Source organism: Theropithecus gelada, chromosome 16 (assembly GCF_003255815.1).
Source record: "Theropithecus gelada isolate Dixy chromosome 16, Tgel_1.0, whole genome shotgun sequence".
NCBI classification, from domain to species: Eukaryota; Metazoa; Chordata; class Mammalia; order Primates; family Cercopithecidae; genus Theropithecus; species Theropithecus gelada.
Genome location: NC_037684.1, coordinates 28839283 through 28900230, shown reverse-complemented (window position 1 = coordinate 28900230; position 60948 = coordinate 28839283). Strand labels below are relative to the sequence as shown.

The window sequence follows — 60948 nt, the reverse complement described above, 5'->3', positions numbered from 1 at the left end:
AAGCCAGATGGAGGAGCTGAATTACCTCAGAAACAATCATGAAGAGGAGGGAACTACACAAAATGAATTTAAAGTTTCAGTATGTCAATACCTGCCAAGATATGGTGGTGGCGGCTATCATTGTAAGAGACATTCTTTTCATAAAACACAGGTAAAGTAACATAGACTGTAAGGCAAAACTTACCTCTCACGATGACAGTGAAAATCAAATAAATTACTTGTATTAAAATATTTTGTAAAAATTAAAAAATTATTCCTTTATATTGATCCCAAATATGTTCATAATAGGGTTGCCAGATAAAAACACAGAACTCTCAGTTTAAATTGTAATTTCAGGTAAACAATGAATAATATAACAGATACGTCCCAAATATTGCCTGGAATATAGTTATACTAAAAAAAGTATTCAATGTTTATTTGAAATTCAAATTTAATTGGCATTCTGTATTTTATTTGCTAAATCTAGTAACACTATTTTGTTGTCTCCTAGAAATTTCTTTGAAACCTTAAAAAAGATTTCTAAACTCTACATTTTCAGTTTTAAATTTTTAATTTCTTTAAATAATCATATTCCAGATGCAAGATCAAGTAACCTGTGGCATTTTATTTTATTTTGGATCAGGAGATGAAGGGTGACAATGATAAGGTACCTTATGTTGAGGTAAACATAGAAAACAAACGGCCCCAGGTGTGGACCTGACTGTCCTGCTGAACCAGACAAGAGAGTAATATGAGGCTTTGCCACAACAAAGCCACAGAAAGGCTAAGGCCTGATTTAATGTAAGGTAAGCCTATCACCACCAAAACAAAACAAAACAATACCCAATATTAAGCAGAAGCCATGAAAACTAGTATAAGTATTTATATTTTTATTCCACTCTAACACCTCAGAGTAAAGAACTGATGGGCAGGCCTCGGCTTCTGCTGACAACTGCCAACCAGCATGAGATTGCTGAGCTGAGGTGGACTCTCCAGACACTGGAACTGGAACTCCAGGCCCAGTGGCCTCTGGTAAGAATGCTGCAACGTGAGATCCTTGAGATAGATTGACTTGTTGAAGATGAAGAGAAAACTGAGAGCCTCCGGTACAGTTGTTGAAGAGCAACCACCAGCCAACACCAACAAGACAAGGAAGAAGAAGTCCTTCTCTCAACCGATGTCCGGAAGCACGAAGAAGACTCCCAAGACGGCGAAGAAAGGAAAACAACTTGAGGAGAGCCAGGAAGAAAAATGCTCCACAAAAATACGTGGCTTTAAAAAGACTTGAGGAAGGGAGCAGGCCAACACCCTCTGACCACAGTGACCAGCTGAATGAGGAGCTCCAACAGAATGAGCTGCAGCCAGAGCAACAGAGTGAGGGACACAGCCGGAGCAACAGAGTTAGGGGACACAGCCGGAGCAACAGAGGGGGAGGATGCCACCATCTCAACTCTCTCCCTGAGCAGCGAGTAATTTCACGGCAAGCCCAGAGACCTAGGATCCATCTGAGAAGTCTGTAGAGGTCTGACCCAGAGAACTCAACAACAGGGTACGCCCCATGGTGATGAAAATAAAATGAATCTGTTGTAACAGGAAAAAACAAAAAAAGTTACAACGTGTTGCTTTGAAATTCAACAGTATATTCACACGTGACATGTCTGGTCACAGATGTCTCAAAACATTTTGTATCTCCACAGTACAATGTTTGCCCTGTAAAATTTAAAAGCAATTCTTTAATTTTAAACTATAGAAGAACAGTAAATTTGGATAAGAGAGAAAGACACAATACCAGGAGTAAATATACTTACATGGTTTCTTTAAAATTACAGATTAAGTTCTATGTGGTACTAGTTTACAGCATTCTGCACTATTCTTCTACATTGCAATTTTTGATGAGTCGTCTTTACTTTTATTTTCCATTCCTTTCCTCTTTTATTTTTTTTTAAATTTTATGGATATGGGGTACATGTGATATTTTGATATAAGCATACAATGTGTAATGATCAAATCAGGATAATGGGGATATTCATTACCTCAAACACTTATTTCTTTGTGTTAGGAACATTCTAATTTCACGCTACTTATTCAGAATATACAGTGAATTTCTGTTAACTATAGTCACTCTATTGTGCTACTGAACACTAGATCTTATTCCATCTAATTGTAATTTTGTACCCCATCAACCAACCCCTTTTTATCCCCTGCTCTCTCTCACCCACCTCCCTACTGTCCTCCTAGCCTCTCTGGTAACCATTATACTACTCTTTATCTCAATGAGATCAACTTTTTTAGCTCCCACATATGAGTGAGAACATGTGATACTTCTTTTTAATCTAGTTTGACAGAAACTGAAAGTAACCACTGTTACAATATGTTACCCCAATATAGCTTGTGGAGTCTTCATCCCTGAAGAGTTTTGAGACAGAAGGAAGTAAGCAGGGGAGGGAGGGAAGTAGGAAATTCTAACTAGACCAAATTTAGCATTTATATTCCAGATGCCAAGAAGAAAAAAAAAATGCAACATCTTATAGCTCTGCAAATATGCACTCATTTATATCTAAGCTTTAGACTAGAAAATTCTAACTAGCTCCACATTTCAATCAAAATTAACAATATGGAAAATATTTGGAGAGACAGCAAAAAGTTTAATAGTTTTTGAATGTATATAAGTTGGAAACTTTCAAAGCACAGAACCCCTCCATGTCACAGTTTACTACTAAATTAATTCAGATACACACCTTGCGTTCACCGTTGTATTCCTCAAGACTTAAAAAACCTGATGAAAAGTGGTTAATCTCCATAATGGGTGTTAGCGCCATCTGAAAAAGCCAGCATTATAAAAGCATTAATGTTTCAATTATGCATGGTGGCTAACTGCTGTGATTTGTTATTTTTAATGACTGGTCTGCCAAAGAGTTAGGAATCTGCATAAACCCATGCCAGACGGACCCTCAAGAAGTTAGGGCAGAGCAGGCCTACAAGTCTGATCTCTTCCAGGGCAGGACATCTTGCCTCATTAGTTATTTTTCTTTTCAAATTAGTCTATTTTTTCATCACAAAAGGAATGATAAGGAAGGCTTGTCTAGTCTGAAAAAGAAACTAAAATCCCTTATGTTCTTGTTAATTTTCCAAGTCACATGACCGAAAAATACAATTTTAGCTCATTTCAAAAGAGTTTTAGAAGTTACTCATTGTTTAAGCCAGCAACAGTGTGTTTAAAAAAAGAAAAAACAGTTAATCATTGTGTTTTTAAAAAGCTCTGAAGATAGGTCTGTGTTCAAATCCCACCAAAGTCCCTTTATTGAATAGTTTTGGGCATGCTAAATTTTAACTAATTTCTTTTCTTTTTCGAGGGGGTTTGTGGGGAAAAGGGTCTCGCTGTGTCACGCAGGCTGGAGTGCAGTGGTGCAATCACAGCTCACTACAACTTTGACCTTTCGGGCTCAGGCGATCCTTCCACCTCACCCTCTTGAGTAGCTGGACCCACAGGTACGTGCCATCACACCAGGCTTTGTGTGTGTGTATGTGCGTTTTGTAGAGACGGGGTTTCGCCATGTTGCCCAGGCTGGTCTCAAACTCCTGGACTCATGCAAATCCTCCTGCCTTGGCTTCCCCAAGTGACGGAACTACAGGCGTGAGCCACTGCGCCTGGCCAACTAATTTTAGTTAAAATAAAATTTCTGGCCAGGCATGGGGGCTCACATCTATAATCCCAGCACTTTGGGAGGCTGAGGCGGGTGGATCACCTCAGGTCAGGAGTTTGAGACCAGCCTGACCAACATGAAGAAACCTTGTCTCTACTAAAAATACAAAATTAGCAGGGCATGGTGGCGCATGCCTGTAATCTTAGCTACTCAGGAGGCTGAGGCAGGAGAATCCCTTGAACCTGGGTGGCTGAGGTTGTGGTGAGCCGAGATTGCGTCACTGCACTCCAGCCTGGGCAACAAGAACGAAACGCCGTCTCAAAAAAAATAAATAAAATAAAATAAAATTTCCCTCATAAAGTTGCCAATAGGATTTGATGAGACAAAAATGCAAGTAAAGTTTAGGACAGGCCTTGGAACATAAAAAAGTCTCAACAAGCTCTATCAACTCTATCTTAGGACTGACTTTGCAAATGCTATTTGCATATTTGTTTAATAAGTTTAACACAAGACATCAAAAGTTCTTTGGGCATTATCAATCGTCAGCCTTGTGAAAGAAGCCACAGAATGGTTACGGTACATTTTCTCTGTTACTATTGTGTGTTACATTTAAATAATTATTTAAATCTATTCCTCTACCATTCTTACAACTCCCTTACCAAAAAAAAAAAGTGATTCAAAGACAGAGGTCCATTTATTATGAAAGACTAGTAGTCTGAGTCCATAAGGTCAAGTACTTTTTAAAAACCTTTAAAATTAGGAAATTAATTTGACTCCCTAAGACTTTTTCCTTCAAATTTAAGCACATTACATATACTCACTTAAAACCACTAGAATGGGGGATTACTGCTTTCACTGTAAATGTTAACCTCTGTATGTACCATTTCTAATCCAAAACTTTCTCTGTTCAGACTAAGTAAAAATTATGATCTGTCCAGACTCTCTAAGTAAAAATTATGAAGTTATACCCAATTATAATGTTATTTTCTCTCATATCCAGCCATCCTTGAAATGACCAATTGGATAAGCAACCACAACTGGACCTAAAGGAATTTTCTTAGATTTATGAGGGGGAGAAAACAGCCACTGAATTTTGGACAATGTTCAGTTTCAATATTTTAAAATTGGAGTCTGTAGAGAATTGCTTGTTTGGTACTTTCGGCTTCACTATTTTTTATGAAAACTAAAAGGGATATTATGTTTCTATTGTATGTTCTATATTAATTAATTCTCCTCCTAACGCAGCTAACTCATAGTGAGCAATTGTCTTTTACAAAATGAAATTAATTTACCTGAAAAGAAATTTATGACATACTAATGAAATTTAAAAGCTAAGCTGTGTTATAGTTAATCCTTAAATTACAACATACTCTTAGGCTAGCTAGCCAGAAACCCAACTAGAATTGTCAATTCTCCTAATATAAAAAATTTCAAAATTTTTACCTTTGTATAGATCCATGGTAACTGTATTATTCAGGGGGAACAAGAGAGATTTCAATACAGGTAACAATGCATAATCACACCCAGATAAAAGGGGTACCTATCACCTCAAGCATTTATCATTTATTTGTGTTACAAACATTCCAATAATATTCTTTTAATTTAAAATGTACAATAAATTATTGTGACTATAATCACCCTATTGTGCTATCAAATACTAGATTATATTTGTTCTATCTAATTATATTTTTGTACCCATTAACCATCCCCACTTCCCAGCCTCCAGTAACCATTATTCTACTCTCTACCTCTATGAGTTCAATTGTTCTCATTTTTAGCTCCCACAAATGAGAAGTTTATCTTTCTATGCCTGGTTTATCTCACTTAACATACTGTCCTCCAGGTCCAGTCAGTTCTTGCAATAACAGGATCTCATTCTTTTTTATGGCTGAATAGTACTCCATTAAGTATATGTACCACATTTTCTTTATCAATCCGTCTGTTGATGGACACTTAGGTTGTTTCCAAATCTTGGCTATTGTGAGTAGTATTGCAAAAAAAAATGAGAGTACAGATGTCTCATTGATATACTGATTTCCATGATTTTGGGTATATATCTAGCAGTGGGACTGCTAGATCATACAGTTCTATTTTTAGCTTTTTGAGGAACCTCCATACTGTTCTCCATAGTGGCTGTACTAATTTACATTCTCAAGAAAAGTGTACTAGGGGGTTCCCTTTTCTCCATATCCTCACTAGCATTCATTATTGCCTTTCTTTTGGATAAAAGCCATTTTAAGTGGGATGAGATATACAACAAATTAGTGTGACTGTAATAATTTACATTATTACATTCAACTGCAATGAGAATTACATTCTCATTGCACAGTTTTGAGTCATTTCTCTGATGATCAATGATGTTGAGCCCCTTTCTATATACCTGTTTGCCATTGTATTTTTTTTTTTTTTTTTTTTGAGGTCACTCTGTTGCCCAGGCCAGAGTGCAATGGCATGAACATGGCTCACCTCCGTCTCCCAAGTAGCTGGGACTACAGACACATGCCACCATACCCAGCTAATTTATTTTTATTTTTTGTAGAGATGGGGTCTCCCTATGTTACCAAGGCTTGTCTTGAATTCCTAGGCTCAAGCAGTCCTCCCACCCTAGTCTCCCTAAGTGCTGGGATTAGAGGTGTGAGCCACCATGCCTAGCCTGTATGTCTTCTTTTGAGATCTGAATGTCTATTCAGTTCTTTTGCCCATTTTTTAATCAGATTATTAGATTTTTTTTTCCTATTGAGTTATTTGAGCTCCTTATGTATTCTGGTTATTAATCCTCTGTCAGATGGATAGTTTGCAAATATTTTCTCTCATTCTGTGGGTTGTCTCTTTACTTTGTTGACTGTTTCCTTTGCTGTGCAGAAGCTTTTTATTTGATGTGATGTATGAAAAAAAATTCAAATTTTAGAATAAAACTACAGATATATTTTAGCAGGTTACTAGTAACAAGATAATCTCAACAGATCCAAGACAAAAAAATAGTGACCTTTAATGAAGAGGAAAGAGTGAGGGCTAAAATGTTTTCTTAATATATTCAGTGTATTTCCATTCTAAGGAATACATCTTTATATACTTTAAGGTATTTTAAAATTCCTATGCAGAATCTTGGTTTTCTTATCATTCTTACACATTCTTACATCAAAAAGTATCATAATTTCCTTTAAAGCAAAATTAAATTAGTTGTCTTCAACCAGCCTTTATTTAAATTTTTAACTTGCACTATTGCCAAAACATACAGGCCAAGAGTTTCGAGAAAAAAAATAAAGGCAAAGAAAGTGGGGAAAGGCACTGAAGCAATACGAAAACATTCAGAGAACAATGAGTACTGGGTGCAGCAAGAGCAGAGGCACCCTCCCTTCTCTAAAGGAACTTAAACGTTGTATCGCATTGGGAACACTAAGAAAGAGGCCAGAATAGTATAACAAATTATAAAACACCAAGTTGTTCAACATAGGAAATGAGAAGAAAGAGACAGCCATGAACCAGAGACTAACGGTGAGAAGTCTCGTGAAGGAGATGGCATTTAAGTCAGAGTTTGGAGTTGAGGTAGAATAACTTGAATAAACAGCAAAGTTGAAGATGGGCATTCTACGCCAAGAGCAACAAACACAGGCCTTAAAATGAAACAAAGCATAGTATATTAGCCAAGAGTAAGAAAGGCCTGCTTAAAGGATTAAGTAATTAAAGGATTTTTAAAGGAGATGCTAACACACATTTTTTCACTGAATCATGGACTATAATCCATATTTTAATATTTAATATTACTATCCATATTTTATAGGGTAGTAAACTGAGACACAGAAAGCTGAGTGTCTTGCCCAGGGCCACATAATTACTTTATGAAGAAAATGCAGCACTCCTTCCACTCCCCACCCTGACTCACCGCAGGGAGCATGAGGTTGGACAGACAGAGTAGGGCAAGGTTATGGAGAAGACTTAATCCGTCCACAAGAGATCTGAGTATGTTGATGAAGTGATGACAATACTGTTTCGAGAACATCAATCTTGCCGCAGTGAACAGATCTTAATTGACAGTGCTGAGTCAAGAAAACCACTTCAGAAGCTGGTGAAGTAATCTTCGAGAGAAGTGGTGAAAGCCCAGATTAGGGCAGTTACAGTGGGGCTACACAGAAAGAAACGAGTACATCAGCCATGACAAAGAGAAGGTGACAAAATTAGTGCCTTGGTGGATGTAGGAGATAAAGAAATGAAGTTTAAAGTGAAAGGAAGTGTCACTCAAAGAAAAACAGATGGCACGGTTTGTCGCAAAAGTTATCAAACTGAACACCTTTTCCCCACCCTACTTTCCTCTCCAGCCATTTACTCCTCCCTCACAAGCCATTTTCCAACCTCTCACCCTATCCTTTCATTCATTCCTATTTTGAAGGCATCCTGTGCGTTGGACAGTGGGTTAACCTATGGGAAACAGAGATCACAAAACAGTAATAGCAACAAAAATATATTCATTAAGTGCTTATTCTATGCATGCAAATCATTGTTCTAAATGCTTTATATTTAATAACTCATTTGACTCCTGCTACAACTCCATAAAGTAAGAAAAATTATAATCTCTACTTTAGAGAGGACATTGAGATGAAACCTCACAATAAATGGTGAAGCCTGGATTGTAACCCCAGCAGTATGACGCCAGATCCCACCCACTCAGTCTGCTACACTACCCTCAACAGCCTTCAAGCAGTTTCCGTATTTTTGTGGCTTCCATCACAGTAGAGTCCCAGAAGTTTCAGAAAAATTGACATAGGAATGTCTGTAGATTTAGGATCTCTGAATTTTAGAAGTTTACTAATGAGAAGACATGAACTTTATCAATTGATATCTTAGTTGTCCGACAATTAGCTATCTGAGAAGAGGGTACCAAATCTATCAAATAATGATACAATTTTCCACTGTTTCGACTCTGTGGGTAGTAATCACAAAAGCATATTAAACAATTTGCACAGTCACAGAACAGTCAAAAAGAAAATGCCTGACTCTTAAACTCTGTGATAAACAACAGAAAACTCTAAATATTTAGATCAACCTTACCATCTTGAGATATAACCTGCATTACCAGATTTGTCCTTCTGCAACTACCTAAACTATGTATTATATCTCAATTATATGTATTATATCTCAATCAGAAAAGGAAACTTGCAAATAGAATTTTCAGCTAGAAACTTCAAAACAGGATTTTACTTGAAGCAAAATAAAGAAGAAATAAAAAGGATCCAAATCCTAACAGTGAGACAAGTCAAACTGATAACAAATTTGAATCCAAAACATGCTTTCAGAGCTCCAGCCAAATTAACCCCATGTGAATAGCACCTATACCCGTCATAACCACGACTCAATAAGTTCAGAAGCAATTAAAGAAATTGATAAACTGGACAACATGAAAACAAAATACCATAAGCAAAGTCATCAATTCCAATATTGGGTATGCACCATGAATTGCCCCACCACTATTCAATTAAAACTGTCCTCTGGAAGGATGCCAATGGTTCCAAACTGCTTTCCTCAATCCACCTTTTCACTGACCTCTCGGGTGACCACCTCACCCACGTTCTCTTCTCCCTTGGCTTCAATGATCCTCTTTCCCCCTTTGCCTGGTCCTAGATGTCCTTCTTTTCAGGATTATTCTCTAGCTCTACTTCTTCTTCCCAGCCCCTAAAGTGATTCCAGAAGTTCAGAATTAGACCTTCTGTACATTTCTCTCTAAACTCCTTCCCTTAGGGATCCTAACCAACCCCAAAGTCTGCTATTCTGAACACTCTCCCTAACTGCAGTCCCATAACTGCTTAAAGACATGTTTACATGAATACCCTGGTATTACCTCAAATTCACGTCTTAAACCAAAACTCATCTTCAATCCCAAACTTTACTTCACTATTCTTTCATCGTGCACTCACACCACACATACACACACACACACACACACAACAAAAAAAACCACATTCACCAGACTGTTAGAACCTCTCTCTGCAATTCCTCCGAACCCTGAACATTGCTCAAATGTAGCCCAGATTGCCCTATATTATAATCTCTGATTCATGGGTATGTTTGTTTGCCTCTCCAAGTAGACTGTAAACTCCTTGAAGGGCAGGAACTGTATCTTGGTCACCTATGCATTCCCCAAGCCATATTGCAGGTGCTCAATAAAACCTGCTGAAGGAATGAATAAATTAATATATATGGATGATCTACTCCAGCCAAACTGGTCACTCAGTGTCTTCACCTGCTTGGCATTTTCACAGTCCCGACTTCCCAGAACAGTCTTCTCTCTGCTGTTGCACACATGAAAAGTCCTACTCATCCTTACAAGATTCAGCTTAAATTTCAACTGCACCATGAAACTCTGTCAGGTGGCCCCATTCCAACATGACCCCTTGCTCATTGGTCTTAAGAGTGCCAGTCTGGTGTTATGAAAACTAGCACTTCTGTAACTGTATCTCTTGATTCAAAACCAGGCTGTGTGTCATCACACAGACACTGCTGATATATAAATAAACAAATACATAATCTGGCAAATTTCTAAAACGTTTTAAGGTTTAGATTTTTAGCTATTAGATGAGGTAATAATACCTATCTTAGAGGATCTAGGGGAGGATTAAAGAAAAGTAAACCATCTAGATCATAGCAGATGTTCAGGAAACGTTAACTCCTTCCCCCTACACATCCAAGCCCCACCATCATTTTCCATTTACATAGCATACAGTGCTGAAGCTGATGGTATATGTCATGTCTTCTCAATTAGACTATAACTATGGCGAGATCCTTAAGGATGGGAGCTGTATCTCATTCACTTTTCTTCTAAATACCTACCAATGTGCTTTACATAGAGACACAATAAAAATTGAGCACAATGAAAATACAGTTACAGTGGATTATAGCAATCAAGTGTAAATGGTGCCAAGACTAGAATCATAAATGTTCATCCAATTTAGCTGTAAAATTATTATGTGGCACCTCTTAATTTTACTCATGCCAACGGCTGATTTCAACAAATGACAGCGTGAATAAAGACAAATCAATGTCTACAGTATACAAGTTAATAAGTAATCTTTGGTAATAACAGTAAAGGTAGCTTAAATTAAATGTTACAGTATTAGAAGGCCCTCCATACCTGTATTTGTTCTCATGTACTTTTATGCAAAGACTCCCTTTCACATATTCTTTGGTTTAATATGATTGTAATAGAGATCTCTTCATACCACTTGTTAATTAACTGAAAGGAGATGGAATTTTTATATTTTCCACTGGAGGGAGACATTATAGGCTAATACTAAAACAAAATTGGTAATTCTAAGATCCAAAACTTGTGCTAATTATAGGTAAAATCAATCAAAATCTCTCTTTAATTAAAATGCTTCTTTCCAAAAAGGTTTCATTAATATCGAGGTTTTAACATCCTCTCTGAAGTTATTGGAATCTTTTTTTCTTTTTCTATCCTGATTTATCATAGCCTTCTTTAACTGTAGGTTATCTTCATCAAGAATCAATTCCCATGGTTGGGTTTCAGTTTTTCTTTTAACTACTGCCCCACTTGCATGTGCTAACAAGTTGGAAGAGTTGCGATTTGCTGGGTAGTAACCTCCACTTTAACAATAACATTTGATTAATGCTGCCAACCACGTTCCCCTTCCCTGCAGAAACTATTTCTGTAGCTTTCATAAACCAAAATGTGCAGCTATAAACTTAATTTGAAAAAACAATTACTAAAGGCAGAGTGTGTGCCAACTCACTACCCTTTCAATATTTTCATGATTCTAAGTTCTTTTTGTTTTGCTCTTTTTCCCCATTTGGAGAAGTTTATGGTGAGAATTAGAGTCATTCAGTTCCATTAGACCAAATCCACTGGAGCAGATAATATACATACACATTGGTAAAGTAGGAAAGAACCAAGAAGTTAAAAGACCAAGCTTCTAACTGCAGTTTAACCATATGTTCCATGTCTTGTGGAAAAATCACAACCTCTCAACTTCAACTTCCTCTTCTATAAATTAGAAATAATAATAACTATGCCTACAATCCCAGCACTTTGGGAGGCGAAGGCAGGCGGATCACAAGGTCAGGAGATCGAGACCATCCTGGCTAACACGGTGAAACCCTGTCTCTACTAAAAATACAAAAAATTAGCCAGGCCTGGTGGAGGGCACCTGTAGCCCCAGCTACTCGAGAGGGCTGAGGCAGGAGAATGGCATGAACCTGGGAGGCAGAGCTTGCAGTGAGCTGTGATTGTGCCACTGCACTCCAGCCTGGGCGACACAGCAAGACAAGAAAGAAAGAAAGAAAGAAAGAAAGAAAGAAAAGAAAGAAAAGAAAGAAAGAAAAGAAAGAAAGAAAGAAAGAAAGAAAGAAAGAAAGAAAGAAAGAAAGAAAGAAAGAAAGAAAGAAAGAAAGAAAAGGAAAGAAAGAAAGAAAGAAAGAAAGAAAGAAAGAAAGAAAGAAAAGAAATAATAATAACCACCATTCCTATCTCAACAGCTTGTTCTAGAAATTTTTAAATCATAGTATCACAAACAGCACTATGTAATTGTAAAATATGTATGAATATATACATCCAAACAACAGCAATGTCATAGCCTATGAGGAGATATAATCTTACACAATGCACCAAAATCCCAATTTACTTCACCAAACTGTTATACCAAATTCTGTACACAGTATATCCAAGAAAGTGTGTTGTTTTTGTGGAGACACTGAACCTAGCTTGGGAACACATGTGCACAATCTAGTTCATAATATTTGGTGCAAGTACCATTCTCTAATACGGATTTACATTTCTGAAAGCAAATTTTTACTTGCAATCATAACATATCCAAATTTTCCTTTTATTCAATCAGAACTTAGTGTAAAGTACTACAAGTTAGTTCTTCATATTTCATGCTAAGAAAATAATGCAGATTTTCTGCATTATTATGGTCTTCATAGAAACCTTAACTATGATGAATTTAAAAGGCAAAATAATCCAGCATAACTTCATGATTTCAGATTTTTTAATGTTAAAAATAATGTCATCATTAATTAGAAAATTCTAAAATCATTACTTCCACTTTCCTAGGCAAAATATCAATATACTCTCATTTGCCAAATAAATTAAAAGATCCCCTACAAACACAATCTCCTAAATTGTGGTTTTTATGGTTTTAATGTTTTATATATGGCAACTATTGATGCTAGTTAAATTTTTAGAATTTTTTTCTTTTTGATTCCCTACAGTTGTCTACAAGAACCTTATTAGAGCATGATTCTGCCAGACTTTATGCTATTTGTTGTTCCAATTAAAACTGTTTAAAACATGAATTTGAAAAATCTTATTTTAACTATAATTTTGTAGCTGAAACTCTTTTTTTCCCCAAACTTTGCAAACATTCTATGCAACCTGAATTAGTGCTGAGAAAAATGGATCTTAACAGTTGCTCAATGTCCTTCAACAGGTGAAAAGCATAATAAAACATGCTCATCTGAACTCCACCCATTTTCAATTTCAACATAGCAAACCTCCTGTTTATTCTTAGGGCAAATTCAAAATTGTACATATTGGGATTGGTTATTACTGAAGATAATTTATGCAATCATAAGCCAAAGATGCTAAGTAGGCAAAAAGAAAACCATGCAAGTAAGCAAACTCTAACACATGTGGACACACCCTATCAGTATCTACATAAAGGCTTGTCACTGTCCTTGGTAGCAGGCACTCCCTGGGCTAAACAGCATCACCATGTCTGTTCGATACAGCTCAAGCAAGCACTACTCTTCCTCCCGCAGTGGAGGAGGTGGAGGAGGAGGAGGAGGAGGATCATCCCTAAGAATTTCGAGCAGCAAAGGCTCCCTTGGTGGAGGATTTAGCTCAGGGGGGTTTAGTGGTGGCTCTTTTAGCCGTGGGAGCTCTGGTGGGGGCTGCTTTGGGGGCTCATCAGGTGGCTATGGAGGATTAGGAGGTTTTGGTGGAGGTAGCTTTGGTGGAAGCTATGGAAGTAGCAGCTTTGGTGGGGGTTATGGAGGCAGCTTTGGAGGGGGTAGCTTTGGAGGTGGCAGCTTCGGTGGGGGCAGCTTTGGTGGAGGTGGCTTTGGAGGAGGCTTTGGTGGTGGATTTGGAGGAGATGGTGGCCTTCTCTCTGGAAATGAAAAAGTAACCATGCAGAATCTGAATGACCGCCTGGCTTCCTACTTGGACAAAGTTCGGGCTTTGGAAGAATCAAACTATGAGCTGGAAGGCAAAATCAAGGAGTGGTATGAAAAGCATGGCAACTCACACCAGGGGCAGCCTCGTGACTACAGCAAATACTACAAAACCATTGATGACCTTAAAAATCAGGTAAGAAGTATTTTTAAATCCAGCTTCAAGTATCTTGTCCATGAAATCCAGACAGATGAATCTGAAATTAAGCACAATGTGGCTGTTTACTATGTTTACCTATGTTACTTTCTTGCTTCAAAAATAACCCAGTCTCATCAAAGATAAACATCTGCGAAAGTATAGTCGTGGCATTCTTCATCCAGCATGTGTGCTGCTTGTCTTAAGAGGATGGCAGATTACTAAGAACTTTTGAGGTTTTAATGAGCATACAATGAGTCCACAGTTAAAATATGCTAAGTCATTTACAAATGTAGAAACTGAAAAAGAAATCATGAAATGAATCAGAACAAAATGTTATTCAGACTGATAACAAGTCATATTCAGTACCAACATGGTGAGAAAAATGAATTTTCTAGTATGAAAGTGGGATACTGCTTGCCTCTAAGGAATTTCTGAATTGTACCCATTGTGTACCAGTTCAGAGCATACTTATTTATTAGTATTTATCATGAGTTAAACAAATGCAGGTGTGAGTCAGCCAAAGCATGGCTGAAATACATGGAAATCACATAGTCTAAAAGAGGAGGGCACACTTGCAGGAATACATCTATATAATTCCAGTTAGTTTTCAGAAAGGAATAATTTGTGTACAGAAATACAAGACTGGAGAAATTCCAAGAGAACAAATAATTCAAAGCTAAGTATATGGGTAAGCCTGCAATATCTCATATTTAAAATAAAAGATTTTGTAAGAGAACAACATAAATGTGCAGAGTTCATCTACGCCACTACAAAAGCCGTATCTGCATCTGACCTTTTCTTAAGTAACCTTGCCTCTCCCTCCAGATCCTCAACCTAACAACTGATAACGCCAATATCCTGCTTCAGATAGACAATGCCAGGCTGGCAGCTGACGACTTCAGGCTGAAGTAAGTTAAGCGATCGTTGTATAATACTATCACAACGAATACATCAGTCGTTTTTAACCTGACTTGGGATGCCCACAATAGCATTTACATTTTCCTGAATTCACCCAAAAAAAATAGTATTGGAGTTATCTGAGAAATTTTCCATGTCGGTATTACATTTTTGGCAATATTAAAGGAAGAAAATGCATTTTAAAGTAACTGTTAAGCTTTTTTCCATTAAACCACTATTACTCCTAAGTGAACTGTACATGACAAATACTGCCATGACATGAGATCAACTATGTATTTGCTTTTTAACAGTCTCTGCCCAGATACATCTCCCCTATATAAGTTATATCCAGTATTGATATCATGCTTGTTTCAGGTATGAGAATGAGGTAGCTCTGCGCCAGAGCGTGGAGGCTGACATCAACGGACTGCGTAGGGTGCTGGATGAGCTGACCCTGACCAAGGCTGACCTGGAGATGCAGATTGAGAGCCTGACTGAAGAGCTGGCCTATTTGAAGAAGAACCACGAGGAGGTGACACAAAAGTTACACTTTTCCCAGCCAAAGAGAGTTCATTATGGTCCTCGTGTAGCCATTAAATCTTTCTGTTTCTCAAACAGGAAATGAAAGACCTTCGAAATGTGTCCACTGGTGATGTGAATGTGGAAATGAATGCTGCCCCAGGTGTTGATCTGACTCAACTTCTGAATAACATGAGAAGCCAATACGAACAACTTGCTGAACAAAACCGCAAAGATGCTGAAGCCTGGTTCAACGAAAAGGTAAATTAATCTTCCTTTATAGTGAAACTCATGGTGGTTTTATCATTTCAGAATTTCCTCATCTTTTTCCCTGTTTTTAATACTCTAGAGCAAGGAACTGACTACAGAAATTGATAGTAACATTGAACAGATGTCCAGCCATAAATCCGAGATTACTGAATTGAGACGTACTGTACAAGCTCTGGAGATAGAACTACAGTCCCAACTGGCCCTGGTATGTTAACTCTCACGAAATGACTTCAATTTTATCATACAAAGTTTCATGCTCACCTAAGAATATGCAATGCAACAGAAAAATGCAGAGTTGGAGGTAAGAAAGAGAAAAAGTAAAGCTCTATGTTAAAGGAGGAAAAGTACTACTGGCATTGGTCTAAAAGTGCTGAAACTGAAATGGTGCCATTAAACATAAAACAAATTCTGTTCATTTTCTTATTCTTCTATATAAGGCTTTACTAAACAATTAAGTAAGTGTCACTATACTCAATTGAACAAGTAAGTCGCTAAGCCACAAAAATATTCGTTTCAGAAACAATCCCTGGAAGCCTCCTTGGCAGAAACAGAAGGTCGCTACTGTGTGCAGCTCTCACAGATTCAGGCCCAGATCTCCGCTCTGGAAGAACAGCTGCAACAGATTCGAGCTGAAACCGAGTGCCAGAATACTGAATACCAGCAACTCCTGGATATTAAGATCCGACTGGAGAATGAAATTCAAACCTACCGCAGTCTGCTAGAAGGAGAGGGAAGGTACATTTTAAAATGAAAAGTTATCGCAGTTTCTTTTATTCAATATTCCAGATAGCAAGGCTTATCTAAACCCCAAGAAGATGCCAGAGAGTAAGAGGAAGGGAAGAGAGGGTGTAGGGTACAGAAAAAGGAGTACGCAACCGCAATCTCACTTTCTCATGAATATGGCCCAAAATGATTCTTAAGAGTTCTGTGTACACAAAAGTGTTTTCAAAGGATGGGTTTTAAAATACACACCTGGCAGGGTTTTAACATATATACCTGGCAGGGTTTTATTTTCTCAAGACACGTTTTGCTTATTTTCTAAATTAACGGCAACTGGAAAGCTACCCACCGTTTTCCAACGTTAGAGATAACCGAATGTGACCTCACCCCGTTTAGTTCCGGAGGCGGTGGACGCGGCGGCGGAAGTTACGGCGGCGGCTACGGAGGAGGAAGCTCCGGCGGCGGTTACGGAGGCGGAAGCTCCGGCGGCGGTTACGGCGGCGGCCACGGTGGTAGTTCCGGCGGCGGCTACGGAGGCGGAAGCTCCGGCGGCGGAAGCTCCGGCGGCGGCTACGGGGGTGGAAGCTCCAGCGGCGGCTACGGGGGCGGAAGCTCCGGCGGCGGCCACGGAGGAAGTTCCGGCGGCGGCCACGGAGGCAGTTCCGGTGGCGGCGGCAGCTCGGGCGGCGGCTTCGGCGGCGGCAGCTCCGGCGGAGGCCACAAGTCCTCCTCTTCTGGGTCCGTGGGCGAGTCTTCATCTAAGGGACCAAGGTCAGCAGAAACTAGCTGGGGTAATCAGAATTAGTTTTAACTTCCTGTAATGGTTTTTTTGCGCTTTAAGCTCTATAGAGTTGTTTTAAAAAATTAAAAATCTTAGAGACGGTTCCCTTTGCATTTGTTCACAAACTACTCTTAACACCAACTGTGAAAAATGGCATGATCAAAATGTTATACCTTAAGCATTTTTTTTTTTTTGGACTTAGCAATGTACAGTTGAAATTTCCTTCTTTTTACAGTATTTGCTTGTTAATTGCTAAGGATCCCTACAGACTGTAATTTTTTTTTTCATCATTCACTCAGATACTAACAAAACCAGGGTAATCAAGACAATTATTGAAGAGGTGGCACCCGACGGTAGAGTCCTTTCATCTATGGTTGAATCAGAAACCAAGAAACACTACTATTGAGCTGCATCAAGAGGAAAGTCCTCCCTTCACACAGACCATTATATACAGATGCACCGGAAACAAAGTCTCCAAGGAGACACTTCTGTCCTAATGGTCTATGGAAACAGGTTCACTCCCTGAAAATAAGGTGTCTACAAGGTGTTTTGTGGTTTCTGTATTTTCTTCTTTTCACTTTACCAGAAAGTGTTAATGGAAAGAAAAACAACTTTCTGTTCTCATTTACTAACGAGTTTCAATAAACTTTCTTACTGATGCAAACTATCCCAATTTGTCAGAATTTATCTTTACTTAAGTACATAATATTCTTTAAAATTAAAGATTAGTAAACCATAGCAGTTGAAGGTTGATGTATCCAGAAATGCGGAAGACAGAACTATTGCCATGCCTTTTCTGAGTTTTTTAATCATGTGTGTTCAGACCACCGTCAGTAAATTCACTAAGTAAAAAAGTCTGTAAATCCCAATATTACTCTTTAAGATACACAATATGGGGAAGACTGCTAGCTCTCTGGCTTTAAATTATTTCAATCCTGGAAATTCTGGAATATCTCAAATAAAACCCCCAAAATAACAGTAATTGGAAATTTTATATTTTCTAACTACCTGACTTCTCACATTTGCCTGTTCTTTCTTCCAGTTACTATATTACTTCTTCCCAATTGTTATATAGCTTGACATACCTTCTGATACCAGCCAAGTAAAATCATATCACCCCCAGCAGAATTATTTGATGTCTATCAGATGAACATGAGAAACACTATCAGGAAGTAGTGATGCCAGTGTGACCAAAAGGATACCACTAGGTCTTTGTCTTCCCCAACTGTGCCCAGTGATCAGGACTAAAGACCTTGTACTTTCATAGTCAGTCCAATCACATTCCTCAGCCAACAAGAACCCAACCAACATTACTTAGTACTCTACTGAGGATCCTATGAAGTGAATGAGCTGGCATGTCCCTTAGACTACGTTGTGTCCTCTGGTGAGTTCTGGGATTACTCATGTCCACCAAGTAGCAGCTTTCCTCAGTATCCTTGATTTGACCTCCAGATCTGAGCCCTGATCCGCTTGCCATTTGTTGGCACTCCACTGTATAGACACTACCATCTGTGACCCAAATTGATGGCAGGAGCCTTGTTTCACTGGGATGGATTTCCCTATAGTCAAGGCTTCATAACCTACTTAGCACCAAATATTAGCACAGCCCAGAGGCTCTCCATTTTAGTTCCCGTGCCTCTAAATGTCTAAATGCTCACATGCCTCTGGATATTTGTACCAGCCAACCTTCTTGGGGGCCTGTCTTCTCAGGTCCACTATTGTCCCAACAAGCCACGTTGCGTAAAGCCCTGAAACACTGAAGTCCTTACGTTGCTGTGTAAGGACTCTGAACTCTTACTGTGTAAATAGTGCTATACTGCCTGCTGTTCAGAAAACACCATCTTTTAAAATATGTATTATAAGGTTAACCAAATCCCTGGGACCTATTTTATTTATAATGTGAGATTACCATTCTTATTCTGAAGAAATAGATTTTTTATATTCAATACCACTGATACGAGGCAAGTACACATATGGTACTATGAGATAGCTGTGCTTGCTATTAAGTTTGTCTCTTCTACCCATTCTGCCCTCCTCCCCCAAGCCACAATCTTAGCAGTCAGAGTCCTCTATGTGGTTGGATGGTGACCCAAACTTTCATTCCTGAAAAGTGCATACATCGTGATCCTGTCTTCTTACCATTTCAATCTTGCAATACCTCCTTAAACAATTATTTATATTCTCTCTGATAAAGTAAGTACTTTATCTCTGATAAACAGCTGCTTTCTTGACAGGACTTGGACAACTATGGTTTGTTTTTTGTTTGTTTGCTTTTTTTTTTTTTTTTAAATTGAGACAAAGTCTCACTGTGTTGCCCATGCTGGTCTTGAACTGGGCTCAAGCAATCCTACCACCTCAGTCTCTGAGTAGCTGGGGTTATAGGCACATGCTACAGTGCCCAACACTATGATTTAATAAAGATAATCTGTCTAAACAAGCAACTTGACAATAAGCACATTGGTATTTATAGTAAAAATATTACAGAATTCTTTTTTTAAATTATTAAATAGCACAGGGCACTATTTTTACCAAATAAATTTGCATGTACCCATTAATCAAAAAATTCTGTATGCATTCTTACAGATCCTAAAGTCATTACAGAATCCTGCTATTTAAGCAGAGTAGTGCCCAATTAGATTGGCAGAGCCAATTTGGCACCTATGTGGAAAAATACTACACAATAAAAGCTTGTTTCTCCAAAGATGTTCTCTCATGATACTAAAGGCCTAAAAGCTTTGTACCCTAACCTTGGTGCCCATGATGGCTTGATATTTTACTTGGGAGGGAAGAAATAGCTTTGTTAGGGTCATCTTTATCAGGGAAGTAGCTCGATTAAGGTTAATGAAATAGAGTGCATCTAATATTTCTCATCTATATTGCATCTTGAGAATGGGAATTAGGGAAAGAGCTTATTCATGGTTATGAGCATGCATCTGAAACACAGTGATCCCTGGACTTCCTATCCTGGCACTGGCATTTACAAATTATGTAACTTTTGGACAAGTTACTTCAACCCTTCTGAGTCTGTTTACTTATCTATACAATAAAGATAGCTGCCTTATATAAGGTAGTTGTGGTTACACTAAGCTTGACAGTGAAAATAATGATGATAATAATAGCCTTTAAATCACACCAGGCATTGTTCTGAGTAATTTAATGATGGATGGATAGATAGGTAGGTGGGTAAGTGGGTGGGTGGATGGATAGATAGATAGATAGATAGATAGATAGATAGATAGATAGATAGATAGACGCAGTACATGTAATATTTATATGAGCTCATTTAAGTTCAGCTACTACCCTACAGTTTATTTTCAACACAGAACCATAGTTATCCTTTTAAAATGTAAGTCTAATTATATTCAATCAAATTGTAAGTCTAATTATATTTGATCAAAGTTCTTTGATGTCTCTCCATTTCTCTTTTGATGTTACCTTGGTTAATATTCTTCAACAAGATGGTCTTCCTTCCTCCTTCAAGCCTTTGCACAGTTGTCACCTTCTCTTTGAGACCTACCCAGATTTTCTGCTTAAAATTTTACCTCCCAATCTCCCAACTCCCCTATCTGCTCCACTTTTTATTATTATTATTATTATTATTATTATTATTATTATTATTATACTTTAAGTTCTAGGGTACATGTGCAGAACGTGCAGGTTTGTTACGTAGTTATACATGTGCCATGTTGGTTTGCTGCACCCATCAACTCATCATTTACATTAGGTATTTCCCCTAATTATATCCCTCTCCCAGCCTCCCACCCCATGACAGGCCCCGGTGTGTGATGTTCCCCGCCCTGTGTCCATGTGTTCTCAGTGTTCAACTCCCACCTATGAGTGAGAACATGTGGTCTGTGGTTTTCTGTCCTTGTGATACTTTGCTGAGAATGATGCTTTCCAGCTTCATCATGTCCCTGAAAAGGAATGAACTCATCCATTTTTATGGCGCATAGTATTGCATGGTGTACATGTGCCACAGTTTCTTAATCCAGTCTATCATTGATGGACATTTGGGTTGGTTCCAAGACTTGCTATTGTGAATAGTGTTGCAATAAACATACGTGTGCATGTGTCTTTGTAGTAGCATGATTTATAATCTTTTGGGTATATACCCAGTAATGGGATCGCTGGGTCAAATGGTATTTCTCGTTCTAGATCCTTGAAGAATTGCCACCCTGTCTTCCACAATGGTTTAACTAATTTACACTCCCACCAACAATGTCAAAGTGTTCCTATTTCTCCACGTCCTCTCCAGCATTTGTTGTTTCCTGACTTTTTAATGATCGCCATTCTAACTGGTGTGAGATGGTGTCTCATTGTGGTTTCAATTTGCATTTCTCTGATGACTAGTGATGATGAGCATTTTTTCATATGTCTGTTGGTTGCATAAACATCTTTTGAGAAGTGTCTGTTCATATCCTTTACCCACTTTTTGATGGGGTTGTTTTTTTCTTGTAAATTTGTTTAAGTTCTTTGTAGATTCTGGATATTAGCCCTTTGTCAGATGGGTCGATTGCAAAAATTTTCTCCCATTCTGTAGGTTGCCTGTTCACTCTGAAGAAAGTTTCTTTTGCTGTGCAGAAGCTCTTTAGTTTAATTAGAACCCGTTTGTCTATTTTGGCTTTTGTTGCCATTGCTTTTGATGTTTTAGTCATGAAGTCTTTGCCCACGCCTGTGTCCTGAATGGTATTGCCTAAGTTTTCCACTTTTTCTTTTTTTCACAGCACTGTTTCCAACTTACTATACAATGTATTTATTATTAGTCATCCTTTTCCCCTGCTAGACAGTACACTCCAGAAAGACAACGATTGATCTTCGTCTACTTTGTCCATTCATGTATCCTGAGGCACTAGAACAGTGACTAACACAGGTTAGGTACCAAAAATAGAGTTTTTGAAGGAATGAACTCTATGACATATATACTACTATTATGTAAATTTTACAGATGAAGAAACTGAAGCACAATTTAATTCATCACTGGAACTAAGAGTGTAGGAAATGATTATATATAAATGGACATTAGTATATGATAAAGGAAGAGTCTAAAACACTAAGAAAGTAAGGTTTATTCACTAAATGATAAACTATTAAACCCATAACATACATACCAGAAATAATCCAAATGAATGTTTTAAACATCCATATAAGTAGTAAAAGAAAAGCAGAAAAAATGTGTAATCACATTTTTAAATGTTGAAATAATTATAGACTCATTGGAAATTGCAAAAATAGTAGAGTCCAGTGTACTCTTGACTCACCTTCCCCAAATAGAGACATCTTCTATAGGCTAGGGTATAATATCTAAAATTTAAAAATTGGCATTGGTACATCACTGTTTAACTACAGAGCTTGCTCAGTTTTTGTTTTTCCTGACCTGCATGTGTGCGTGTGTGTCTATGCAATTGTACCCCATGTATGGTTACAATTTTTGTAACCACCACCCAAATCAAGATACAGAACCATTCCATAAGCACAAAAGAACTCCTTAATGTTACCTTTTTGTATTCACATGTATATTTCAACACTCCCTTCCCAGTTCCTGGCCCCTGGCAACTACTAATCTCCATCTCTATAGTTTTACCATTTAGAGAATGCTATGTAAGTGTAATCACACAGTAGGTAACCTTTTGAGACTGAACATCTATGTACACGTTTTTGTGTGAACATACGTTTTCATTTCTCTGGGATATATGTCCGAGCACATAATTGCTAGGTCATATGGTAGGTGCATGTTCAGTTTTGTAAGAAACTGCCAAACTGTTGTCCAGAGAAGCTGTACCACTTTATATTGCCACCAGCAATAAATGAGAGAACCATTTTTTCTGCATCCTCACCAGTATTTGGCATTATCAGTATTTTTCTAATAGGTATGTAGTTATAGCTCACTAAAGTTTTAATTTGCATTTCCCTAATGGAAAATGATGTTGAATAGCTTTTCTTTTTTTTATTTTTTCTTTTTTTGAGACAGAGTCTTGCTCTGTCACCCAGGCTGGAGTGCAGTGGCACGATCTCGGCTCACCGCAATCTCTGCCTCCCAAGTTCAAGCGATTTTCCTGCCTCAGCCTCCTGAGTAGCTGGGATTACAGGCACGCACCACCATGTCCAGCTAATTTTTGTATTTTTAGTAGAGATGGGATCTCACCATGTTGGCCAGGCTGGTCTCGAACTCCTGACCTCAGGTGATCCACCCGCTTCAGCCTCCCAAAGTCTTGGGATTACAGGCGTGAGCCACTGCGTCTGGCCTGAATAGCTTTTCATGTGGCTATTTACCATCTGTGTCTCTCTTTGGTGAAACATCTGTTCATGTATTTTGACCATTATATAGCCCATTTGTATCTCACTGTGTTCTTTTTGCTTAGGATTACTTTGGCTATTCATGATCTTCATTGGTTCCATATGAATGTTGGAATAGTTTCTTCTAATTCTGTGAAAAATTACATTGGTGATTTGATAGGAATAGCATTGAACCTGTAGATCACTGTGGGCATATGGTCAGTTTAACAATATTGACCCAATCTCATTATTCACCCAATCCATGAGCACAGGATGTTTTTTCCATTTGTTTGTGTCATCTATTGAAAGTCACCATCAAAATAATTTTAAAAAGCCAGAAACTGGGAGAAAAATTCACAAAATACGAATCTTATAAAGGACTGCCATATAGAATATAAACATAAAAAACTACAACTCAATAACAAGAAAAAAAAACCACAAACCAATTTAAAAATGGACAAAAGATTTGAACTGATACTTTATCAAACAAGAGATACAAATGGCAAATAAGCACACAAAGAAGATGCTCGACATCATTAGTCATTAGGGAAATACACATTCTAAACGTACCACTATACAACTATTAGAATGACTCAAAGAAATTTTTCTGATGGACAATACCAAGTGCAAGTAGGGATTCTGAGCAACTGGAACCCTCATAGATTGCTAGTGGGAATGCAAAATTATAGTTTGGCAGTTTCTCATCATGTTAAACATAGACTTAATATACAATCTAGCAATCTCACTCGTAGACATTTATCCAAGAAAAACAAAAATATCTACATAAAGACCTACGAGGAAAATTTAGAGCAGCTTTATTCATAATCATGAGATCTGAAAATAGCCCAGATGCCCATAAACTAGTGAATGGAAAAATATATGGTACACCCATATATGAAATGCTACAAAAGAAACAGACCACATTACATCTTGAAATTCAAAAGCACTATGCTAAGTGAAAGACGCTAGACTCAGAAGGCTACATGCTATAGCTCATTGATACCACATTCAAGAAAAAGTCAAACTGGAGGGCTAAAAACAGATCAGAGATTGTCAGAGGGCAAAGGGAGTGTGTTTACCACAAAGAGGCATAAGAGAATTTTTTGGAATGGTGGAAGTATTCTCATATTCTCTATCTTGTTTATGGTGGCCATTGTACAACTGAATTTGTTTGTCAAAATTAATAGAACTATACACCAAAAAAGGGCAAAGTTTACTGTATGCACATTAAACCTCAAAAAACCTGACTTTAAAAAAAAACGAAAATTAAAAACAGCAATTGAACATTTAGCTTTTTATTTTTCTAGTGTGGTCAGTTTCTGCCGTATTTTCAGCTCCAAGAAAATAAAGCTTGTACTCTGAGTACTAAAGAGCATGAAAATTTCTTTATGGCAAAAAAAAAAAAAAAAGCACAGGTAAATAATTTCCTTATAATGGATTTTTTAATGAACAAATTTTATGAATCATATTCTTAATCTATAGAACCAAGGGATTAATTAAAGTTGAACCATAGCCTGCCTGTAATCACACATGTTTATATTTGTGCAGCCTGTTATTAGAAAGAAAAGATAGAGGTGTCATAACGCACAACCTTTAAAACTCCTGCTTCTCCTGGAATGTTGTTTTGGTAGTTGGTTTGGGAATGTGAATGAGTAATGTTTGGACAACTGGATTGCTTATGGTGGAGAGAGATAAAAGGAGTTGGTATGTAATCACTACTTGATGCCAAGCCAAAAGAAATGTAGAAACTCACAGCAATGTCTCCTCTCATTTAGGTGTATCCTCACCCTTCTATACTCCATGGTGATCTCCCTGTCAAGATTTTTCTCCAGTCAAAAGTCCATCTGCCACTTTCTCTTTGGAAAAAGAATGAGTAACAATCTCGCTACTGCCCATCACCCATTCCCTTTCACCGACATCTCCCCAAACCCACGTATCATTTTCTGCCTTTAAAAAATAACTGGAATTGATATAAATCAACCCAACGCCTATCATAGACCTTGGTTCACAGTATGCATTAAAATATGTATTGGTTGATCATTCACTCAGCAGTGTCAAGCTCTGTGCCAGGCAACAGGGATTCAAAATAATGAACGAAACACAATCCTTGCCTTCAAAGAACTCAGAAGTAGAAATAGATGTACCACTACACAGACATGGTAGAAAGCACTACACAGAAGTAAGCCCAGGTTGCCATGGGAGCTTGACAATGCAATAGTCCTCCCTGTACAATTCAGATGATCTCTAGCAACCTATGCCTTCCAAAATGTCTACAGGTAATCTACATACACTTTCAAATTAAACTTTCTATTATTTCACTGTTTTTTCATCTGCCCTGTCAGTAGGGCTGATTACCTTCTGCAAAAATGGGGACAAAGACTACGATATCACATCTCGGCAGGAATACCATGCTTTACAGTACTTATTTGTGGAAACTGTGTTAAGAGGGGAAAAATGAAATAAGCACAATGTAATTTCCACTCTGTTCTAATTATGGAAAGCCATTTAAACAGTAATAAGACTCTATTGTTCATAAATACTATTTAGAATTATAATTATCTCCATGTGCGGGATACTGTGTTATGTGGTAAGGACATACCAAAGTATGTCAAGAAGTAATACGGAAGAACAGTGTGACACTGTGTATGTGCACAGATCTTTGCAATTCTCAATATACTTACACCTCTATGTAGAAATCATCTTCAGAACAACCCTGGGACATATGCAGGGTCCAGAAATATGTAATGATTTCCCCAAGGTCTCATGGATAGCAGGTGGCAGAGCTAGGTCTTATATCTGGGATTTCTGATTTCAAGCCTACAGGTCCTTCCTCTATAGCAGTGATTACTAGACATTTCTTATTACAGTAAAAACACTTGAGTATGCACCCCCAAGATGTCCATATTTATTTTAAAATTATATAAAATATGTGTGTGTGTGTATATATATATATACTATCAGATAGCTCAATGCACAACATGTACTTAGCACAAAGATTGTAGACCCAAATCCTTACTTTAAATAATTTTTTTGAGAACTCCAAATTTTATCAGCTGATTTCTTGTGGAATATAATACCACCATTATGATGATGATTGTATTGTATATTACCCAATAATGTGGCTGACAAAGAACTCTTAACAGAAGTGGAAGTATCAGCTCTCCCACTTTTTTGTTCTTCAATCATGCTTTCATGATTCTGTTATCTTCCAGTTGCCGTTTCTTTGCACTTATCTGTTTTGGTGGGGAGGGGAGATTCGCTCCATCAAAAGCAGCAAATACAATCCTGAAATACAAGGGACATAAACTGCAAGGTCGCAGTGCATTGCAAGCAAACGAAGATGTCACTATCCACTTCTCTACATTGTGGAGTGACCATTCTTTTCTCAGAATATCTTTTGAGCTGATTGAGAAGAGAGATTGATGTAAAGATAAAATCAGAATCCCAGTGTCATTCTTATATTAAATATGAAAGAGTTTAGTTTAATTCTTACTTTCTAATATAAAAACTTCAATAGAAGTTCTGACAACCTCTTCCTCCCACCCAATGGGTTGCCTGCATCTCCTAAAAGTACATACTTGGAGACCAGTGCTCTGTAGTGCTCAGCCCTGCTCCTTCCTATATTTTGCCAGTAGTTCTGACTTACATTCTTTTTTTAAAGCAAATATTTTAATTCACCCCCTTTACTATTGAGAAATGAAATTCATAAGTAATATATCCTTCCAACACACAGTTTATCCTAGTATATGGAGGAGGAGCAGGGGTGGGTACTATATCACACGTATAAAACATATATTAACATATATAAAACATAAATATCACATGTATAAAACACATACTTATCATTTCTGTGTTTCATATATATATATAAAAAATATAGAAACTGGCCTGGCATGGTGGCTCATGCCTGTAATCCTAGCACTTTGGAAAGCTGAGGCGGGTGGATCACGAGGTCACGAGTTCAAGACCAGCCTGGCCAACATGGTGAAACCCCGTTGCCACTAAAAATACAAAAATTAGCCAGGTGTGGTGGCACACGTCTGTAATCCCAGCTACTCAGGAGGCTGAGGCAGGAGAATTGCTTGAACCTGGGAGTTGGAGGTTTCAGTGAGCCAAGAGCCCACCACTGCACTCCAGCCTGGGCGACAAGAGCAAGACTCATCTCAAAAAGAAGAAAAGAAAAGAAAAATAAACTGTGCATGGGAAGGTTATATTATCTATGATTATAATCTATCATGTGTAGAAAGGTTAACGATAGATATAAAAGAAAAATGGAAGGAAAGTTACTTGTAATAAAATTATTTGCATTTCAATATGGAAATGTTCGAGTATGATTGTACCAGAAGATGTAATGAAGTAGTCAAATGATTGCATCTATATGCAAAATCAATGTGAATGCAAAAAGGTACAAATGAAGAGACTGATAAAACATGGGCACATCACTGACTTAAATACAATGAGTAGCAATGTTGTTGGTGACAGGATTTTTTAAACAACTCTTGACCAAATTCTGGGCAAAATAAGCTCAAGTACAATCTTCCTTGATTTATAAAGCAATAACGTTCCTGAAAAATTCAGTTACAACTTTGCAAAAAAAAAAAAAACTTTTTGTTTTTACATAAATTAGAATTTGTTTCCAGATTCAGGTAATTATAAACAGGTTTTTCACTTTCATGAATAGCTCATGGTTCAAAAGTCATGTGGAGCACAGGACAATTCCTTGATGTCCAGCACTGTATCATGCATTTCAGTATGTCTGGCATCCCTCCCCGACCCCAAATGCCAGCAACAACCCCTATCATTATGATGACCACATGTGCACACATTCACACATAGGCACACACAGACACATACACACACACACTTCCAAAATATGCCCTCAGCAGCAGTACCCCTTGCACAGAGATTGAGGACTAGGCTTCAGTGTTGGTGTATCAAGAGTCTCCAGAGAGGCCAGATGCAGTGGTTCACGTCTGTAATCCCAGCACTTTGGGAGGCCAAGGTGGGCAGATCACATGAGGCCAGGAGTTCAAGACCAGCCTGGGCAACATAGTGAAACCCCATCTCTACTAAAAAATACAAAAGTTAGCTAGGCATAGTGGCAGGTACCTGTAATCCCAACTACTCAGGAGGATGAGGCATGAGAATCCCTTGAACCTGGGAGGTGGAGGTTGCATTGAGCCGAGATCGTGCCACTGTACTCCAGCCTGGGAGACACAGCGCAGGAAAAAATCTTGTCAGCATGTCCCTGGAAACACCTTGGGTAGTCCTTTTGTAAACTAGATTTTAATCTCAGCGAGGTTAGGTCTGTCTGCCCTACTCATAGGTAGCTGTAACCCCACACCTAGCACAATTCTCAACACACAAGTTGAGGCTCAATAAATATTGGTTAAGCCAGTGACAAAATCAGTGAGTCACCTACAAGTGAGTACATGGACTACAAGACCTCCCAAGGCAAATCCAGGGATGCTGGGGTTTAAAAACATGGAAAAAATAATTCATGCCATCCAGGCTCTCCCAAATGCTAAGAACTTTTCTAGCTCTCCATCTTCATGACTTCCTTCATGGTAAATACCTAAACTTGGTTAAAGACTGCCCCCAATAATAGCAACTTCCCCCACAGCAGGTAATTTAGGGGCTTGAGACACTGGATCATAACCAGTGAGGACACTTCTAAGTGCAAATCTGGGTAGTGTCACTCAAATGCCTTCCAATTCACTCACTGGGGCTATTTGTTCCCCTCTTTCTAAGGGACCAAGAGAAGGACTGAAATAAACAGTAACCTATGGGAGCTTCATAAAAACTGCAAACGCTGGGGCAAAGAAAACCCTCTCCACCATGAACAGAGCAGAGGAATGATGTAGTAGAAACAGCTGTGTCCAACAACGGATGAAGCAGCTGAACTACATCAAGGGCTTGGTGCACCAGCCCTTTTCAGAACAATCATCCCCAGGACCTTGCCAGGAAGAAGGTGGGGATTTGGAGTTCCTGAGACTTTAATTCAGTGGGTGAAATACATTGATTCATTCATTCATTCAACAAGCATCATTGAGGCAGACAATGTGCTAGGCCATGGAGATAATAAGTTAAGACATAGCCATTCCCTGTGATACATGCCATAGTAAATGTACATGTCGGGGGCTAAGGACCATGGAAAAGGCACCATGGCATCCAAATCAGAAAGGAATGTCAGAGAAGGTTTGCTAGAAGATGTGGCTCTTGAACTAAGCCTTGGTGGATAGTAGAAATTAAATATTTTTAACGGTTGGGAAGAGCACTATAGAACAACTGAGGGCATAGTTACAAATGCTACACTGAGGTACCCAACTTCAAAACTATGATCCATAAAATATCTCTACAGAATCTTTATTTGTTTGTTGTTGTTGCTGTTTGTTTTTGAGATAAAGTCTCACTCTGTTGCCACGGCTCACTGCAGCCTCTACCTTCTGTGCTCAAGAAATCCTCCTGTCTCATCTCCCAAATGACACCACAGATGCATGCCACCATGCCTCGCTAATTTTTTGTTGTTTGTTTTTTGAGATGATAGACTCACTCTATTGCCCAGGCTGGAGTGTAGTAGCATGGTCTTGGCACACTACAACCTCCAACTCCCGGGTTCAGCCTCAGCCTCTCCAGTAGCTGGGATCACAGGTACACGTGACCACCCCCAACTAATTTTTGTAGTTTTGGTAAAGACGGGGTTTTGCCATGCTGGCCAGGCTAGTCTCAAACTCCTGACCTCAAGTGATCCACTCACCTCAGCCTCCCAAAGTGCTGGGATTACAGGCATGAGCCATAGGACCCAGCCCAGAATCTTTATTTCTGATCACCTTCAGTAGTAGGGTATTGATGGTTGATGATATAATCCCAGAAGACAGCACAACACAGTGAAAAAACCACAGCTGCAAATGCTAGCACCATCACTCACCATTTGGAAACAATCCATTTCTTTGCCTTTTCTAGCTTCTAGAAGCCACATGTATGTCTTGTCTCATGGCCCCATCCTTCATCTTCAAAGCCAGCAGCGTATCATCTTCCAATCTCTGTCTCTGCTTCCATTGTCCCATTGCCTTTTCTGATTCTGACACTCCTTACTCCTTCTAAGGACCCTTATGATTATATTGGGTCCACCCAGATAATCCAGGATAATCTTCCCATCTTAACATCTGTAATTTAATCACATCTGTAACGTTTCTTTTGCCATGGAAGGTAATGTATTCACAGGTTCTGGGGGGTTAGGACGTGGACATCTTTGGTAGGGGCATTATTTTGCCTGTCTCAAGAATCATCTTTAATTCTTCTCTCTTTCTGTCCTCCCTATCCTTACCACAGCTATTTAGTACCAGGTGCAATAAAGACATTCTCCAAAATTATCCCAATTCCATCCACTTCTATCTTAACTACCCTGGCTCATCTGAATTACTGCAACTGGCTTTGTAATGGTTTCCCCACACACACTCTCACTCCCCTCCCATCCATTCTCCATCACTCCTCTACTTAAACTTCTCAATGGCTTCCCTTTATGCTTGGGTTCAAATTCAAAATCCCTAGCCTGGTCCAATAAATCTCTTCATGGGCCGCCCTCTGCAGTCCTGTCTCCCTGCACACTCACCACCAGCAATACTGGTTTTCTTCCAGTTCCTTGACGGCACCATACTCTTCCCTTCTCAAGCTAAAAGAAAAAAAAAATTATTTGTATTTTCTTCCCCTCCCAAAATGCCTCTTCGCCCACCCCCTACTCCCTTGCCTAGCAATCTCTTTCTCATCTTTCCAGTACCAGCTTAATGTCATTTCTTCAAAAGAATTGCCTTAATCTAAACTAGGTCCTCACCTAATAGCTTCCTGTTCCTTCCTTCCTTAATTTTTAACACGATTTATAATTTTACGCTTATCTGCTTAAAGCTCAACTCCCCAATGAACAATAAGTTCCATGAGAGTTGAGAAGGCATCTATTTTCTTCCCCTTGGTACGACCTGCCACTAACGCAATGCCTGGCACATAATAGGTGTTCATTGGATCCAAAAAAAAAAAAAGTGTTGGGCACTAGGCTTAGAACCTGGGTGACAAAATAATCTGCACAGCAAACCCCTGTGATACAAGTTTACCTATATAACAAACCTGCACATGTATCCCTGAACCTAAAATAAACGTTTTAAAAAATAGGTACTCGTTAAATTTTTCTTGACTGAACAAATGAGTGAATGAATGAATGACACCTGATAGCAGAACTGTGGCCAAAATTTTATTTTGCTATTAATTCGAAATTCTGCAAAGAATTTGTAAGAAGACAAAGACATTAAAGACAGATTTTGCATTGTTTGGTTTTCATTTCTCTACCTGACCTTAAGATAATTATGTACTGAAAGGACCACCGCACTGAGATGCAAGGTGCGTTCTGGGCCTTGTCCATCCAGTTTCACACTGTGTATCCTTGAACTGTTCCTCTGTTTCCTTATCTTTAAAACAGGGAAAGGAAACCTCTCTCTTCCTAATTCCCAGCTTCATTGTAAGGTCCAAATGAGATCATATACAAGAAATCCTTTTGGAAGCTGTAAAGCAGCATATCAATGTAAGGCCATCATGTCTTTGTACTAATCACACTCTGTAACTTCACAAAAATAAATGCTGAAGCTGCTTGTTTGCAGAGGTTTAATCGTTTCCACCTGAGGACAGCAGGGACCCAGGCTGGAGAGGAGGTTCCGCCCCTGCGCGGTGAGATCCATATGTAGACGAGCCCTGCCCCCTGGTGGAAGGAGATGGGGTGAGTGTGGCTGGCAACGTGGGATGGTCCAACGTGGGATGGGTCCTAATGACAGATGCTGGCTGAAAAGGAGAATCCACTTATTTAAGCATATACTTTTTAAAGAAATAGTTTGTCATTTTTTCTTTTTGTTGTTTTCATTTGTTTTTAAATTAACAAATTAAAATTGTATATATTTATGTTGTACAACATGATGTTTTAAAATATGTGTACTTTTTAAAGAAAACAAAAAAAACCAGCATGATGTTGTAAAATATGTATACATTTTTAAAGAAAAAAAAACCAGCTTTCTTTTGATGAAGAAAAGTTTTAAAAAAAGACAAAAAATGTGTACATTGTGGAATGGCTCAAAGTAATTAACACATGCATTACGCCATATCTGTATCATTTTTTGTGGTGAAAACACTTAAAATCTACTCTCTTAGCAATTTTCAAGTACGCAATGCATTGTTGTTTATTTTCTTGTTGTAAAATGCCCTTTGGAAACATTTTATTTACTTATAAAGGATGCAGACACGTTTCACCAATGATTTGTCTAATTATTATTTGGAGTTTAGTGGTAAATGAGAGATTTACAATTCTTTATATATTTTGATATTCTAATTCGTTATATTTAAATCTCAACAATTCAATTAGAATCATTTTACAACTCATGCATGTTAAGACTACAGATGGTGTGTACTAGAAAATTTCAGCTTATATATTTCCCTATATGTTACGTGCATTTTATTTAACTTTGTTATACTGTGAATATTGTGTACATACTGGACAAATGAGTCCTAATTTTGTAATATCTAGTCTCCAGATATTAAAGAGGTTGCCAATGTTTAAAAAATAGACTACAAATGGCAACATATAAAGTATTTGTATGAGCATGCATCATAGAGTAATTATTTATGTCTAAATATGTTCACAGTGCCAGCATACCAAGGTCAACTTGAACATATGCCAGGTTTTCACCTGGCCTATCCCTCACGACTCTGAGCAAATTGTTCAACATTTCTGGGTCTCAGTTGCCCTCAACTGCCAAATAAGGGGCTGAATTAGGTGATGTCTAAGGCTCTTTGCAACTCTAAAAATATCCTACAACTTTGTCCACAAAATGCATCTTAGAGGCCACACGCGAGCCGCCCTCAGCACCAGCTAATTAGGCTCCAGACTGCTTAGGCCAAGGCACTTCCAGGAGACTACCCCTGACTATTCTGGTGGCAAAACAATTTTATACTTGTCATCACTCCCTGAACCCAGTCAAATCCAACCGAGTGGACTCAAAACCAGTCACATCCAACCAAGTGCCTCCTGTCCCTTGTCCCTCCTTTTTCCTGCCCTGCCAACCCTCTTCATCCCCACCCTCTATAGCCATGGCCTCAAGAGGAAGGAGGCCTCTCCTTGCACACCTCTCCTTCTCTTCCAGCCTGATATCCCAGCCCTCCACATTCACACACCCAGTAAGGAACAACAACAACAGTAATAATAATGGCTGCCATTCATTGACAGTTTTCCATTTGCCAGGCACCGCAGTAAGCATAATCTCATTTAGTTTTTCAACAGGTTTATGAGGTGGAAACTCCATATTTTGACAATTTATGTCCATAAATATGGACATATTTATCCATATTTTGACAATTACATGAACATTTTCTGCAGACCTCTCTGCAAAATAGTTCAATTGAAATGATTTTTTAATAGCATTAACCACTTTCTGGTGAATTGCCCTAACAACTTTTTCTATCAGAAACGTATCCTTCATCCTCCGTCTGCATTCCCATCTCTCTCCCCTTCCTCTCATTTTCTCCCATGTCTTTTCCTCTCCATCCACCTTCTTCACCTCCATCTCCTCTTCTGCTCCCACTTCCACACACCTAACATAAGGACTTCAAGGCAGAGTCTGTGTTCTCTAGATTTCCAATGCCACATCTAGCTTTGTGCCACTTAATTCTTATGCTAAGACTCCTCTTTTGAGGCAAATGCCATTCAACAGCCCCTCACCACACACACTCCCCTCTGCCTTATTGTCCAAAAACCTTGACACTGGCTCACAGCCCACTTCCCTCTCGTCTCCTGCCATCATGAGAAAGTTCATGCCTTTATAGATGGTCCATTTAACGTCATAGACAGATAGTTCCTGACCTCCTACTCTCTTGCCTTTCAGGTCCAATCCACTTCTGACTTCTTGTTCCAGTGACTGTTGGTCCAGTCCCATGACTACTCACTGGACTTTGGTGACACCTGGAGTTGTGCTTACTTTAAAATTCTAAATTCTGGTTTCCACTATCCAACTTTAGCCTGTCATCCTTCACCTTTATCAATCTCCCCCTCACACTCTGCCTGCTCCATGACCTCATAAGGATGCCCAATGACTCACCCTCTGCCCTTTTCTTCAGTCCATCTGTCCCTCTGGTTTTGCTTTCTTCTTGCTATATGATCATAGAGTCAATCGCCTCAACCGTTTTCTCAAGAACACCAGAAACTTCTTTGCCACTGTTTCCTTCTTCTGGACCTGTCTTCAAATCCCAAAACCCACATCAGCCTGATCATCATCCTTTCTATTCCTGCACCAGGATTACTTCCAAACACGCAGTTGAACATCATTACGAATGAGAGCTGGACCTCCAATTTTCTTTTACTCATTGCTAGTCAAGTATTTTTCCAGTTCAGTGTACATATTCTAAACAGTCATTCTTTCTATCAGCCACCTTCATCTGGAACATTCTAGCAACCCCTCAAATCCAGTTGGTCCAAACCTAAACTCAGTGTCTTCCTCCTCCTCTATTCCCCATCTCAGTGAATATTATGAATTCCCAGAATCTAAAATTAATTACCTAAGAGTTATCCCCAATTCTGCCTTATTCCCTACTCTCCAAATTCAATCATATTACCATATGCTCTCAAAGCCATCTTCTCTGCATCCCCACTGCCTTCATTCTTCTCACCTGGACCATTGTTCCAACCTTGCAATTGTCCACCTTGTTTCATTTCAACATGATCATGTTGCCCTCTGCTTTTTACTTAGGATTCATTACAAACTCTTTAGACCAGCACAGAAGACTAACCATGAGCCAGCCCCTGTCTGAACCTGGCAATAGATTTCTTAAAGATGGTAATCGTGCATTTTTCATTTCTGCATTTAGTTAACACTATGTCTTTCATTTTAGCACTTAGCATAGAGCACCAGACATCATAACCATGCTATTTTAAACAAAATAACAGGTCAATATTTGTGTCATTGTCCAAGATAATAAACAGATGTTATAATTATGGTAGGAACAGAGATGTTGCTAGTCTCTGTTTTCTAAATAACACATTTTTTCTGGTGGGATAAAATATTTGTTTCTGTAGTTAGCAGTCCTTTATACCCCTCAGTGGTAATTGAGACCCTACTGTACCTCACAGAACTCTATCATAATCTTACTTAACTTTATAAAAACTTTGATAATACCTGGCGCCAGATAATGATAGTACATGCCTAGGGTCTAGATGAAAGTAAAGGATTACTCACTCAAAATTAGAAGTTAAATTAATAAACTTAATATAGAACAAACCCTATTATATTTAAGATAACAAATAGCCCAAAGCAACACCTAGGGATGTTAGACATTAATTATTTTTAAAATCACTCAATTATACATAATTTTATGCTAATCTAAGTATGCCATTTTTCTTTTGGCATATATAACTCAAATAGGAACGCCCCAATAATTGTATATAAAAGCCCAAAGAAATCATCAGTGCATGATATTTTGTTCTCCTGGGACATTACAGTTTCACACAGACAAGGTGAACATTTCTCAAAACACCATGTCTCTCCGATTTTCTAATGGATCCAGACATGTTTGCTTAAGGTCTGGAGCTGGATCTGTCAGACCACCCAATGGAGGTGCAGGCTTTGCGGGCAGCAGTGCATGTGGCAGCTCTGTTGCTGGAAGCGAATTTTCCTGTGCCTTGGGAGGGGGCTTGGGCAGCGTTCCTGGTGGGAGCCATGCTGGTGGTGCCCTTGGAAATGCTGCTTGTATTGGCTTTGCTGGAAGCGAAGGGGGACTCCTCTCTGGAAACGAGAAGGTGACCATGCAAAATCTTAATGACCGCTTGGCATCCTACCTGGATAACGTGCGAGCTCTGGAGGAGGCAAATGCTGAATTAGAGAGAAAAATCAAGGGTTGGTATGAAAAATACGGACCCGGATCTTGCCGTGGACTTGATCATGACTATAGCAGATATCACCTAACAATTGAGGATCTTAAGAATAAGGTGAGAAATCACAGATTTGGAACTATCCCAAGTATTTAAAACTAAGAAATACCTAGCAAAAGACATACAATAAGAAATGTTTTGTGACTGTTATCTGTAACTTGTATTTATTTATTTAAACAATTCTTCCTATTATTCAAAAATGGGCCCTTTGATTCAGGAGTTTTAATGTAGTTAAAATGCTATTAGTTCCATTGTTTATGTTGAAGTACATTCATAGACATATGAATAAAAAAGTATTGTAGTTCTAAAGTTAGGCGAATACATGAGAATAAATAAAACCATGTCTTTAATTTTTAAAAGTTACATTTGAAACATTTTGATTATTACATAAGGAGGTGAGATTTGTATGCAAAACCTTGAGTACCTTTTTCATTTCCTGAAATAATGAATTACATAAAAGCACACTTACTTGTTGTGTTCTCTGTTTTGGTTTATTCTAGATTATCTCCTCCACTACCACTAATGCTAATGTCATTCTGCAGATTGATAATGCCAGACTGGCTGCTGACGATTTCAGGCTAAAGTAAGTGACAGAAAAAATCCTGCTCTAGAAAAAAGTTTCTATTTATTTAATTCGTTAAATAAAATTTCAATTTCATCCCAAGTAGAATGAACTATCAACTAAAAGATAAAAGGAAGCAAAGGATTTGTATTATAATGTTACAATCAACTTATACATAGTTATTATATTCCTGGGACAAAATATCAATATATTTCTCTGCCTGCCTAGAATACTGCCAAGCACAAAGTCGATGCTCAGTAAATCATTAGTCAACTAAGGAAAAACATTAACTAAAATAAAATTGCAAAATGGTGTATTTTTATTTAACTAGGTTATGCTATTGGAATTTGTGTGATGAAATAACAGCCAATTATCCAGTACAGAATTGGGTGGGGGTAATGGAGGAGGGCTTTCTTAATATATTTTTATACTACTTAGAGTCCTAATTCAATTTCTAATTTTCAGTTTAAAGCAATTGGGATTGAATATTTCTGTTTCTTGAGGTAGTCTTACTGGCACTGAAATTCACTTAAATGCCCCCCCAAGGTATGAAAATGAGCTCACCCTTCACCAAAACGTAGAGGCTGACATCAACGGATTACGGCGAGTCCTGGACGAGCTGACACTCTGTAGGACTGACCAGGAGCTGCAATATGAGTCTCTGAGTGAGGAGATGACATATCTCAAGAAGAACCATGAAGAGGTAGGAGAAGCTTTACCTGTAGTCCAATCACAATTCTGTACATTTTAAACTGGGCAGGGGTTGGGGGTTAAAAATCGCAATAGTAATTCAGGTTAATTGTTAACATTTGCCAATGGATATAGACAGATTAGTCTAATAATACTACCTACTACGAGGGAATGTTAAAAGGCTTCAGTGAGTTAATACATGTCACATGCTCAGAACATGCCTGGCATATAGTAATCACTCAGTAAATGACAGCGGTCATCCCTAGGACGAATGCCTATGAGGGCCAGGATTTCAGGATTTTTTCCACTGTTCTATTCCCATCAACCTGACATTTAGTCAGTAACCATATGTTGAGTAACTCTCTGGTCTTTAAATCCCTTTCTCATTTAAAAGAATAACTAACCTCTCTTGGGGTGCTATGACTGCTTTTGGTGATGGTGGTGATTTTAATTAACAGGTCCCTAATTTTTTTTGTTGTTTGTTTTCTTTTGTTTTGAGACAGAGTCCCACTCCGTCGCCAGGCTGGAGTGCAGTGGCGCAATCTCGGCTCACTGTAACCTCCACCTGCCAGGTTCAAGCAATTCTCCTGCCTCAGCCTCTGGAGTAGCTGGGACTACAGGCGCACACCATCACGCCTGGCTAATTTTTGCATTTGTAGTAGAGAAGGGTTTTCGCCATGTTAGCCAGGCTGGTCTGGAACTCTTGACTTCAAGTGATCCGCCCGCCTCAGCCTCCCAAAGTGCTGGGATTACAGGAGTGAGCCACCGCGCCCAGCCAACAGGTCACTAATTAAATAGATGATTGGCATGAATATGGACCGAATATGTCAATTAAAAAATTGTGTGCCATAAATTATACACCTGACCACAAACTTTGAGACATAAAGTAACACGTTTGAAAACTTCTCAGACTGAGTGTGAACCTGCAATGCCCCTAAAACCACGCTCTTGCTTCCCTCCAGGAGATGAAGGCTTTGCAGTGCGCGGCTGGGGGCAACGTGAACGTGGAGATGAACGCGGCCCCCGGGGTAGACCTCACGGTTTTGTTGAACAACATGCGAGCGGAGTACGAAGCCCTTGCAGAGCAGAACCGCAAGGACGCGGAGGCCTGGTTCAATGAGAAGGTGAGGTGGGCCCCCTTCCTGTGCCCACACCTCCCGGGCGGGTGGGGACTCCGTGTGACCCTTTTGCCCGGTCCTGCAGAGCGCCTCGCTGCAGCAGCAGATCTCCCACGACGCAGGCGCAGCCACCTCCGCCCGGAGCCAGCTCACCGAGATGAGGCGCACCCTGCAGACCCTGGAGATCCAGCTGCAGTCCCTGATGGCCACGGTAGGTGACGGCAAAGTTCAGCCTGGATCCTGTGATTCTAGAAAGCCTCCGAGAAGCACCTCCCTCTGCCCTTCCCTCTTTTTTCTATTACACCTTTGCCTGCAAATACTTAGCAGAGAGTGGAGGAGAGCAGGAAAAACAGATCAGTAGACCCTCAAAATAGAGCTTTTTCTTCCTCCTTGACATCACTGGGGGTTTCCTTCCTGCCTGATGCTTAATGCTCATTTCATGAAAATAGACATTTCACATAGATCCTTTCTCAGGGTAATTCAGTTTAGGCCCGCAGAACAAACAGTAGCAGTATTGCTCCACCTGAAAATTAGCCACAGGTCTATAATCAGGAGCGTGGGGCTAGTGCCACACAGGGCGGGGAGCTAGTATCACACCAGCATCTCCTGATACTGATGAAGCCATATTAGAAGCCACATGTGGTTTCGCCAGGCAGAGGAAGAGAGGGTACACACCTGAATGCCACATGGGCACTGTCAGGCTCTTCATCGCCACAGAGTCCAGGGTGGAGGTCAGATCCTGGAGGGCACACCTGGGAGCCAAGCCTTCAGCCATTTGGGCACATACCACCACCAGCTCCTGGCTTACTTCAAACATCAGCTTGGAGTCAAAATGGATTAAAGCCAGCCAGGATTAAAAATGGCTTCCCTTCTAGAGTGTGAGCTGGCAGTGCTCAAAAGGCTTGACTTTGAGAATTACGGCATGCACGTGGCCTAAGGACTCCCTTCGTCATAAGAGGTTTCGTGCCCCCTGAGGACACCAGGCTGTAACACAAAGAATAGAGCAGCTATTACCCAAGTGAGTGCAGTGAGCCAAGAAGGAAAAGATGACTCAAAACATTGGGAGACTCTTGATTTAGCCGCCCTCTAAAGGTGTGTGCTTTCTCCCTATGTTGGATTTAGATGGGAGACTTGTTTTTACACTGACTGGCCCCTAACTTAACCAGGATGGCCCTCTTCTCCTCTCCCTCATCACTGCTGCTAGCAGGTACCCTAGACCCCCCTGCCACTGTGGGCTCCTGGAGCCTTCGTTTCTTCTCCATTTCCCTTCTTCCCTGAACTAGATCCCCGAGGACTCTGTTCCTGGTGCAGGAGCTGTGTGAGTGAATCCTCCCTCTATTTCTGAGCTACATTGATGGAAATACATTTTCGAGTCCCCAGACCAGAATTGTGAGCATTTTCACATAAAAACAAGGATGTTATAAAGTAGTTAGAGTCTGTGCAGCCAGTGGTACTATAATTTGGGCTCATAGGATAATCCACACACAAAAAGCCCACTTAACACAGGACACAACTGAATTCTAGAATAATGGGAGCATGGTACCTAACTTACACCCCTGAGGCCCTGTTGTCTTATGATGAATTCTAAGCTCAATCTCCTACAGCTAGAACACGAGTCATTGGCAAGTTGAGAGTTGTCTAAATACATAAATGTTCACGTTTGCTTCCTGTGATGTACAAACTTTCAAGTTCATCCTGTTCTCCTCCCTCTTTGACAAGCCAGCCTTCACAGTGGAAGACTGTGAAGTAGAGATGCTGTCCCCTCTGACTTATGAGTGTATTAGCAATCATAAAAAGGAATACCCTAGGAGGACGCATTACCAGGGAAATTAAAGTTTTGAGCTGCCGAGCACACACCTCACTGGCGTCTTGCTACCTGATGCCTCACTCTCCCCATTACCATCCTGATCTCCTTCCACTTAGGTGCTCCTGGAGAGCCCAGCACCCTCTATGTAACACACCTGTTTGCCTAAGCCAGTAGCTCTAAGTCAGTGTTAGGTTCTCAACCCATTAGATCCAATGTCTGCCTGTGATGACAAATATTGTGTAATTCCCTCTTTGCAATGCTAGAATGAAGTCACTAGGTAATAGATTTAGAAATACACGAAATTATTTTTTAAAGTATAATACCATAAATGCAATAAAAAGGCAAGTATTTTAAGATAAAATGAATTTACTAGGTAAATACATGGGCCCGACTACTCTAGAAAATGTAATGAAAGAGGCAGAGCCTTGCATCTTCTCTTAATAAATCTTTCATTTTCAACCACGTAAGATCAGAAGTTCCTCCACACAAGAAAAGGGAAATGAAAGAGTGGAAGTTGGGGTGGACACTTGGATAATGACTAATATCAAGAGAAGTAATACTTGCCCAGACATATTTATCTATAATAAAGGAAAGAGGAAAATTACCTTCATTAAAGTCGGGAGCAGATGCCAAGACAAATTACAGACTGTAGAAGTAGCAAAGAGGAAGTATGATATTCGTAAGAGTAGTGTCGAAATAATGACCTGTATTGTGTTATGAGATATAGCTCTTGCCTTGAAATCTCACATCTGTTAAGGCACTCATTCAGTCTCAGGTACCTTAATAAAAGACCTTTGATAGAGGCCAGAAAATCAAAGATGGATTAGAGAAAAAAAAAAAAAAAAGCAGTAGCACAAAAGGCCGTGGAACACTGGCAGGGTGGATCTGCAGGGACAGTAGCAGAGTAACACGGAAACAACAGGTAACTCAGAAATAAATATATAATTTCAAAATACAAGTGTTCCCATACCGAGTTTTTATTCTGCAATCCTTAAAAGGTGCTTTAAGGCCGGGCGCGGTGGCTCAAGCCTGTAATCCCAGCACTTTGGGAGGCCGAGGCGGGCGGATCACGAGGTCAGGAGATCGAGACCATCCTGGCTAACATGGTGAAACCCCGTCTCTACTAAAAATACAAAAAACTAGCCGGGCGTGGTGGCGGGCGCCTGTAGTCCCAGCTACTCGGAGGCTGAGGCAGGAGAATGGCGTGAACCTGGGAGGCGGAGCTTGCAGTGAGCCGAGATCGCGCCACTGCACTCCAGCCTGGGTGACACAGCGCGAGACTCCGTCTCAAAAAAAAAAAAAAAAAAAAGTGCTTTAATATATCAGTCGGTGTTAGTAGAAATATAACCTATATGTCACCTATGTCCAGTGGAACATCAAAAGTCTTGTGGGAAAAGGGCCATTTATCCCACATTGGGATCCCACGTCCATCATGCCTGGCCCTCACTTCATAAATGCCAGCCTCCTTTCTTTCCCATTTGATTGTGACATGCCTCGCAAATTTCCACAACTGCCTAGGAAGCAATCCTGCTGGTTTCTGAGAAACACTGTTCTACTGGTCCTCAGAGTGTTTTCATCCCTTGCCATGGCTTCTTTGATATCCTCAGAAACACTCCCTGGAGGGCTCCTTGACGGAGACCGAGAGCAACTACTGTGCGCAGCTGGCGCAGATCCAGGCTCAGATCGGGGCCCTGGAGGAGCAGCTGCACCAGGTCAGAACCGAGACCGAGGGCCAGAAGCTGGAGTATGAGCAGCTCCTCGACGTTAAGGTCCACTTGGAAAAAGAAATTGAGACCTACTGCCGCCTGATAGATGGAGACGGAAAGTAAGTAAAGTCATTTGAAAATCCAGTTTTTACTTCTTTTAAGCTACAAACATGGGCTGCCCATTAGCCTTCCATACTTCCAAGCCCTTTCTTTTTCATTCCCACTGCAGAAAAGCATGTCCATCTCTTGCTTTTTCCAAAGAGAGTCATCTCTTCCAAATCTTGTACATCACAGTGTTCTCCTCTGCCTTAGATGACTGGAACTGTTCCTGTAGCCATTTCCATCTGTTGTCCATGTTAATCACTGTGGGTTTCAAGATTCTCTCCACCTCTCACTAGCAGGCTTTATCCTTCTTTCAGTGCATACCTAATATCACTGCTGCCCTGAAATAAATGTACTCTGAACAAACCACCTGGATCCATATATATGTATGTATGTCCGTAAGTTTTACATTTTTGGGTGTAAAAAAAAAATCAGATGGAAACAAGATTTATTTATACTCTCTCTTTAGATAACATTTAATTACTTTCAACTCCTACTCATAAAAATCTTAAGAGTTTCCTCTATAGAAAACTAAGACCTGTTTTTGGCATACAAATTTCACTTGAGTTCATTGAGCCAATGAATATTTCTTAACTGATAGTAAGCAGAAATATAAAAGAATAAATTATATTTCTTTTACAGTTCATGCTCCAAATCAAAGGGCTTTGGATCAGGAAGCTCTGGGAATTCATCTAAAGGTAATAAAATCTAGTTCTACTTTTTTTTTTTTTTTTTTTTTTTTTGAGACAGAGTCTCGTTCTATTGCCCAGGCTGGAGGGCAATGGTGCGAACTCAGCTCACTGCAACCTCCACCTCCTGGGTTCAAGTGATTCTCCTGCCTTAGCCTCCTGAGCAGCTGGGATTACAAGCACCCACCACCATGCCCGGCTAGTTTTTTATATTTTTAATAGAGACAGAGTTTCACCATGTTGGCCAGGCTGGTCTCAAACTCCTGACCTCAAGTGATCTGCCCACCTTGGCCTCCCAAAGTGCTAGGATTACAGGCGTGAGCCTCCACACCAGCCCTCTAGTTCTATTTCTATCAGAGCAATACTTTTACGTTAATGGTAGTCACACACTACAACTGTAGTCAATATTTAAGTAACTTTAACTAAACTGTTCTGAATGGGAAGTATTAAGTGCCTAAAACTATCCCAAGCTATTATTATAAACATACATTTACTCCCTCAATCAAAAATATGCATAATATATTATATTGAACTAGCAGTGGAATTGTCACGTAATCTTTTTGGTTGAATATATGTATTCTTATGTTTTATTTCTAGATTTATCCAAAACCACACTGGTAAAGACAGTGGTTGAAGAGATAGATCAGCGTGGTAAAGTTCTTTCATCAAGGATTCACTCCATTGAAGAAAAGACATCTAAAATGACCAATGGCAAGACAGAACAAAGGGTTCCTTTCTAGCTGTCATTTTAGATAAAAGAATAATTTGGGAAAGGATCCTATACAATTGTGTTATTCTAAATATCAGAGAGAATATACACACTTTTTACTTTTAAAGATAAGTTACTTAGCAAAAATATCTGTTTTCTTAGTTTTACAGGATGTTGGGTGTTTGTTTCCAATAAATAAAAAAGTTGATGTGCATTCATTTCCATTCACTGATGACTAATAAATAATTATTTGTGATTTTTTTCTCTGTCTAATTCATAGAGAAACATTTGTGGAATATATTTTAATTGCCTTTCACTGTTGTTTTAAATAATAGTCAATACCGCCACATGGCATTTGAATATTAAACATTCACTAGGCATAATCTTTAAATCACACCATGTCTATGTGGGCAAATAATCAAAAAATTCAGAAATTCTCCTGTGACTGAAAAGTCTCACCACTAGATGACGCATTCCTGGTATTTTACCAAGAGCCTCTCTCAAACTCTTCTTTTCACAATACCCAGGATATCATTCCTCGTCTAAACAGGATAATCTCCAGAAAACTCCACAGCAATACGGCTTGTGTCAGTGACACTTTTCCTAGAACAGGGGTCAGAAGCTTTTTTTGTGAAGACTCAGATAGTAAATATTTTAGGCATGGCAGGCCATACAGTCTCTATTTCAACTACAAACCTCAGCCATAGACAATAAATGAATGAATGAACATGACTGTGTTCCAACAACAAAACTTAATTTATTAATGCTGAAATTTGAACTGTAAATATTTTTACCTGTCATGGAATATTATTCTTAACTTTTTTCAACCATTTAAAAATGTAAAACCATTCCTAGCTCACAGTCTGTACAAAAACACATAGCAGGCCAAATTTAACCCACCAACACCTGTTCTCAAACGTGAAGCCCCATGAGGCTGATGAACATCATGATTCTTGTGATTATGACTATTTATACCTTTCTGGATCAAAATGTATGGTAGGAATTCCCAACAAGTATTAGACTGCCTAAATGGAAAGCAGCTCCTTTATTTCTCTGGTATATGGCCTGATTCCAGTGAAAATCTCCAGCAAGAGAAGGAATTCTGTCTCATAACCCTCCAGTCACATGGGATTCAGAGAAGTGGTGAAAAATGAGATATTCACAAAATCTTCAGCCAAAAGCCATCAAATGAAGCAAATACTAGAAATTCACAGAGAAATAATTTCCAAATGTACAATGTTCAGGGCCAGCTACATAATTTTCAGGACCTAGTGCCAAAGGAAATCATGGGATTCCTTATTCAACAATCAGGCAAAATGTATCACCCAAAGGCACTAAAATATCAAGCTGTTTCCTTGCATCCACATTTATGTTTTCAACTTGTCCTGGATTTTGTTGTTTTGATTTGGGGTTTTCTGTTGTTGTTTTCTTTCTTTTTTTTTCTATTTAGTTTTGTTCTAAGTAAAGTATATTAGTCCGTTCTCACACTGCTATAAAGAAACTACCTGAGACTGGGTAATTTATAAAGAAAAGAGGTTTAATTGACTCATAGTTCCATATGGCTGGGGAGGCCTCAGTAAACTTACAGTCATGGCAGAAGGTGAAGGGAAGCAAAGACCTTCTTCATATAGCGGCAGGAAACAGAGTGTATGAGGGCGCAAGAAAAACTACCATTTATAAAACCATCAGATCTCGTGAGAATTCACACTATCTCAGAGAACACCATGGGGAAACCACCTCCATAATCCAATCACTTTCCTCTCTTGACACGTGGGGATTACAATTCAAGGTGAGATTTGGGTGGGGGCACAGAGCCAAACCATATCATAAAGAAAAATTAAAATTTTAAGTTATTGGCATAAATGTTACCATTCGTTTTATATTGAAATCCAAGCATAAGAACATTTAACTTGTATACAGAATCCCCAAGATCACACAATTCATAATTTGTAGCTCATGCATGTATATGTATATTGTTCCTATCAAAACAGTGGAAACACTGCACAAAACAAACTCAAAGTGTTTTTATTTCACTTCTGTATGTACCCACCTTCTACCAGCATTCTCTACCTTTGGTTTACCAATGAGTAAGGAGACTAAAAGGAAAAGGAACTATGGGTTGTTTGACCTTTCTATATCATCATTTTCCACTTAAGCAGTCGGCAACACAGGCAAGCAGGAAAGCAGCACAAAAAACTATATGATAGTCCAGGCGTGGTGGCTCACTCTTGTAATCCCTGGGAGTCCAAGGCGGGTGGATTACCTGAGGTCAGGGGTTCGAGACCAGCAAGGTCAACATGGAGAAACCCCATTTCTACTAAAAATACAAAAATTAGCTGGGCTTGGTGGCACATGCCTGTAATCCCATCTACTCAGGAGGCTGAGGCACGAGAATCACTTGAACCCAGGAGGTGGCGGCTGCAGTGTGCCAAGATGGCGCCACTGCACTTCAGACTGGATGACACAACAAGATGCTGTTTCAAAAAAAAAATGTACATGATAGAGTTCCTTGGTCATTCACATTTTTTTAGAAGACCAGTGTCTTCTTTCTATACTCAGAGAGCAAGTTCTGGTTTGAATGGAAAGCCTGGTTTCTTGGGTTCGATAGAAATTGGGATTACTCAGTCATAGACACAATATACTTACCTTGTAGTTGCTTTGGGTTTTGTTAGACTCCTGCACATTGTGGATCCACCAGAATGTTGGGCACACGGGCATATGCCCCTGAGACAGTAAGGAGCACCTGCAGGCAAACATATTTGGTGTACTTCTCTGCTCACTTGTATGCCCCATAGTCCCATCAGAATTCACTAACAAGAGACAGGCTAAAAAGACAAAGTTCTGCTACCATCTTGAAACTAAGATTTTCAAGATGGTAATGGGAGAGCATTAATCCAAATGTGGGGCCTTTCTGAACATGAGACCTTGTGCAACTGCACAGGCTTTATGCCCATGATGCCAGATCTGCTTATCAGGTATGCTCATGACACATTGATTTTTCTTTTTAACTGTCTTCATGGCGGCCTGCTTTCCAAGGCAAGGCCCATTACAGCACAGAAAGTGCACACTACACTTTGTGGTGAGGGGACTGTTGACTTGAAAAGATAACTATAAATTCAACGCTTCTTGTTGAAAAAAATAAACCAGAATTCCCTGTGCATCTATTCAGCAAAGGAATGGGAGTAAAATTAAATTCTGGATAAGCTTCCTTTAAGTTCTGTTGAGTCCACAGGATGGAAGGAAACATCCTGCCCTCAGTCTTTTGGGTCTTAAATCTGTCCTTCCTTCCTGGGCGTGTAAAAATTGACTATGGTCTTTGGTTCACTGTTTTCCTTTGCTGGGCAGAATTCTAGGGCTCCTGAGTTCTTTACGCATTCTGCTAATGGTTACCTATTCTTCTCCAGTCCTTGAAGCTTCACCTTGCTTTTTGCTGAAGTGAGTTTCTACACTGAAAGTACTTCCCAAAAATCAGTCTCCATCTGAAGGAAAAGGAAAGCAACCACTGTACTTGAGTGGTTGTTAAAGCAAAAACTACATGCTGCTATTCCTTCTTTTAACAAAAACCCAATATTTATGGGAGCTTTTTGCAAGGGAAATAAATTGCCACTTGTTACTGACTGTAGCAAATGTTTTGACATTTCTATTTTTCTTTTGATTTTTGTCATCATATAGGAATGTATAATTCATTGTCATATTTATAAAAATTTCCATCTTAGGTTCTGAGTTTTACAACTGCTGGGACCCACGTTTTCTTCTAGTACTTTTAAGGTGATCATATGGTTTCTGTCACAAGACACTTTTATCTGCTCCACATAATATTGAGTCATTCTCATTTCTGGTAAATAACTTCCTTGAGATATTTTACGCTATTTAATATATTATTGAATTATATTTGCTAATATTTTATTTAAGATTATTTCCAGAATATGTCTTTCTTCTGGGGACTGATTCCCCTAAATTTCTCATTTTCTGTGATTGTACCTTCATTAGTTTTTTTTCCTTTTATTTCTAATCATTTCCTAAGGTTTGTCACCTCATTTCTAAGTTTTTTTCTAATTCTGGTTTATGGGGATTTTTTTTCTTTTGTCATTTTTAGCAATTTTAAGTCACTTTGAAATGGTGGGTTGTATCTTACTCAGTTTTGTAGGCATTTCTTTCTGGTATGCTTTCATTTTCTATGGGGACACTATCAACTCCTCACCCTTATTATCTTGTATTCACATTTCTTGGGATTTTACTTCAATCCTTTTCTTTTGCTTGGTTTTATTGCCAATTCGTGTTCCTTAACTTCTAGACTGAAGTATCATTCTAGGCTGGGCATGGTGGCTCACACCTGTAATCCCAACACTTTCAGAAGCCGAAGCAGGTGGATCATTTGAGGTCAAGAGTTGACCAGCCTGGCCAACATGGTGAAATCCCCTCTCCACTAAAAATACAAAAATAGCCAGGCGTGGTGGTGCACACCTGTAATCGCAGTTACTCGGGAGACTGAGGCAGGAGAATCACTTGAAACTAGGAGGCGAGGTTGCAGTGAGCCAAGACTGTGCCACTGCATTCCAGCCTGGGCAATAGAGTGAGACTTCATCTCAAAAAATAATAATAATAATAATAAAGTATAATTCCAAATAGCTTTACTAACTTCACAGAGTTCCCTTTTCTCTTGCTTTTATCTAGGATTCAAAAATACATTGGCTTGATTTCTGAAATTTCCTATCTTTTTTTCCCTCCCCCACTTGTATCTAGACCTTCTCTTTCCTTCCTGTCTATGACCCTCTCCTGAATAATTTTGATTCTTCCCCCAGCAGTTTCTCCTCGTCGTGGGTTGCTCTCCCAGGAGGGAACCATGGCTGGTCAGTTTTGAGAATTCACAGGATGTAGGCTGTTCCATTCCCTTCTGAATTCATGGAGGACCCCTAGTTTAGAGTTAAAGTTAGAACAATTTTCTAACTAGTTTAACCCTGTTTTCTCCGTATCTTTATCTCTCATGACACTTTCTTATGCAATTAAAACTACCAAGCAATCATTTTCATCTATTCCCATGAAGGCCTCACTTTCAGACTCTCCTGTCCTCCTACACAATATGGGATATCTGTTTTTTAAGCCTGCTACCCAGCTGTCATGTGGGAACACTCACTCAGTGCGCTCACACTGGAGCTCCATTTCCAGGAACCTAAGTTTTCCTTTTTCATGTTTTTCTCCCTCGCGGGTTCCCAACAAAATGTGCAAAGGAGATAACTTTTTTGAGACCTTTCACGTCTGAAAAGATTTTTTATTCCACCCTCACTTGTGGTTGTGAAAGTAGAGAATTTTGCTTCTCTACATAAGTCACAATTAGAAAAAAAACTTAGAAACAAGGTGACAAACCTTAGGAAAGGATTAGAAATAAAAGGTTGGATATCATTTTGGGTTCACTTTTTTTTTTTTTTTTCCGTTTAAGAGACAGAGTCTCGCTCTGTCAGCCAGGCTGGAGTACAGTGGTATGATCACAGCTCACTGCAACCTTCGCCTCCTGGGTTCAAGGATTCTCCTGCCTCAGCCTCCCAAATAACTGAGATTACGGGCATGCACCACCACACCCAGGTAATTTTTGTATTTTTAGTGGAGACGGGGTTTCACCATGTTGGCCAGGCTGGTTTTGAACTCCTGATCTCAAGTGATCCAGCCCCCTCGGCCTCCCAGAGTGCTGGGATTACAGGTGTGAGCTACTGCACCTGGGCTGGGTTCGTATTTTGAAAGCATTCTTCAATGGAACGATGGCTTTCCTAAAATTGAATATGTGTTGGCTTTGCTCCTGACATTTTAAGTGTTTGTTTCCCAGCCATGGTTCTCTGAAAGATCCTGTGGATGCGCCTCACTGTGGTTGTTTTTCATTTATCATTCATGTTTCTTGGTGGTCTCTTCGAATTTAGAAGCCCAGTTGTTTAGTTCTGAGTAGTATTTCAGAAAATATGATTATAAAATAACAAGTAGGTCTCTTTCCAGAAGACCTATTTGACGTTGTTCTTCTTTGACCAAGTCTCTCATTTTCTAATCTTTTCTTTTATCTGTGAACAAAAGTTCTCTGAGCAGAAAATTCAAGGACAGAGACTTCATTCCAGCAAACAGCTAGTAAGCTGGTGAGACACAGCCTTTGGTGTAAAATGAAAGTGTGTTCCAGAGAACAAAGGGAGGGAATTTGTCTTTTAGAGAAAGTTCCCACCCAGGTTCCCACTTAGGTCGGCTTATGCAAAATGCAGGATTGAAATTTACTTAGTTCTGATTGGTCGATGTTTGCTTACTTAGCTCTTATTAGTCAGGGCATGCAGACTTCTGATTGATCCATGTAGGTTACAGTCTATTATTTGGTTCAGGTGGCATAAACAGGAGGTTGCTTGGTTTTAATTTGAATTTAGGCCCAGTTAGCTGCTCAGGACTCATCTTAAGAGACTGGCTCTTTACACCGGGCACGGTGGCTCACACCTGTAATCCCAGCACTTTGGGAGGCTGAGGTGGGCGGATCACTTGAGGTCAGGCATTCAAGACCAGCCTGACCAACATGGTGAAACCACATCTCTACTAAAAATACAAAAATTAGCCAGGCGTGGTGGCACGTGCCTGTAATCCCAGCTACTTGGGAGGCTAAGGTAGGAGAATTGCTTGAACTCGGGAGGCAGAGTTTGCAGTGAGCTGAGATCGTACCACTGCACTCGAGCCTGGGTGACAGAGCAAGACTTAGTCTCCAAACAAAACAAAAAAAAAGAGAAAGAGAGAGAGAGATTGGGTCTTTCAAGGCTCACATATTTATCTTTTTATCTTTTTGTTCTAATTTTGTGGAGTTTTTTAAAAATTTATTTTCCAATTCATCTATTGAAGTGTTATTTGGGGAGTTAGTTTTTAATTCTAAGAGGTCTTTTATGTGCTTCCTGTTCAATTATAATGATGTTCTATCCATGTTTGAAATATACAGTATTTTTGTTACTTCTGAAAGTAATAATTATAGGTAGTTTCTTTTTTAAAGTTTTCTTCAATGTTCTTCATTATCTCTGTTTCCCCTGAGTACTATTTTCTGTTTGTTTGAGTCTCTGTCTTTCTTGCTGAAGTGTTCTTTAACGCATGGTGATATTTTAAAATATGTTCATTTTGAGTAAGACCTTAAACACTCGGAACTTTTGAGTGAAGTGTCCTTCCAGAGTGGTTGTATGGTGAGCTCCCTTTTGGGGAGAACACTCAAACATTTCTATCTGGAGGTATTTTCTCTAAGATTCTTCAGCTTCCTCAGAGAGACCCAACAATTCGGGCTGGCTACATAATTTCAAGGCCCCGTGCAAAATGAAAATGTGAGGTCTCCTCTTGAAAAGTCAGGAAAAAAGTTCAGTTAGAAATATTAAAACAGGCCCAGCATGGTGGCTCAAGCCTATAATCCCAACACTTTGGGAGACCAAGGTGGGTGTTCTGAGGTCAGGAGTTCGAGACCAGCCTGGCCAACATGACGAAAACCCATCTCTACTAAAAATACAAAAATTAGCCCACTCCAGCCTGGGTGACAGAGCGAGACTCCATCTCAAAAAAAAAAAAAAAGAAATACTAAAATATAAATCTTTTTCTTTTAAAAATGTCTTATTATTTATAACATGTAATGAGGTAATGAGGACACATTTATAACTGCATAAACTATAAACAGCAAAGAAATAATGTTTTGGTGTCCTAGTTTTATGTAAAACAATAAACCATAATACTTTATTAATGTATTAAATTGATTGACAAATCTTTCTGGCTTTTTTTCTGCAAGCTCATTTATTAAGTCATAAAAATTTAAATTTTTGCCAACTTGATTTTCAATCTAGGTAATTGAAAGTGATGTCAATCATTCTTGGCAAATGCAAGATCTCAAATGATTTGTTATAATTTTTAGTCTGAAGAAGAAAACCAGGTGGAAAGAAAATCATGAACAAAGGGAAAGAGATGGGAAAGAGGGAAGTAGTAAAACAGAACGGACAAGTCAGTGAGGGAAAATCTACATTAAGACAGTGAGGTGGCTCCTGCCTATAATCCCAGCACTTTGGGAGGCCAAGGTGGGAGCATCTGTCAAGCCCAGGCACTCGAGACCAGCCTAGACAGCACGGCAAACCCCATCTCTACAAAAAAATACACAGATCAGCCAGGCATGGTGGCATGTGCCTGCAGTCCCAGATATTTGGTAGGCTGAGGTGGGAGGATCACTTGAGCCTGGGAGGTTGAGGCTGCAGTGAGCTCTGATCATGTCACTGCACTCCGGCCTGGGGGACAAAGCGAGACCCTGTCTAGAAAAAAAAAAAAAAGGAGAGAGAGTCGTAAATACCAAGCACAAAACTATAAGAAATGACAAAGGCAGGGCGCAGGAGCCGTAAGTGGAAGAGAAAAGGGGAACAACATGAGATGTAGAAAAATTCTCAGAAAGCAGCTGTCTGAAACTCGATCAGACTCATCAGACTGAGGTTGTCAGTACTGAATGTAACCAAGAGAGTATAGGAGAATAAATAAAATAAATGATGATTAGAGATGTGCAGTGACGTTTGAGAGGTTAATTTCAGTAAAATGGTGGGACCACAATTCAGAAATAAGTAAGAGGTGAAAAGTACAAGAAGCAATGCAGAAAAGTGCTATGGAAACGGACAGCCAACAGAAGGAATGCAGAAATATGAGCGATCTAGAGATAGAAAGGGAACACAGAGGCCACAGTCTAGACTCTTCACTTTACAGATGTGGAAACTGAGGCCCGAGGAGGTGACCAATTCCTTTACCTAACCTGGTTAGCAATGGAACTTAGACAGAAAACCAGTACAGATGAAATGGTAATTCAGGAAGGATAAGGATCAAAGGAACACTTTCGGTCTCCAAAGAAGATTCCCTTTAATGCCTCTGTTTTCCTTTAGGACCTCCCCTCCTTCTTCTGGTACTATGGACACACGGTCTTGAAATTATTTTCAACATATCTGATAGAAAACTATGACTATGATACTTCATTGCTGAAGAAAACACAATGCTGATTTGGGTAAGGGAAAGAGAAATCTGTCTATCGTACTTTTTTATTCTTATAGGTATTATACATTCCTGAAGCCCGGAAGACAGGAAGGGTTACTCATACTACATTTGAAATGCATCACTATAATAATCCTGATAATACTCCACCCTGTCCAACTCCAGAGATAACAAATAACTCCACGATAACTATCCACCTACAGAAATGGACACAGTACGGTAAAGCCATTCATTAAAAAAATCACCCCATTATGGATAATTCACAATGAGCTGGCAAACACCACTTGGCTATGAGCAAAGCTCATCAAGAAACACCCTAATAATGTGTATATAAAGGCCAACCAAGCTGTTTGAGTAGCACATTCACCATCAGAGCAACACCGCAGAAACAAACGCTCCAGCCTGGACACCATGTCTGTGCGCTTTTCTTCTACCTCGAGGAGACTTGGCTCTTGCGGGGGCGCTGGCTCTGTGAGGCTCTCTAGTGGAGGAGCAGGCTTTGGGGCCGGAAACACATGCAGTGTGCCAGGCATTGGAAGTGGCTTCTCTTGTGCTTTTGGGGGCAGCTCATCTGCAGGAGGCTATGGCGGAGGTCTGGGCGGGGGAAGTGCTTCCTGTGCTGCCTTCACAGGGAATGAGCATGGCCTCCTCTCTGGCAATGAGAAGGTGACCATGCAGAACCTCAACGACCGCTTGGCCTCCTACCTGGAGAATGTTCGAGCCTTAGAGGAGGCCAACGCCGACTTGGAGCAGAAGATCAAGGGGTGGTATGAGAAATTTGGACCGGGTTCTTGCCGTGGTCTTGATCATGATTACAGCAGATACTTCCCAATTATTGACGAACTTAAGAACCAGGTAAGAAACGCCATGGCGTGAGTGTTAGCACTCCGGAGAGTGTTCAGCCACTCACAGATGCACAAACGTATAAGCTATCACAATAACGGGGCTTTGCCCTCAGCTTCTAAATTTTAGGACTTCATTTTCAATATTAAAAATAATTTCTAGTAAATTCTAATATTTGAACATGGCACATCCATCATGTGGTATTAGGTATGTGTGTAGTGTGTATGCTTTTGGTAATATTAAAATATCAAAAGCTGCCCAGTGTCTCCAGCTATATATTTATAGGCTTTCCCACAGAAAGAGCTTTTTTTAATGCTTGGGATGGGGAATAAAAGAGACCACACCTGGCCAGGCACAGTGGTCATGCCTGGCCAACATGGTGAAACCCTGTTTCTACTAAAACGACAAAAATTAGCCCAGTGTGGTGGCATGTGCCTGTAATCCCAGCTATCTGGGAGGCTGAGGCAGGAGAATCACTTGAATCCGGGAGGTGGAGGTTGCAGTGAGCCGAGATTGCGCCACTGCAGTCCAGCCTGGGCAATAAAGCAAGACTCGGTCTCAAAAGAGAGTGAGAGAGACCATACTTAAACTACCCATCTTCAAAAGAATCATCTGATTATTAGAGACAGATGCCAAAAATATCACTGTAATTTCATAGGTAATTTCATTTCAAGGAACTTTGAAATGCGTCTTAAATATTTCCTCAATCTTAACTAACTTTTCTTTTGTCAGATAATTTCTGCAACTACCAGTAATGCCCATGTTGTCCTGCAAAATGATAATGCAAGACTAACAGCTGATGACTTCAGACTAAAGTAAGTAGAGCTGAAGATAAATAGGAAAAAAAAGTTGTCTGAGCATTTTTTCTCCTTTATTCTTCTAAGTTATTTGAGGTTGGCTCAAGTCTTTGTTCTTGTTTATTCGTGTATTTGTCTTAAACAAAATGCATATTAGAATGAGTAACTAGCTGAGCAACATATTTTACCTGGGAAATTTGAGGACTAACAAAAATGAATGTCAAAGTCATATGAGAAAGAATTTTGGCTCTTCCCATTCTCTTGCTTCAATGAAATGTATTTGTGGCGTGATAGGTGACCTCACTGAAGTTTTAAGTATTATCTTAGTAGTTTTAGCTCAAAGCTTAGTCTGAGTTGTGATGTGCCATGTCTAACGACTAATCATGAAACTTTCAAATACTTTTCTGAGGTTTGAAAATGAGCTGGCACTTCACCAGAGCGTTGAGGCGGATATCAACGGTTTGCGCAGAGTCCTGGATGAGCTGACCTTGTGCAGAACGGACCTGGAGATCCAGCTGGAAACTCTCAGTGAGGAGCTCGCTTACCTCAAGAAGAATCATGAGGAGGTAGAAGCTCCACCCGGCTGGCTCTCACAATCTCCTCCCTCCCAAATTTTAAAATTAATTTCAGATGATAAATAGAATATATTAAATTAACGTTCAAGAAGGAACCTGTCAGTTTCTCCATAAGGCTTAGATTGTTTAAGATGCTTCTGTTCATCCTCTCAAAAGAAACAAACCTCCCAAAAAGTTTCTAACCTTATAAATCTTGTCCATCTGGCTCCTTTAAAAATATTCAGGCCGGACGCAGTGGCTCACGCCTATAATCCCAACACTGTAGGAGACCCAGACTGGAGGAGCGCTTGAGGCCAGGAGTTCGAGGCTGCAGTGAGCCATAATCGCACCACTGCATTCCAGCCTAGGCATCAGAGCGAGACCCTAACTCAAAAAATAAAATAAATAAAATATTCAGATCCTAATTCCGTTAAACAAATATCTTTCAGGAAATGAAAGCTCTGCAGTGCGCGGCTGGAGGCAACGTGAACGTGGAGATGAACGCGGCCCCTGGGGTAGACCTCACGGTTCTGCTGAACAACATGCGAGCTGAGTACGAAGCCCTTGCCGAGCAGAACCGCAGGGACGCGGAGGCCTGGTTCAACGAGAAGGTAAAACCATGCTTGGGTGCGCTCCGTGGGCGCCGGGCGCAGAAGCAGCCAGCAGCACCCTAACGCGGCCCCTGCCGTTCCAGAGCGCCTCGCTGCAGCAGCAGATCTCTGACGACGCTGGCGCCACCACCTCAGCCCGGAATGAGCTTACCGAAATGAAACGCACTCTTCAAACCCTTGAGATTGAACTTCAGTCCCTCTTAGCAACGGTAAGCGAAAAGTTACAAAACACATTTGCTTTAGAAATTGAGAAAAAAATAATCGAAGGTAATTTTCTTCCAACATAATTACATATTTTAGTTTTTAGCCATTAATTACAGTGCTTGACATAAGACACATTTGCATTTTGCATATGACAATCCTCTTTGCCTACAAAGTATAGCTGGATGCTAATAATTATGAAATATTAGAAATTAGCAAATACAATCAAGATACTGGAAAAAGAAAATAGTTTTGACTTTGAATCTATCCTAAGTCAAAATATCAAAAAACTCTCATATGTGGAAGCCAAAAAGGTTGATCTCATAGAATTAGAGAGTGGGATAATCCTTACTGGCGCCTGGGAAGGGGATGGGGGGATAGGAAGAGGTTGGTTAAAGGATACAAAATTACAGCAGAATAGGAAGAATCAGTTCAAGTGTTCTATAGTACTGAGGATGACTATAGTTAAGAATAACTTATAATTTCAAATAGTTCAAAGAGAGGATTTTGAATGTTCCCAACACACAAAAAAAGATAAATGTTTGGGACCTTGGATATGCTAATTGCCCTGATTCTATCACTACACAATGTGTGTTTTGAAATATAATTATGGAACCCCGTAAATACGTACAATTCTTATGTGTCCATTTAAAAAGAAAAAGAAGAAAAAATCCTACTGCTTAAAGAGAGTAAAAATACATTTGCGCCACTCCCAACTTCATCTAGCATTCCTTCTGACCACTCAATCAAGAGCACTTACAAGTTCCTTTTAAGTGGCATAAACAGAGGCAAAGTAGAGGCATGAAGACTGACTATAAAACTAAACATGTGTAATGATAATCATAACTGCTTTCATTAAGCGTTTGCCCAGCACTTCCACCCACATGTGAGTCCACAACAACCCCGGGGCACAGGGCAGGGCAGACGTTATAACTCATGTCATTATTTCCAAAAGAGGACTCTGAGATTCGACGAAGTTAAGCAATTCCCACAGTCCCACAGTTGGGTAACGAAGGCATCCAGAAGTTCTCTCCTAATTTTCTAACTCCCAAGTCGATACTTTTCCCACTATGGCTAGTAAACCACCAGAGTTTATCCACAGATGAAGCTATGAATGTACATAAAATCAAGGCTTTATATAAAAAATACTTGCAGGTGAAAGGATAAGACACGCTCATCTTCATTCCATGTAAAATTGCAGTGAGTGTTCCCTCTGAGTATCTCTATAAACCCATTCAGATTCACAAGCCAATGAACTGAACGACTCTATTTAAAGCCTAAGAAGGTAATTCTTTTCTGTGGTTTATTCTACTCATGGAACATTTATGCAGTTCACTGCAGGATGACTTTTTAATAGAAAGCTACAGTCCTCATGAGCCAAGACTGTCACATGGCTAGAAATGAGTAGCAAAGTGTAGGCGGACTTCCAGTTGTGTGGAAAGTGGCAAATTGTGCCAAACTCTACAAGCACAGGCTACATTGGTGCAGGGGAGGGATCTTTTCGTCTGTGCCCTATGAAGAGAAAATTTCATCTTTTTTTAGCACACCTGGGCATCTGAGGGACATTCAGCACCAGCTGTGTCATTCTCAAATCAAAAAGTAATATGACATTTAATAAAGGCAATAATTAATATTGAACAAATAGAATCTTTTGGGTAAATGTAATTATTTGCGTGATGTAAGGATAATTATCTTAATTATCTCTTAAATGCTTTGACTTATTCTAAAACACTGTGACCTTTTCTATTAAACCATGTCTTACCAAACTACAGAAACGCTCCCTGGAGGGCTCCTTGACGGAGACCGAGAGCAACTACTGTGCGCAGCTGGCGCAGATCCAGGCTCAGATCGGGGCCCTGGAGGAGCAGCTGCACCAGGTCAGAACCGAGACTGAGGGCCAGAAGCTGGAGTATGAGCAGCTCCTCGACGTCAAGGTCCACCTGGAAAAAGAAATTGAGACCTACTGCCGCCTGATAGATGGAGAAGACGGGTCAGTATTGCTGTCATTGAGATAACAATTCATTTCTAAGGTTACTAAAGATTATTTGAAATCAATTACAAAATAGCTAATGATCTAGATCACATGGAGATAACACTCTTTTAGTGTTATTTCAGAATGCAGTGAATTCCCACCTTAAATCATTATTTTTCAGTTTCCTCAGTTAAACAGAATGAAATGATTAATATAAGTGCTCTATACTTTTACAGCTCCTGTTCTAAATCAAAAGGCTATGGAGGCCCAGGAAATCAGACAAAAGGTAAACAAAAGCTGCGTTAGGTATTCAGTGTTTATTTGTATGTGTTTCAAATGATGAGTTATTTCCTATTTATGTATTTGATAAATTCTAACAGTTTATATGTGGCATTTTAGATTCATCTAAAACCACCATTGTCAAAACAGTTGTTGAAGAAATAGATCCTCGTGGCAAAGTTCTCTCATCCAGAGTTCACACCGTGGAAGAGAAAGCCACCAAAGTCAACAACAAGAATGAACAGAGGGTGCCTTCCTGAACTCCCGCCTCTGAGAAACAATGGCCCCCAAATTAAAATACCAAAATGAAACTCATTTCCTAAATAAGGGTCCCCTTATTTTTCTGCTTTTCTTCCAATGAATTAAGACAAGTTATTTTTAGAATAGTACCATTTCTTTGGCTTTTTCTCGATGGTGGTGTTTCAATAAAAGTTCTTCCTGTTGCAAGTCATCTTCCCTGGTTCTGGCCAATCTCTGCATTTTAGATATACCTTCCAATGGGTGCTGAATTTTGTCTTTAATTTCTTCTGTTTAATTCAATGGTCTTCACAAGTTGGAAGTAAGTTTAACATGAAAACTAGTTGGAGTCTTTTTCACTTCTCTGTAAAATTTTGTCTCCCTTGTCTCAGTACGAAAAGTACTTACTGAGCACACACTATATGCCAGATAACGAGGATAAAACAGTTAATAAGATCCAGTCCCTGAGGTCAATATGCTCATAGACATAGAAATAAGAAACCGAAGAATCAGAAACAACCTTAAACATAAAGGAAAGGCTATAAGTGGTGATATTTGAAGGTAGAAGGGGAAAAAGAGAGCCGTGAGGATAAGGGTAAGAGGAGAATTCCAGCGGGTATCTAATTCATAATCTTGATCACTCCACCATACGGGTAGGAATTCACAAGTTCTCTACTTCATTTTTGCCATCCAAGACTGCAGAGCCATGTGGCTCTCAAGTCAAATGTAAGTTTTAGTGCAATAATTTCAGCACCTACCATTAATGAACCTATTTCAAGGCTGGGAGTGGGAGGAGGTTAAACTCAGCAGAAAACCCTCCAGAGGTTTATTTGTGGGTGAGAGATTTGGCTCCCCCTCACCAATCCCATAACAAAAACAGCCCGTTTTTCTCTGGAACCAGTATCCTGTTACTGAACTCTGTAGAATTGGTTCAGTCCAGCTGAAACACAGTCACTTTCGAGCCGTCTTTCCTCCTCTCTTTCCCACATGCATGTAGTAATACCTAGGTGAATGTAAGGCAGATACCCTCTCACTTAACTTTTTAATTAACCAGTCCTCGCATCATATACACTCATATCAAAATTAGGAAAAGGAAACATCCTACCACATAAGAGTTGAAAACTTACATTCACACAAAAACCTGTGCACAGATGTTTAGAGCAGCTTTATTCATAATGGCAAAACTTGGAAGCAACTAAGATGTCCTTGAGTAGGCGAATGGATAAATACACTGTGGTACAACTAGACAATAGAATGTTATTCAGTGCTAAAAAGCGATGAGCTATCAAGCCATGAAAAGACACAGAGGAAACTTAAATGTATATTACTAAGTGAGAGAAGCCACTCTGAAAAGGCTGCATACTGTATGACCCCAACTATATGACATTCTGTACAAGGCGAAACTATGGAGATAGTAAAACGATCAGTGGCTGCCAGAAATGGAAGGAGAGGGATGCAGAGGCAGAACACAGAGGATTTTTAAGGCTGTGAAAATACTCTGGATAATACCATAAGAATGGATACATGTCATTATACATTTTCCAAACCCGTAGAATGTACAACACTTAAGAGTAAACCGTAATACTAAAAAGTCTTTAATTAATTAATTTTTTTTTTTTTAGTTAGTCTCACTCTGTTGTCCAGGCTGGAGTGCAGTGGCGCCATCTTGGCTCACTGCAAGCTCCGCCTTCCGGTTCACGCCATTCTGCTGCCTCAGCTTCCCGAGTAGCTGGGATTACAGGCGTCCACCACCAGGCCCAGCTAATTCTTTTGTATTTTCAGTAGAGACGGGGTTTCACTGTGTTAGCCAGGATGGTCTCGATCCCCTGACCTCGTGATCCGCCTGCCTCGGCCTCCCAAAGTGCTGGGATTACAGGCGTCAGCCACCGAATACTTAGCTCAGATTTCACAGTATTTGAGACGCCTGACCACCAACTCACCATAATTCAGGGAATAAATTCTTTCTGCTAAAACCAGGCCGATATTCAAGACCTTCAAATATGACTTCCAGGAAAGAGTCAATAATGATTGATAACCAGCACTTACTAGGTGCTAGACTCTGTTCTAAGCATCATTTATTCCTCACGACAACCCTATGAGGTAGGTACTGTTATCGTCCTCGTTTTACAGATAAGGAAACTGAGGCAGAGACTGGTTGAGTAATTTGCCTAAGATCACACAGCTAATAACAGGAAGTGCTGAAATGTGTAAACCACACAGAATGGCTCAGAGTCTGGTGCTCACCACGACATAATACCATGCTAGTGAGAACCTTATGACTCCACTTCCCTTTTAGCAAGAGAAGGGATAAAGAAACTACGTGCATGCTCACTCCAGTCGGTCTGACATTAGCAGAGACATCAGTATCTCCTTCTTTCCAAACCAAACGAGGGAAGCCATTTTGTGGAAGGACTTAGTATACCAGAATCTGATTCTCAGAAAACAAAAACAAAAACAAAACAAAACAAAACCAAAAACTAGGAATCTAGTGACAAAACAAACCTCATTCAAGTTCAAGAAAAAGGGTTATCTAACAGAAATATGGAATGTGAATTTTAAACAACAGCGTACTTTAAACAATAAATCTATTGGGGGAAAATTAGCATACGATCATCAGAATAAGATAATGTAATGAAAAACTTTATCCTGAAATAAGGAGACAGCAACACTGCATAAAGCTTAATTCGATTCATTTTGAATACCTAAAATACGTATGCA

At 39.5% G+C, this 60948-nt stretch overlaps 4 protein-coding genes across 6 annotated transcripts; 3 read left to right on the top strand and 1 right to left on the bottom strand.

Moving 5' to 3' along the window:
* Positions 1-590: 590 nt before the first annotated feature.
* Positions 591-5082, bottom strand: TMEM99 (transmembrane protein 99). Its single transcript, XM_025363459.1, is given in 4 exon segments — positions 591-820; positions 822-1215; positions 1218-1424; positions 5067-5082. Coding segments are annotated over 4 exon segments (786 nt in total). The 3' UTR covers positions 591-651.
* Positions 5083-13317: 8235 nt separating this feature from the next.
* KRT10 (keratin 10) lies at positions 13318-17798 on the top strand. Of its 2 annotated transcripts, none has more exons than XM_025362523.1 (8): positions 13318-13941; positions 14770-14852; positions 15217-15373; positions 15460-15621; positions 15710-15835; positions 16148-16365; positions 16747-17121; positions 17431-17798. In XM_025362523.1, exons 1-8 carry the CDS (start codon positions 13345-13347, stop codon positions 17435-17437), a joined length of 1725 nt encoding a protein of 574 aa, XP_025218308.1. In that variant the 5' UTR covers positions 13318-13344; the 3' UTR covers positions 17438-17798. The 2 variants fall into 2 exon arrangements, with proteins under 2 accessions (XP_025218308.1, XP_025218307.1); XM_025362522.1 differs by having other exon boundaries at positions 16747-17141.
* Positions 17799-35897: 18099 nt separating this feature from the next.
* Positions 35898-44001, top strand: KRT28 (keratin 28). Its single transcript, XM_025362412.1, has 8 exons — positions 35898-36413; positions 36857-36939; positions 37465-37621; positions 38571-38732; positions 38812-38937; positions 42141-42358; positions 42984-43039; positions 43628-44001. The coding sequence occupies exons 1-8, from the start codon at positions 35898-35900 to the stop codon at positions 43768-43770; spliced, it is 1461 nt and encodes a 486-aa protein (XP_025218197.1). The 3' UTR covers positions 43771-44001.
* Positions 44002-53114: 9113 nt separating this feature from the next.
* On the top strand, positions 53115-58444 carry KRT27 (keratin 27). Of its 2 annotated transcripts, none has more exons than XM_025362840.1 (8): positions 53115-53591; positions 54312-54394; positions 54786-54942; positions 55380-55541; positions 55625-55750; positions 57515-57732; positions 57951-58000; positions 58114-58444. In XM_025362840.1, the coding sequence occupies exons 1-8, from the start codon at positions 53148-53150 to the stop codon at positions 58251-58253; spliced, it is 1380 nt and encodes a 459-aa protein (XP_025218625.1). In that variant the 5' UTR covers positions 53115-53147; the 3' UTR covers positions 58254-58444. The 2 variants fall into 2 exon arrangements, with proteins under 2 accessions (XP_025218625.1, XP_025218624.1); XM_025362839.1 differs by having other exon boundaries at positions 53118-53591; positions 57515-57744.
* The last annotated feature ends 2504 nt before the right edge of the window (positions 58445-60948 follow it).

Excerpts from the sequence above, each read along its gene's own strand:
- KRT10 (XM_025362522.1), top strand. The coding sequence starts at position 13,345 with ATGTCTGTTCGATACAGCTCAAGCAAGCACTACTCTTCCTCCCGCAGT. Across the intron at positions 13,942-14,769 it reads TTGATGACCTTAAAAATCAG|ATCCTCAACCTAACAACTGA; the intron begins GTAAGAAGTATT and ends CTCTCCCTCCAG. Across the intron at positions 15,836-16,147 it reads TACAGTCCCAACTGGCCCTG|AAACAATCCCTGGAAGCCTC; the intron begins GTATGTTAACTC and ends TATTCGTTTCAG.
- KRT28 (XM_025362412.1), top strand. The coding sequence starts at position 35,898 with ATGATATTTTGTTCTCCTGGGACATTACAGTTTCACACAGACAAGGTG. Across the intron at positions 36,414-36,856 it reads TTGAGGATCTTAAGAATAAG|ATTATCTCCTCCACTACCAC; the intron begins GTGAGAAATCAC and ends GGTTTATTCTAG. Across the intron at positions 38,733-38,811 it reads AGGCCTGGTTCAATGAGAAG|AGCGCCTCGCTGCAGCAGCA; the intron begins GTGAGGTGGGCC and ends CCGGTCCTGCAG.
- KRT27 (XM_025362839.1), top strand. The coding sequence starts at position 53,148 with ATGTCTGTGCGCTTTTCTTCTACCTCGAGGAGACTTGGCTCTTGCGGG. Across the intron at positions 55,542-55,624 it reads AGGCCTGGTTCAACGAGAAG|AGCGCCTCGCTGCAGCAGCA; the intron begins GTAAAACCATGC and ends CTGCCGTTCCAG. Across the intron at positions 57,745-57,950 it reads GAAGACGGGTCAGTATTGCT|CTCCTGTTCTAAATCAAAAG; the intron begins GTCATTGAGATA and ends ATACTTTTACAG.